The 54,389-nt window shown below is 43.1% G+C and overlaps 1 protein-coding gene across 1 annotated transcript; it reads right to left on the reverse strand.

Moving 5' to 3' along the window:
- Positions 1-32,438: 32,438 nt before the first annotated feature.
- On the reverse strand, positions 32,439-37,053 carry LOC109871069 (B- and T-lymphocyte attenuator). The gene is made up of 6 exons (XM_020461874.2): positions 36,837-37,053; positions 34,927-35,253; positions 34,783-34,824; positions 34,543-34,674; positions 34,135-34,172; positions 32,439-33,976 (listed from the first exon to the last, which is right to left on the reverse strand). The coding sequence occupies exons 1-6, from the start codon at positions 36,913-36,915 to the stop codon at positions 33,659-33,661; spliced, it is 936 nt and encodes a 311-aa protein (XP_020317463.1). The 5' UTR covers positions 36,916-37,053; the 3' UTR covers positions 32,439-33,658.
- Between the last annotated feature and the right edge of the window lie 17,336 nt (positions 37,054-54,389).

Raw genomic sequence — 54,389 nt, forward strand, 5'->3', positions numbered from 1 at the left:
TGTGATTAAGTGAAACACAAACCCAGGCTGGTGGTGTGTCTGCCTGAGGGAGCACTGACAGAGAGTTTACATTAGCACTGAAGAATGTATCTATTAAATAAAATAAAATTGTGTTTGTCACATGCGCCGAAAACAACAAGCCCTAAACCAACAATGCTGTTTTAAGAAAATACTAAAAAAGTTACAAATAACAGTAACAAATAATAATTATAAAGCAGCAGTAAAATAACAATAACGAGGCTATACACAGGGCGTACCAGTAAGGAGTCAATGTGTGGGGGCGCTGGTTAGTTGAGGTAATATGTACATGAAGGTAGAGTTATTAAAGTGACTATGCGTAGATAATAACAGAGAGTAGCAGCAGCTTAGAAGGGGGGGGGGGCAATGAAAATATTCTGGGAAGCCATTTGATTAGATGTTCAGGAGTCTTATGGCTTGGGGGTAGAAGCTGTTTAGAATCCTCTTGGACCTAGACTTGGCGCTCCAGTATTGCTTGCCACGCAGGTAGCAGAGAGAACAGTCTATGACTGGAGTCTTTGAGGGCGGCAAAGCCAATAGCAGAGAGTACAGTCTATGACTAGGGTGGCTGAAGTTTTTGACCATTTTTAGGGCCTTCCTCTGACACCCCTGGTATAGAGGTCCTGGATGGCAGGAAGCTTGGCCCCGGTGATGCACAGGGCCGTACGCACTACCCTCTGTAGTGCCTTGCAGTTGGAGGCTGAGCAGTTGCCATACCAGGCAGTGATGCAACAAGTCTGTATGGTCTCGATGGTGAGCTGTAGAACCTTTTGAGGATCTGAGGACCCGTGACAAATCTTTTCAGTCTCCTGAGGAAGAATAGGTTTTGTCATGTCCTCTTCACGACTGTCTTGGTGTGCTTGGACCATATTTGTTGGTGATGTGGATGCCAAGGAACTTGAAGCTCTCAACCTGCTCCACTACAGCCCCGTCGATGAGAATGGGGGCATGCTCAGTCTTCCTTTTCCTGTAGTCAACAATCATCTCCTTTGTCTTGATCAAGTTGAGGGAGAGGTTGTTTTCCTTGCACCACATGGTCACGTCTCTGACATCCTCCCTATAGGCTGTCTCGTCGTTGTCGGTGATCAGCCTATCACTGTTGTGTCATCGGCCAACATAATGATGGTCTTGGAATCGTGCCTGGTCGGGCAGCCATAAGTGAACAGGGAGTACAGGAGGGGACTGAGCACGCACCCCTGAGGGGCCCATGTGTTGAGGATAAGCGTGGCGGATGTGTTCTTACCTGCCCTTGGGGCACCACCTGGGGGCGGCCCTTCAGGAAGTCCAGGATCCAGTTGCAAAGGGAGGTGTTTAGTCCCAGGGTCCTTAGCTTAGTGATGAGCTTTGACGGCACTATGGTGTTGAACACTGAGCTAATGAATAGCATTCTCACATAGGTGTTCCTTTTGTCCAGGTGTGAAAGGGCAGTGTAGAGTGCAATAGAGATTGCATCATCTGTGGATCTGTTGGGGCGGTATGCTAATTGGAGTGTGTCTAGGGTTTCTGGGAGGATGCTGTTGATGTGAGCCATGACTAGCCTTTCAAAGCACTTCATGGCTACAGATGTGAGTGCTACGGGGCGGTAGTCATTTCGGCAGGTTACCTTAGTGTTATTGGGCACAGGGACTATGGTTGTCTGCTTGAAACATGCTGGTATTTCAGGGAAACCAGGGAAAGGTTGAAAATGTCAGTGAAGACACTTGCCAGTTGTTCAGCACATGCTCGGAGTACACGTTCTGATAATCTGTCTGGCCCTGTGGTCTTGTGAATGTTGACCTGTTGAAAGGACTTACTCACATCGGCTGCGGAGAGCGTGATCACATAGTCCTCCTGAATGTTTCAGTGTTACTTGCCTCGAAATGAGCATAGAAGATATTTAGCTTGTCTGGTAGGTTTGTGTCGATGGGCAGCTCTCGGCTGTGCTTCCCTTGGTAGTCTGTAATAGTTTGCAAGCCCTGCCACATCCAACGAGTGTCGGAGCCGGTGTAGTATGATTCGGTCTTAGTCCTATATTGTGGCTTCGTCTATTAGATGGTTTTATCGGAGGTCATAGCGAGATTTCTTATAAGCTTCTGGGTTAGAGTTCCGCTACCTTGAAAGCTGCAGCTCTATCCATGGTTTTTGATTAGGGTATGTACGTTCAGTCACTGTGGGGGGACGTCATTGATGCACTTATTGATGAAGCCAGTGACTCATGTGGTGTACTCCTCAATGCCATTGGAAGAATCCTGGAACATATTCCAGTCTGTGCTAGCAAAACAGTCCCGCAGTTTAGCATCTGCTTTATCTGACCACTTTTTATTGAATGATTCACTGGTGCTTCCTGATTTAATTTTTGCTTGTAAGCAGGAATCAGTAGGATAGAATTGTTGTCAGATTTGCCAAATGGAGGGAGAGGGAGAGCTTTATACACGTTTCTGTGTGTGGAGTAAATGTGGTCTAGAGTTGTTTCCCTCTGGTTGCACATTTAACATGCTGATAGAAATTAGGTAAAACTGATTTAAGTTTCCCTGCATTGAAGTCCTGGCCACTAGGAGCGCCGTCTCTGGATGAACATTTTCCTGTTTGCTTAAGGCGGTATACAGCTATTTGAGTGCGGTCTTAGTGTCAGCATCGGTCTGTGGTGGTATGTAGACAGCTACGAAAGATACAGATGAAAACTCTCTAGGTAGATTTTGTTGTCTACAGTTTATCATGAGATACTCTACCTCAGAGGAGCAAAAATCTCAAGACTTCCATAGATATTGTCCACCAGCTGTTTTTTTGCAAATATATATAGACTGCCACCCCTTGTCTTACCAGAGGCTGCTGTTCTATCCTGCCGATAGAGTGTATAACCCACCAGCTGTATGTTATTCATGTTGTCGTTCAGGTACGACTCGGTGAAACATAAGATATTACATTTTTTAATGTCCCGTTTGTAGGATATACATGCTTTTTTGTGCGTTGGCTAGTAGTACGGATGGCAAATGCAGATTATCCACTCGTTGCCTGATCCTCATGAGGTACCCGTTCTCCTTTCGTGAAATCTCTGTCTCTTTCTCCTGTGAATGATGGGAACGAGGGCCTGTTCGGGTGTCTGGAGAAAATCCCTCTCGTCCGACTCATTAAAGAAAAATTATATGTCCAATTAAAGGTGAGTAATCTTTGTTCTGATGTCCAGAAGCTGTTTTCGGTCATAAGAGACAGTAGCAGCAACATTATGTACAAACTACGTTACGAAAAACACAACAAAAACAAACAAAATAGCACGGTTGGTTAACTTCTTGGTGACAGGGGGGCAGTATTGAGTAGCTTGGATGAATAAGGTGCCCAGAGTAAACTGCCTGCTACTCTGTCCCAGATGCTAATGTATACATATTATTATTAGTATTGAATAGAAAACACTCGGATGTTTCTAAAACTGTTTGAATGATGTCTGTGAGTATAACAGAAAACCTGAGAAAAATCCAACCAGGAAGTGGGAAATCTGAGGTTTGTAGTTTTTCAAGTCTTTGCCATTAAAATATACAGTATAGATGGGGTCATATTGCACTTCCTACGGCTTCCACTAGATGTCAACAGTCTTTAGAACATTGTTTGAGGCTTCTACTGTGAGGTGGGGGCGAATGAGAGGATTGAGCCAGGTGTCTGGCAGAGTGCCACAGGCTCTGACGCGTGGTCACGAGCGAGTTAGCTCTCGTTCCATTGCTTTTCTATAGACATAGGAATTTTCCGGTTGGAACATTATTGAAAGATTTATTTTAAAAACATCCTAAAGATTGATTCTATACTTAGTTTGACAAGTTTCTACAGGCTGTAACGGAACTTTTTGAACTTTTCGTCCAACGTTCAGCTGGACCTGAACGTGCGTTTGAATTTGTTTACCAAGCGCCCTAACAAAAGAAGCTATTTGGACATAAATTATGAACTTTATCAAACAAATCAAACATTTATTGTGGAACTGGGATTCCTGGGAGTGCATTCTGATGAAGATCATCAAAGGTAAGTGAATATTTATAATGCTATTTCTGACTAATGTTACCCAATATGGCAGATATCTTTTTGGCTGCTTTGTTGTCTGAACGCTGTACTCAGATTATTGCATGGTTTGCAATACGTTTTTTTGAAATCTGACACAGCGGTTGCATTAAGGAGAAGCATATCTCTAATTCCATGTGTAACACTTGTATTTTCATCAACATTTATGATGAGTGTTTCTGTAAATTGTTGTGGCTCTGCAAAATCACTGGATGTTTTAGAACTACTGAACGTAACACGCCAATGTAAAATGAGATTTTTTGATATAAATATGCATTTTAGCAAACAAAACATACATGTATTGTGTAACATGAAGTCCTATGAGTGTCATCTGATGAAGATCATCAAAGGTTAGTGATTAATATCATCTCTATTTGTGCTTTTTGTGACTCCTCTCTTTGGCTGGAAAAATGGCTGGGTTTTTCTGTGACTTGGTGGTGACCTAACATATTCTTTTTTAGCGCTCTTGCTGTAAAGATTTTTTGAAATCAGACACTGTGGCTGGATTAACAATAATGTTACCTTTAGAATGGTGTAAAATACTTGTATGCTTGAGGAATTTTAATTATGAGATTTTTGTTGTTTTGAATTTGGCGCCCTGCACTTTCACTGGCTGTTGGCGAGGTGGGACGACACTGTCCCAGCCAATGAAAAGGCAGCCATCCTCTCCGGCGTCATCATACAGAGCGGGGGGTAAAGTGTGACACCCAAAGTCATGACTGTATTACTGTATTGCAGACAGTGCTCCCTACTGTCTCATCAACTCTCCCTCTCTCTCTCTTTCCCTTTTCTCTCATTCTCACTCTCCCTCGCTCTCTCCGTCTTTTCCCTATCAGCCTAGTCAAACAGCAAGGCTTTTGTCTCAAATGGAACTGCCAACGATTCCAGTAGAAAAGCGTGAGAGATCCCAGAGATACAAATGTTATTGCGCTTTCTTCACCACTGCCGTCTTACTCTCTCACTGTCAATCTCACACTCTCTCTACTTCTGTCGCTATCGCTGTCTCTAGTTCTATTGCTCTCTGTCTCTCTCTCTCTCTCTCACTCTCTCATTAATGTACTGTATGATATCAAAGTGCAATGTTCTGTTGTCTAAATTCCTCCTGGTCTGCCCTACTTCTACCACAAATCTTCTACAGATTGGTAGTTCATAAATGCCTGTGAAGACACACTGCTGCTGTCAGGGCCAAATATCTGTGGCCAATTCCACTGAATTGCAATCTGTCTCAATTCCAATGAATAACATTCTTTCCACAGCTCTGAGAACAGAACATTTTAAACAGAGGCGATAAGTTGGTTATGGAACTCAAGAACACAAGTATAGTGCATTTGGAAAGTATTTAGACCCCTTCACTTTTTCCAAATGTTGTTACCTTACAGCCTTATTCGAAAATGTATAACATTTTTTTTAAATCCCTCAAAAATTCCATTAGAAATAACCATGTTTCCATAAGTATTCAGAGCCTTTGCTATGAGACTTAAAATTGAGCTCAGGTGCATCCTGTTTGCATTGATCATCCTTGAGAGGTTTCTACAACTTGATTGGAGTCCACCTGTGGTAAATTCAATTGATTGGACATGACTTGGAAAGGCACACACCTGTGGCATAATGTCCCACAGTTAACAGAGCTTGTTAGAGCAAAAACCAAGCCGAAAGAATTGTCCGTAGACGTCCGAGACAGGATTGTGTTGAGGCACAGATCTGGGGAAGGGTACCAAAACATTTCTGCAGCATTGAAGGTCCCCAAGAACACAGTGGCCTCCATCATTCTTAAATGGAAGAAGTTGGGAACCACCAAGACTCTTCCTAGAGCTGGCTGCCCTGCCAAACTGAGCAATCAGGGGAGAAGGGCCTTGGTCAGGGAGGTGACGTAGAACCCGATGGTCACTCTGACAGAGCTTGAGAGTTCCTCTGTAGAGATGGGAGAACCTTCCAGTAGGAAAACCCTCTCTGCAGCACTCTACCAATCAGGCCTTTATGACAGAGTGGCCAGATGGAAACCACTCCTCAGCAAAAGGCACATGACAGCCCGCTTGCAGTTTGCCAAAAGGCACCTAAAAGACTCTCATACCATGAGAAACAAGATTCTCTGGTCTGATGAAACCAAGATTGAACTCTTTGACGTGAATGCCAAGCGTTACGTCTGGAGGAAACCTGGCACCATCCCTAAGGTAAAGCATGCTTTTGGCAGCATCAAGTTTTTTCAGCGGCAGGGACTGGTAGACTAGTCAGGATCGAGGGAAAGATGAACGGAGTAAAGTTCAGAGAGATCCTTGATGAAAACCTGCTCAGGACCTCAGACTGGGGCGAAGGTTCACCTTCCAACAGGACAACAACCCTAAGCACAAAGCCAAGACAAAGCAGGAGTGGCTTCGGGACAAGTCTCTGAATGTCATTGAGTGGCCCAGCAAGAGCCCGGACTTGAACCCGATCAAACATTTCTAGAGAGACCTGAAAAGAGATGTGCAGTGATGCTCCCCATCCAGCCTGACAGAGCTTGAGAGGGTCTGCAGAGGCCAATGGGAAAAACTCCCCAAATACATGTGTGCCAAGCTTGTAACATACCCAAGAAGACTTTAACCTGTAATCACTGCCAAAGGTGCTTTATGTAAATGTGATATTTCATTTTATTTGCAAAAATGTCTAAAAAACTGTTTTTACTTTGTCATTATGGGTATTGTGTGTAGATTGATGAGGTGAAAAAAACAATTGAATCCATATTAGAATAAGGCTGTAACGTAACAAAATCTAACATATCTGGGGAGACCTGAAAATAGCTGGCAGCGACGCTCCCCATCCACCCTGACAGAGCTTGAGAAGATCTGCAGAGAAGAATGGGAGAAACTCCCCAAATACATGTGTGCCAAGCTTGTAACATACCCAAGAAGACTCGAGGCTGTAAGCGCTGCCAAAGATGCTTCAACAAAGTTCTGAGTAAAGGGTTCGAATACTTAAATAAATGTGATATTTCAGTTTTTTATTTTGAAATCTGTTTTTGCTTTGTCATTATGGGGTATTGTGTGTAGATTGATAAGGGGGAAAAGAATGTAATCCATTTTAGAATGAGGCTGTACCGTAACAGAATGTGGAAAAAGTCAAGGGGTCTGAATCCGGAAAGTATTCAATGCACTGTATTCACAAGTTTAGTGTATTCACACATTGATGTTACCTGTGACATTGATTCTCTGTCCAAATACGTTTGCATATCTTGTACTCCTTCTGTTCATCTTTCTTAACTACACTGAGTTATTGACGTCAGAATCACAAAACTAGACACATCTCAGTGGTTAACTTGGTGTAACCCAACTAAAGCTTTTAGATTTTCTTCCAGGTAATCAAAAAGAGTCTCTATCCAGGACCTAGTCATAATAACAGTAGATCACCCACTTGAAAAACATTGATTCAGTAAACCCAATATTGATTTTTGGTTGCATCTGTGTCTTCCCCAGTACTGCCTAAACCCCAGGTGAGCTACAAGAACACGTCTCCAGTGGTCATCGACAGCCGTGTCCCGGCCCCCGGCGGAGATAGTGTGGAACAGGGAGAGGGACAACCGAACTATGGAACCCCTGTGACATCATAGTTACAGCAGGGGGATGGGACCACCCTGGTCATCAGCACCCTCACTGTCCAATCAGGGCTGCTGAAGGACATGTCCATCAAATACCTGGTCCACCATAAGGGTCTGAAGTCACCCATCGCTGTTTCTATGAACACCAAGAGTGAGTGAGACACACACACATTGAGAGGATGCAAATATCACATTTTTTCTTGGCTCAGAGCTTACACTTGTTTTTAAATTAGCTGCTTTTGGAAAAGCGGCCTGACCAAACCAATCCAAAGCTAAGAATATTGATCCCTGAGGGATGGATGAACGTTGTCGGCCAAACAATAAGGACTTATCGTAAACAGTGTGTAAGAGTTTAGATCTGTTTTTGTTGAAGTCATTGCCAAGCAGGTTTAGTTTACATGCCCAAACGGTCACCTTTGATTGTCTCCCTTGATAAAGATGAGCAAAAAAGACTATGAAATAAATTATACAAATACTGAGCTATATTGCTATTTCGTTTAACTTCTTGATGCACCCATCCTGTAAGCGGGATAATTTTCATCAACATCCGCTGAATTGCAGAGTGCCAAATAAAAATTAAATTACTAAAAATATAAAATTTTCATGAAATCACAAGTGCAATTTAGCAAAACACAGTTTAGCTTGTTGTTAATCCACCTGGCGTTTCAGATTTGAAAAAAGCTTTTCGGCGAAAGCATACCAAGCATTTATGTAAGGACATCTCTCTCAGCAGACAAAACATTACAAACAGCTAGCAGCCAAGTAGATTGGTCACGAAAGTCAGAAAAGCAATAAAATGAATCACTTACCTTTGATGATCTTCGGATGTTTGCACTCACGAGACTCCCAGTTACACGATAAATGTTCCTTTTGTTCCATAAAGATTATTTGAATAACGCGCCAACCAAATGGAGGTATTTTGGATGTGTTCAGAAATCCACAGGCTCGAGCGGTCACTGCCGGGCAGACGAAAATTCCAAATAGTATCCGCAAAGTTCATAGAAACATGTCAAACGTTTTTTTATAATCAATCCTCAGGTTGTTTTTACAATATATAATCAATAATATTTCAACCGGATTGTACCTTCTTCAATAGGAGAGAGAGAGAAAATGTCTACTCCAAACTGTTGCGCATGAAAAACGCTGCTGGCACCCAGCCATACAATGACGCAATGTGATCTTTATGCTCATTTTTCAAAATAAAAGCTTGAAACTATGTATAAAGACTGTTTGTTCACAACATGTGGAAGCCATAGGAAAATGATTCTGGTTGATATCCCTTTAAATGGAGCGAAGGCAGGCAATGGAACAGAGAACTATCAGGAAAAACAGCACTTCCGGGTTGGATTTTCCTTAGGTTTTCGCCTGCAATATCAGTTCTGTTATACTCACAGACAATATTTTGACAGTTTTGGAAATTTTTGAGTATTTTTTTATCTGCATATTCTAGATTCTGGGCCTGAGAAATAGGCAGTTTCATTTGGGTACGTTTTTCATCCAAACATCAAAATACTGCCCCCTACACTCAACAGGTTTTAACAAATAATGTTTTTTCTTTGAAAAAGATAAGGGTCAAAATGATTGGCACCCCTGTTTAAATAGTTTGTGCGACTTCCCTTGTGATTATAACTGCGCTGAGCCTTTTTATATGTTTAATGAGATTGGAGAACACATTGGGAGGGATCTTAGACCAAAAATCTTTCCAAACCCTTGAAATCCTTTGGTCTGCTCTTATGAACTGCCCTCCTCAATTCAAAACCCAGATTTTCAATGGGTTTGAAGTCTGGAAACTGAGATGGCTATTGTCAAAATGTTGATTTTGTAGCCAAATATATATATATATATATATATTTTCTTTTGACGTGTGCTTGGGGTTATTGTCTTGCTGGAAGATCCACTTGCAGCCACGTTCCAGCTTCCTGGCAGAGGCAACCAGCCCAATAAGAGAAAAAATCATCACCATATTTCACAGGAGATATGAGGTTATTTTCTGCGTAGGCATCCTTTTCGATGCCAAACCCACTGCTGGGTTACATGGCCCAAAAACTATATTTTTGACTAATCTGACCATAGCGCCCGGTTCCCATCCTAGTGCCAGTGCCGTTCAGCAAACTCAAGGCGTTTACATTCTTGGTTGCTCTCAATTAAGCCTTTTTTTCTGGCAACACTTCCAAAAAGCCTATTGGTATGGAGGTCGTGTCTAATTGTAGATTTGGAGACCCCCTCAATCTGTGGCCTTTGGATTTCCTTTGCCTCCTGAACCATCTTCCTTAGTGTGTGGGGACAAGATACTGTATATACACTACCGCTCAAACGTTTGGGCTCACATAAAAATGTCCTTGTATTTGTACCCACAAAACACCAGTCTCAACGTCAACAGTGAAGAGGTGACTCCGGGATGCTGGCCTTCTAGGCAGAGTTGCGAAGATAAAGCCATATCTCTGACTGGCCAACCACAAGTAAAGATTAAGATGGGCAAAAGAACACAGACACTGGACCTCTGCCTAGAAGGCCAGGATCCCGGAGTCGCCTCTTCACTGTTGACGTTGAGACTGGTGTTTTGAGGGTACTATTTAATGAAGCTGACAGTTGAGGACTTGTGAGGAATCTTTCTCAAACTAGACACTCCAATGTACTTTGTCCTCTTGCTTACTTGTGCACCGGGTCCTCCCACCCCTCTTTCAATTCTGGTTAAAGCCAGTTTGCGCTGTTCTGTAAAGGGAGTAGCACACAGCATTGTACATTGTTTCTTGGCAATTTCTTGCAAGGAATAGCCTTAATTTCTCAGAACAAGAATAGACTGACGAGTTTCAGAAGAAAGTCCTTTGTTTCGGGCCATTTTGAGCCTGCAATCAAACCCACAGATGCTGATGCTCCAGATACTCAACTAGTTTAAAGAAGGCAAGTTTTACTGCTTCTTTCAGCACAACAACAGTTTCCAGCTGTGCTAACATAATTGCAAAAGGGTTTTCTAATGATCAATGAACCTTTTAAAATTATAAAGTTGGATTAGCTAACACAACGTGCCATTCAAACAAAGGAGTGATGGTTGCTGATAATGGAGCGCTGTACGCCTATGTAGATATTGCATTAAAAATCTGCTATTTCCAGCTACAATAGTAATTTACAACATTAACAATGTCTACACTGTATTTTTGATCTTTCAAAAAACAAGGACATTTCTAAGTGACCCCAAACTTTTGAACAGTGGTGTGTGTCCTTTTCCAACACATTTACCACTGTTCCAGTGGTTTTAAACTTCTTAATTATTGCCCTAATAAGTGGTATATTTATTTCTAACAAAAAAAAAAATCCCTCTCCATCGACCGATCACAATGGAGGTGTCCACTTCCCCCATACGAGTCCTTATCCAAGAACAATAATTTTCAACTTTGGCCCAGAGGAAAGCAGGACAAATTTCCTCTTTGGACTCTGTATGAGAAATGTTCTGAACTCATTGACCTTGCTGGCTATTTTTGAGCTCTCAGGCTAATAGTTGTCACCACCATGATTCCATGCAGCTGGGATGGGTTTTTTCTCCAGGAATCATTCAGGGTGTGTTTCTGTGTGTGCCATGGGAATTGTGTAACTACAGTGTGTTTGTCCTGTGTGTTTCTCTTGTGTGAGTGCTACAGTATATTGTTCCGGTTCCTTCAGTTTCTTGGAATGTTCTGGCATGTGTTGAAGTTTTCCTGACTGCCTCACCACTTTGAAATGAATTTCAATGGAAGTTAATCGTGTGTGTGTGTGTGTGTGTGTGTGTGTGTGTGTGTGTGGAACCACCCTCATAGTACAATACTACTGTTTGGATGAGCGGTTTATGGTGCCACAGTGTGTGTGTTTGTGTGTGGATACACCCTCATAGTACAATAGTGGGTGGATCTGAGGTCATTATCACCCTCATTAATTGTGTGTGTTTGAGCATGTACAGTAGGCATGGAAACACCCTGGGATTTACTAGTGACACGATTTTGTGTGGGCGCCTTGGTCTCAGTGATGCCAGAAGGCAGAAGGAAGTGTGATACCAGGAGACAAATGGGTTATGGAATTATGCATCCTTTGAAATATTGAACCTGTGGTTGGCATTTGTATGATGTATGATGCTCGAAAGACAAAATAAGCATTGTTTCCTAAATATAACCAGAAACCCTCAGATACCTATTCCTGGCTCTTAAAATTCACAGCCAGGATTTATGTTCATTGAAGGAATTGAACTCTCTGTCCATGTCCCTCTGCTGACAGCTGTCTCCAGTCACTACAGAGGAATTACTAACATGAAACATTGCAGCTGGCCAGATAGAGCTGTTTTAACTCATCTGTTTTAGATGCTATAGTTCTTCTAAATGGTACAGAGAACCAATTCAAGAAGCTACCATCCCAACTCCACATGGGGGAATTGAGTCTGCTTGCCCATTGCCTGCACTCGCCCCTGAAAGCTACTGAGGATGGGAGTGGCCACTCCTACAGATGACTCTATGGCCACTCCTACAGTATCTGTCATACTGTATCTTTAATCTGAGTCTAGAGGAAGGTATTTCTCCTCAGGCCTGGAGGGAAGCCAAAGTCATTCCACTACCCAGAGGGGTAAAGCAGCCTTTACTGATTCTAACAGCAGACCTATCAGCTTGCTGCCTGCTCTTAGCAAACTGTTGATTGGAAAAAATGGTGTTTGACCAAATACAATGACATTTCTCTGTAAACAAATTGACAACAGACATTCGGCATGCTTATAGAGAACGGCACTCAATATGTACTGCCCTAACACAAACAAACTGATGATTGGTTGAAAGAAATGTATAATAAGAAGATTGTGGAAGCTGTACTGTTAGATTTCAGAGCAGGCTATTGATATTATTAACCATAGCCTGTTGAGAACATTTTATGGCTTTTCAACCGCTACCATGTCATGGATTCAGAGCTATCTATATAATAGAACTCAGAGGGTTTCCGTTCATGCAAGCCTCTCTGTCAAACATGTAGGGTGTGGTGTACCGCAGGGCAGCACTCAAGGCCCTCCACTCTTTTCACCAATGACCTGCCACTGGCATAGTATATAGTGGCATATAGTCAAGACGTTGACAAGATTATAAATAATGATTTTTAATTTAAACAAGTGTCCTTCAAACTTTGCTTTCGTCAAATAATCCATTTGCAACAATTACAGCTTTGCAGACATTTGTGCATTCTAGTTGTCAATTTGTTGAGGTAATCTGAAGAGATTTCACCCCATGCTTCCTGAAGCACCTCCCACAAATTGGATTGGCTTGATTGGCACCAATTAGCTTGATTGGCTCCAATTAAGCTCCATCCACAGGGTATGGCATGGTGTTACAAAATGGAGTGATAGCCTTCCTTCAAGATCCCTTTTACCCTGTACAAATCTCTCACTTTACCACCACCAAAGCACCCCTAGACCATCACATTGCCTCCACCATGCTTTACAGATGGCGTCAAGCACTCCTCCAGCATCTTTTAACTTTTTATGCATCTCACGAATGTTTTTCTTTGTGATCCGAACACCTCAAACTTAGATTTGTCTGTCCATAACACTTTTTTCCAATCTTCCTGTGTCCAGTGTCTGTTCTTTTGCCCATCTTTTATTTTTATTGACCAGTCTGAGATATAGCTTTTTTTTTGCAACTGTGAAGCATCCCGGAGTCGCCTCTTCACTGTTGACGTTGAGACTGGTGTTTTGCGGGTACTATTTAATGAAGCTGCCAGTTGAGGACTTGTGAGGCTTCTGTTTCTCAAACTAGACACTGTCCTTTTGCTCAGTTGTGAACTCCCCCCTAAATAAATTATTAAATACATTTGTGTGGTACGGAATGATCAGTAAAGCTGGGGTTTGTGGAAGAACAAGGAGTATTTGGGAGATGGTAACTCGTTAAAAAAACATTTTCATGGTGCCCCAAATCCTAATGAGTTAATTGTTACATGATTAATTTAATTGAGTAACAATTAAACCTAGTTATTTGATTCGGTACATAAGTCATCAGATTAATGTTTAGTCACAACACCTGTATTTGCAGAGTTTTTCCCATTCTTCTCTGCAGATCCTCTCAAGCTCTGTCAGGTTGGATGGGGAGCGTCGCTGCACTGCTATTTTCAGGTCTCTCCAGAGTTGTTCGATCGGGTTCAAATCCGGCCTCTGGCTGGGTCACTCAAGGACATTTAGAGACTTGTCCCAAAGCCACTCCTGCATCTTGGCTGTGTACTTAGGGTCGTTGTCCTGTTGGAAGGTGAACCTTCGCCCCAGTCTGAATTCCTGAGCGCTCTGGAGCAGGTTTTCATCAAGGATCTCTCTGTACTTTGCTCCATTCATCTTTCCCTCAATCCTGACTAGTCTCCCAGTCCCTGCCGCTGACAAACAACCCCACTGCATGATGCTGCCTCCCATACTTGGTGATGGTGCTCAGTTTGGCTGGGCGGCCAGCTCGAGGAAGAGTCTTGGTGGTTCCAAAATTCTTCCATTTTAGAATGATGTAGGCCACTTTGTTCTTGGGGACCTTCAGTTCTGCAGAAATGTTTTGGTACCTGTCTCCAGATCTGTGCCTCGACACAATCCTGTCTCGGAGCTCTATGCACAATTCCTTCGACCTCGTGGCTTGGTTTTGGCTCTGACATGTACTGTCAACTGTGGGACCTTTATATAGACAGGTATGTGACTTTCCAAATCATGTCCAATCAATTGAATTTACCACAGGTGCACTCTAATCAAGTTGTAGAAACATCTAACGGGTGATTAATGGAAACAGGATGCACCTGAGCTGAATTTCGAGTCTCATAGTAAGGGTCTGAAATGTTATGGAAATAAGGTATTTCTGTTTTTGATTTTTAATACATTAGCAAGCATTTCTAAAAACCTGTTTTTGCTTTGTCATTATGGTGTATTATGTGTAGAGTGATGATGGGCAAAAAATAATTCAATACATTTTAGAATAAGTCTGTAACGTAACAAAATGTGGAAAAAGTCAGGGGTCTGAATACTTTCCGAATGCACTGTATGTCCATAGTAAAAAATACGCTCTACTTTTTTGATACAACACTCCAAAAAGCAAGTACTGCAGGCTTGCCTTACCTTGATTTTTCTCCAGCCATGTGGTCAAGTGCTGCAAAGAAATACCTAGTTAAGCTGCAGTTGGCCCAGAACAGAGCAGCATGTCTTGCTCTTCATTGTAATCAGAGGGCTAATATAAATACTATGCATGCCAGTCTCTCTTGGCTAAGAGTTGAGGAGAGACTGAAGGCATCACATATTTTTATAAGAAACATTCATGTGTTGAAAATTCCAAACTTACACACAGCTCTGACACACACACTTACCCCTAGAGGTCTTTTCACAGTCCCCAAATCCAGAACAAATTCAAGAAAGTGTTCAGTTTTATATATAGGCATTATTGCATTGAACTCCTTTCCATCCCATCTCATGTAGGTCTGTCCTTGAGCTGTTCTTGTTAATCAATGTTCTGTATTATGTCATGTTTTTTGTGGACCCCAGGAGGAGCAGCTGCTGCTTTCGCAACAGCTAATGGGGATCCTAATAAAATACCTGTAGTGTACTTGCTGCCCTACCTTTGGCCTCTTTCTGTGGGGTAAACTAAATTAACCTGTTTCATCGCTGGTTTTAGCATTGCCACTTTATGGCTCTATGGAGAATGGAGGTATTATACACAAAGGATCGTATGGGGACAATAACAAATAACTGTGGGTACAAGTATAAGACAGACATTTGTGGTGGAGAACCATGGTCAGACTGCCAGCCAGGTTTAGGCGCAGTATAACACGTATAATAGAGCACAATATTCTGATCCTAAAATGAGACAGATTTAAAACTCCGAAATCTTCCTGGAGTCCTCACACAGTGACACGAAATTGGAGGGGAGAATTTGAGTTATGTGTTGATCTTCTGTGTGTTTCCTAGATGCTGGTTAACACACTTTCAGAGGCAGTTCTAGGCCTGAAGTGGAAATTTGATTATATGCCTGGTTGGTCTCACTGCATTCTGGAGCCTCGATCACACGCTAACCATCTGAACCCAATGACCCAGCATTGACTTCTATCTGACCTTGTTCCTTTCAGTTACAGTTATTATAAAAATTCTAAAGGAACTTGCACATCTGAGCAAAAGTTTTTGCAGGTGCATGGTAACAGTTGAATAAAATGAGAAAAAAGAAAAACCCGCTCTTGATATTAAAGAGCAGTGATACTAAACTTTACGTATCGGCCTCACGGCCTTCGTCAGAGCTTTTGTGAGTTTCTTAAATTAGCACCCTTATGTAGACAGCCCCACCCACATCCTTTCCACGCATCGCCTCGACTCCAACCCCCTTCGATGTGTGTAACGGATATGGGTGGGGCAATGTCTACAAACTCACAAAAGCTCTGACGAAGGCCGCAAGGCCGATATGTAAAGCTTATTAAAGAGCAGTTACAGTTCATATAGAATGTAATTTTGCTCTACTTGCTTTAGTGTATCCTCTCTCTTTCACCCTCTTTACTCTGCACAGATGGAGTCTAAAAGGAGGAGGTGAAACTCAGCCACTCAACGGCTGTTCCTGAACATTCTACTGCACTTTCAGAAGTGAAGCAAGGCCCACATCAAGAGGGTACAGAATACATTTCTGTCATGATCAACATCACAGGGTCACTGAGAAACGGATTCCATCAACACAACACCTCTTGTTTAATCACAATGGCTTTCAGAGTAGAGGTGCTGAAATGCATTCAGATGTCCCTTTTACATCATAATGAATAAGATAGTATTGACTGAGGAGACCTGATCCTAGATCTGCAAACCCACTTAGACTTTTTGTGAATACTGGCCAGTATGATCACAACACATCCTAACAGAACAGATCTGAACCTAACCGTGTCCTCTCGTAACCCCATTTGGCATCCATATCTATCATGAAGTGTGATGCTGAGTATTTTGTTCTTGTAACTGCTTTGGTTTCTTTGTGCCATTCTAAAGTATGTTACCAAGATGAATGTGGTTCTCACGACCTAATGGACCTAGGTTGTTGGAAAACTCTGAATGAAGTGAAAATACATTTTAGTATTCAGTGATCCTAGTGTATTGTGAATGCAGATGAGTAGTTATTGTTTGGGATTTCTTACTGAGATTACTGATCAATTGTTTTGCGGGGGGATTTAAAAAAAATCAGTACTGAAATTTTCAGATGAAGTTTGAGTCAACTTGTTATGGCTGCCATCCCGTTAACGGGATAAGTGTCATCAACAACTGCTGTTGACTACATTCAATAAATATTACTACAAATATTTATATTCATGAAATCACAAGTGCAATATAGGAAAACACAGTTTAGCCTTTTGTTAATCCACCTGTTGTGTCAGATTTCGAAATTATGCTTTACAGCAAAGGCAATCCAAGCGTTTGTGAAAGTTTATCGATCGCATGACAAAACATTAAGTACACCTAGCATCAGGAAGCTTGGTCACGAAAATCAGAAAAGCAATCAAATTAATCGTTTACCTTTGATGATCTTCAGATGTTTTCACTCAAGAGACTCCCAGTTACACAACAAATGTTCCTTTTGTTCCATAAAGATTATTTTTATATCCAAAATACTATGTCTGAAGACTGTTGACACCTTGAGGAAGCGATAGGAAAGGGAATCTGGTTCATATCCCTTTAAATCCAGCAAAGGGAGGCTATCAAACATGGAGTTTTCAAAATAGAAGCCACTTCCTGATTTGAATTTCCTCAGGGTTTCACCTGCAATATCAGTTCTGTTATACCCACAGACAATATTTTTGACAGTTTTGGAAACTTTAGAGTGTTTTCTATCCAATACTACTAATAATATGCATATATTAGCAACTGAGACTGAGGAGCTGGCCATTTACAATGGGCACCTTTTCATCCAAGCTACTCAATACTGCCCCTGCAGCCATAAAAAGTGTAAAATGTTCAGCGGGCATCAGTATTATTAGGTCTCTGCAGATTCAAGCTTCATGAAATGCAGACCTTATTTTATTAACTTGTATAAGCGTAGGACATGAAGCAGTCAAGGTTGATTTGCTTTTTAGGAGAAAACTGTCATGGTTTGCTATCATATTGCATCGTCTGGTATTTCTCTGAATCGTCATACACATCACTACTGATTGCTGTGATCTGGGGTTTAAGTATTGAATATGTGTGTGGAGTGCTGTCCCTATCAGATAACATGCTTTTCATAATGTCAGTCACTTCACATGCAGAAATGCAACTAACCACATTAAAGGTTAACACAGCTCCCCCCGTATGAAGGAAGATGCTGTTGCTTGGAAATGTATGATGTCATGAAATGTCAAATAAATTCATTAGAAATAGGCGTAGTGTGTTATTGCTTATTGAATACATTTGCAATTTACACGGAAAATGTCAAGTTGACACATTTTCTGGAGGGTTTCGAGTTTGTGGCTTAGGAATGGAATTCTGGGTGCAGTCGCTGTACACCAGGAATGAACTTTAGAAAAGGTGGAGGTATTCTCCTCTTGGCTGTTGTTTTGACAGATCTGGCTTCCATATGCACTTTGTTCTAAGTCTGTTTTATCCTGAGCCATGGGGTTTGAGAGGGGCACAGAGTTTTGGAGAACACAGTCACAGCTGCAAATCGTCCAGCACCAATCTGTAAGGCCAGGTCTACAGAGAAGGTGGGTTGTGGTGTTTATTAGTTCTGAGCCCTCTGTGTGTTCTCTGGGCTTGGGATGAGGTAGAACAGATTGTCAGAAAATGTATTATTAGAGATCAGATCCCAATTTTTTTTGCAGTTTCTAATAGAGCCTCTAGCGTTGCTGGGGATGTGATTGTGTGTCTTCAGACCTAAATCAAAATAAAAAGTAATAATCAACTGTTACATTTTTCACAGGCTCATTGTAGACACAATAAGATTGGATACTTGCTCCACCAGTATAAGATTTGGAATCTGCCAAGATTCTCATGTTTTCCTCCCATTATGCTACATTGGACTCCAGTGATGCAAACCGCTTCCCTTAAACTAAGAGATGTATTCTAATGTGCTGCTTGGGCCGATTTTGTACCAAACCCACAGTAATACGCTTCCCACACACCTTTTCTGCTCTGTCATAAAGAACGACTTCAGTCCGGTTCCAGTCTGCCTTGTCTCTCCATCCGCCCCCATCTACCACCCCTCCCTCCATCCCTCCCTCCAACAGTGCGTTCTCTCCATCCTTCTGGTGCCTGAACGAGGGCTTTGTCCACCAAATAAAACACACACAGCCACTACTGTGTCCAGACCTGCAGATAAGACCAACAAGCAGAAATGAGAGCATGGGCCAATTTTATGTATGTGTGTGTTACAAGGACAAAGGTCAGAGGGCAGTGACCTTTGTGATGGCATCAAAGAACATGGCTAACATTTTACATTCTCCCAACCAATTGTGCTATTTTCTTTGTTTTAAATGGAGTTTTGTGTAACTTGTTTTTTTACTTATTGTGTACATAATTTTGCTACTACTGTCTCTTATGACCAAAAATAACTTCTAGACATCAGAAAAGCGATTAGTCACCATGGACTGGAAGAAACTTCTTCCTTTAACTTCTTATGGCTGCCATCCCGTTAATGGGATAATTGTCATCAACAACCGCTGAATTGCATAGCGCCACATTCAAATAATATTACTAAAAATATTTATATTCATGAAATCACAAGTGCAATATAGGAAAACACAGCTTAGCCTTTTGTTAATCCACCTGTTCCGTCAGATTTTGAAAATATGCTCTACAGTGGAAGCAATCCAAGCGTTTGTGTAAGTTTATCGATCGCTCAACAAAACATTATGTACACCTAGCATCAAGTAGCTTGGTCACGAATATCAGAAAAGCAATCAAATTAATCATTTACTTTTGATGATCTTCGGTTGTTTTCACTCTAGAGACAACCAGTTACACAATACATATTCATTTTGTTCCATAAAGATTATTTTTCTATCCAAAATACCTCTGTTTGTTTGTTGCGTTATGTTCAGAAATCCACAGGAAAGAGCGGTCACGACAACGCAGAAAAATTCCAAATAGTATCAGTAATGTCCATAGAAACATGATCATAATCGATCCTCGGGTTGTTTTTAAAATATATAATCGATAATATATCGACCGCAACTGTCTTTTTCAGTCAGAGAGGGAAAGGCAATGGCTGCCCAAACTCTGTAAAGCATACAAAACGCTGCTGGCACCTGGCCATACAATGACGCGATGTTATCTTTCTCGTTCATTTTTCAAAATAAAAGCATGAAACTATGTCTAAATACTGTTGACACCTTGAGGAAATGATAGGAAAAGTAATCTGGTTGATATTTCTTTAAATGGAGCAAAGGCAAGCTATGGAACATGGAGTTTTCAAAATAGAAGCAATTTCTTGGTTTGATTTTCCTCAGGGTTCTGCCTGCAATATCAGTTCTGTTATACTCACAGACAATATTTTGACAGTTTTGGAAACTTTAGAGTGTTTTCTATCCAATACTAATAATAATATGTATTTATTAGCAACTGAGACTGAGGAGCAGGCCGTTTAGTTTGGGCAACTTATTCATCCAAGCTACTCAATACTGCCCCAATACTGCAAAAGGCAAAAATGCCTTTTGCGCAAAGAAAAAATGCCGGAAAAGATGCTGCAGATCGGGCACCCTTCTGAGAACTCGGAGGCGAGCAAGTAAACTCCTATTGCCTTCCATTCTTCTTGCTAACATGCAATCATTGGAAAATAAAATTGATGACCTACAATTATGATTATCCTACCAATGGGACATTAAAAACTGTAACATCTTATGTTTCAACGAGACGTGGCTGAACAAAGATGCGGACAATATAGAGCTAGCAAGATTTTCCATGCACCGGCAGAACAGAGACACTACCTCTGGTAAGACGAGGGGTGGGGGTGTGTGTCTTTTGGTCTATAACAGCTGGTGCGCGATGTCTAATATTAAAGACGTTTCGAGGTATTGCTTGCCTTAGGTAGAGCATCTTATGATAAGCTGCAGACCACACTATCTACCAAGAGATTTCTCATCTGTATTATTTGTAGCTGTCTATTTACCACCACAAAGCAAAGCTGGCACTAAGACCGCTCTCAAACAACTCTATAAGGCCATAAGCAAAGAAGAAAATGCTCACCCAGAAGCGGCACTCCTATTGGCCGGGGACTTTAATGCAGGCAAACTTTAATCAGTTTTACCAAATTTTTACCAGCATGTCACATGTGCAACCAGGGGGAAAAAAATCCTAGACCACCTTTACTCCACATACAAAGCTCTCCCCCGCCTTCCATTTGGCAAATCTGACCATAATTCTATCCTCCTGATTCCTGCTTACAAGAAAAAACTAAAGCAGGAAGTACCAGTGACTCCCTCAATACGTAAGTTGTCAGATGACGCGGCTGCTACACTACAGGACTGTTTTGCTAGCACAGACTGGAATATGTTCTGGGATTCATCCAATGGCATTGAGGAACACCACCAGTCATCGGCTTCATCAATAAGTGCATCGATGACGTCGTCCCCACAGTGACTGTACGTACATATCCCAACCAGAAGCCAAGGATAACAGGCAACATCCACATCGAGCTAAAGGCTAGAGCTGCCGCTTTCAATGAGCAGGAGACTAATCCGGACGTTTATAAGAAATCCCGCTATGCCCTCAGACAAACCATCAAACAAGTAGAGCGTCAATACAGGATTAAGATCCTGAATCCTACTACACCAGCTCTGACGCTAGTTGGACGTGGCATGGCTTGAAAACTATTACGGACTACAAAGGGAAACCCAGAAGCGAGCTGCCCAGTGACACGAGCCTACCAGACAAGATAAATGCCTTTTATCTTCGCTTCGAGGCAAGCAACACTGAAGCATACACAAGAGCACCAGCTTTTCTGGATGACTGTGTGATAACACTCTCGGTAGCTGATGTGAATAAACCCTTTAAACAGGTCAACATTCATAAAGCCGCTGGGCCAGACGGATTACCAGGACGTGTACTCAAAGCATGTGCGGACCAACTGTCACGTGTCTTCACTGACATTTTCAACCTCTCCCTGACCGAGTCTGTAATACCAACATGTTTCAAGCAGACCACCACAGTCCCTGTGCCCAAGGAAGTGAAAGTAACCTGACTAAATGATTACCACTTTGTGGCACTCACGTCGGTAGCCATGAAGTGCTTTGAAAGGCTGGTTATGGCTCACATCAACAGCATCTTCCCGGACACCCTAGACCCACTCCAATTAGCATACCGCCCACAGATCCCACAGATGACGCAATCTTAATCGCACTCCACACTGCCCTTTTTCACTTAGACAAAAGGAACACCTATGTGAGAATGCTGTTCCTTGACTACAACTCAGCATTCAACACCATAGTGCCCACGAAGCTCATCACTTAGCTAATGACTCTGGGACTAAACACCTCCCTCTGCAACTGAATCCTGGACTTCCTGACGGGCCGCCCCCAGGTGGTAAGAGTGGGCAACAAAATGTCTGCCACGCTGATCCTTAACACTGGGGCCCCTCGGGGGTGTGTACTTAGTCCCCTCCTGTATTCCCTGTTCACCCACGACTGCGTGGCCAAACACGACTCCAACACCATCATTAAGTTTGCTGATGACACAAGAGTGGTAGGTCTGATCACCGACAACGATGAGACGGCCTATAGGGAGGAGATCAGAGAACTGGCAGTGTGGTGCCAGGACAAAAACCTCTCCCTCAATCTGAGCAAGACTAAGGAGCTGATCGTGGACTACAGGAAAAGGCGGGCCGAAGGCCCCCATTAACATCGATGGGGCTGTAGTGGAGCGGGTCGAGAGTTTCAAGTTCCTTGGTGTCCACATCACCAACGAACTATCAAGGTCCAAACATACCAAGACAGTCGTGAAGAGGGAGCTTCTTTCTTGCTAAGTGGCCTTTCAGGTTATGTCGATTATAGGACTCGTTTTACTGTGGATATAGATACTTTTGTACCTGTTTCCTCCAGCATCTTCACAAGGTCCTTTGATGTTGTTCTGGGATTGATCATCTCTAGGAGACAGAACGCGTCTCATTCTTGAGCGGTATGACGGCTGCGTGTTCCCATGGTGTTTATACTTGTGTACTATTGTTTGTACAAGATGAACGTGGTACCTTCAGGCATTTGGAATTTGCTCCCAAGGATGAACCAGACTTGTGTCGTTCTACAGTTTTTTTTCTGAGGTCTTGGTTGATTTATTTGGATTTTCCCATGATGTCAAGCAAAGAGACACTGAGTTTGAAGGTAGGCCTTGAAATACCTTCACAGGTACACCTCCAATTGACTCAAATTATGTAAATTAGCCTATCAGAAGCTTCTAAAGCCATGACATCATTTCTGGAATTTTCCAAGCTGTTTAAAGGCACAGTCAACTTAGTGTGTGTAAACTTCTGACCCACTGGAATTGGGATACAGTGAATTATAAATGAAATATTCTGTATGTAAACAATTGTTGGAAAAATTACTTGTGCCATGCACAAAGTAGATGTCCTAACCGACTTGCCAAAGCTATAGTTTGTTAACAAGAAAATTGTGGAGTTGTTGAATAACAAGTTTTAATGACCAAAACCTAAGTGTATGTAAACTTCCGACTTAAACGTTAATGTTATTCTGTGTTGCTTTTTATTCTTACTTTTTACTTTAGTCTACTTGGTGAATATTTTATTCTTCTTGAATTGCACTGTTGGTTATTAAGGGCTTGTAAGGAAGCATTTCATGGTAAAGTCTACACTTATTGTATTCGACGCATGTGACATATAAAATTTGATTTGATTTGACGTATGCCCATAGTAGGAGGATAAATTCCAAACAGCCCAATCTAAAGGGAGATTCATTAGCCCTTTGATCATGGCCTTTTCTTACACTATAAAAGAAACCCCCTTAATGTATAATGTATGTCCTCATGTCTCAGCATGTTCTAATGTCCTTGTTTTTATCTAACTAAATGATGGTTGTGGAGCCTTATGTATTAATAACCAATTCATCCACATGGGTGCAGGCAATGGCTTACAATAAAACCAAATGGGTGCAGGCAATGGCTTACAATAAAACCAAATGGGTGCAGGCAATGGCTTACAGTAAAACCACATGGGTGCAGGCAATGGCTTACAGTAAAACCACATGGGTGCAGGCAATGGCTTACAGTAAAGCCACATGGGTGCAGGCAATGGCTTACAGTAAAACCACATGGGTGCAGGCAATGGCTTACAGTAAAACCACATGGGTGCAGGCAATGGCTTACAATAAAACCACATGGGTGCAGGCAATGGCTTACAGTAAAACCACATGGGTGCAGGCAATGGCTTACAGTAAAACCACATGGGTGCAGGCAATGGCATACAATAAAACCACATGGGTGCAGGCAATGGCTTACAATAAAACCACATGGGTGCAGGCAATGGCTTACAGTAAAACCACATGGGTGCAGGCAATGGCTTACAGTAAATCCACATGGGTGCAGGCAATGGCTTACAATAAAACCACATGGGTGCAGGCAATGGCTTACAGTAAAACCACATGGGTGCAGGCAATGGCTTACAGTAAAACCACATGGGTGCAGGCAATGGCTTACAGTAAGACCACATGGGTGCAGGCAATGGCATACAATAAAACCACATGGGTGCAGGCAATGGCTTACAGTAAAACCACATGGGTGCAGGCAATGGCTTACAGTAAAACCAAATGGGTGCAGGCAATGGCTTACAGTAAAACCACATGGGTGCAGGCAATGGCTTACAGTAAAACCACATGGGTGATGGCAATGGCTTACAGTAAAACCACATGGGTGCAGGCAATGGCTTACAGTAAAACCACATGGGTGCAGGCAATGGCTTACAATAAAACCACATGGGTGCAGGCAATGGCTTACAGTAAAACCACATGGGTGCAGGCAATGGCTTACAGTAAAACCACATGGGTGCAGGCAATGGCTTACAGTAAAACCACATGGGTGCAGGCAATGGCTTACAGTAAAACCACATGGGTGCAGGCAATGGCTTACAGTAAAACCACATGGCTGCAGGTAATGGCTTACAATAAAACCACATGGGTGCAGGCAATGGCTAACAGTAAAACCACATGGGTGCAGGCAATGGCTTACAGTAAGACCACATGGGTGCAGGCAATGGCATACAATAAAACCACATGGGTGCAGGCAATGGCTTACAATAAAACCACATGGGTGCAGGCAATGGCATACAATAAAACCACATGGGTGCAGGCAATGGCTTACAATAAAACCACATGGGTGCAGGCAATGGCTTACAGTAAAACCACATGGGTGCAGGCAATGGCTTACAGTAAAACCACATGGGTGCAGGCAATGGCTTACAATAAAACCACATGGGTGCAGGCAATGGCTTACAGTAAAACCACATGGGTGCAGGCAATGGCTTACAGTAAAACCACATGGGTGCAGGCAATGGCTTACAGTAAAACCACATGGGTGCAGGCAATGGCTTACAGTAAAACCACATGGGTGCAGGCAATGGCTTACAGTAAAACCACATGGGTGCAGGCAATGGCTTACAGTAAAACCACATGGGTGCAGGCAATGGCTTACAATAAAACCAAATGGGTGCAGGCAATGGCTTACAGTAAAACCACATGGGTGCAGGCAATGGCTTACAGTAAAACCACATGGGTGCAGGCAATGGCTTACAGTAAAGCCACATGGGTGCAGGCAATGGCTTACAGTAAAACCACATGGGTGCAGGCAATGGCTTACAGTAAAACCACATGGGTGCAGGCAATGGCTTACAATAAAACCACATGGGTGCAGGCAATGGCTTACAGTAAAACCACATGGGTGCAGGCAATGGCTTACAGTAAAACCACATGGGTGCAGGCAATGGCATACAATAAAACCACATGGGTGCAGGCAATGGCTTACAATAAAACCACATGGGTGCAGGCAATGGCTTACAGTAAAACCACATGGGTGCAGGCAATGGCTTACAGTAAATCCACATGGGTGCAGGCAATGGCTTACAATAAAACCACATGGGTGCAGGCAATGGCTTACAGTAAAACCACATGGGTGCAGGCAATGGCTTACAGTAAAACCACATGGGTGCAGGCAATGGCTTACAGTAAGACCACATGGGTGCAGGCAATGGCATACAATAAAACCACATGGGTGCAGGCAATGGCTTACAGTAAAACCACATGGGTGCAGGCAATGGCTTACAGTAAAACCAAATGGGTGCAGGCAATGGCTTACAGTAAAACCACATGGGTGCAGGCAATGGCTTACAGTAAAACCACATGGGTGATGGCAATGGCTTACAGTAAAACCACATGGGTGCAGGCAATGGCTTACAGTAAAACCACATGGGTGCAGGCAATGGCTTACAATAAAACCACATGGGTGCAGGCAATGGCTTACAGTAAAACCACATGGGTGCAGGCAATGGCTTACAGTAAAACCACATGGGTGCAGGCAATGGCTTACAGTAAAACCACATGGGTGCAGGCAATGGCTTACAGTAAAACCACATGGGTGCAGGCAATGGCTTACAGTAAAACCACATGGCTGCAGGTAATGGCTTACAATAAAACCACATGGGTGCAGGCAATGGCTAACAGTAAAACCACATGGGTGCAGGCAATGGCTTACAGTAAGACCACATGGGTGCAGGCAATGGCATACAATAAAACCACATGGGTGCAGGCAATGGCTTACAATAAAACCACATGGGTGCAGGCAATGGCATACAATAAAACCACATGGGTGCAGGCAATGGCTTACAATAAAACCACATGGGTGCAGGCAATGGCTTACAGTAAAACCACATGGGTGCAGGCAATGGCTTACAGTAAAACCACATGGGTGCAGGCAATGGCTTACAATAAAACCACATGGGTGCAGGCAATGGCTTACAGTAAAACCACATGGGTGCAGGCAATGGCTTACAGTAAAACCACATGGGTGCAGGCAATGGCTTACAGTAAAACCACATGGGTGCAGGCAATGGCTTACAGTAAAACCACATGGGTGCAGGCAATGGCTTACAGTAAAACCACATGGGTGCAGGCAATGGCTTACAGTAAAACCACATGGGTGCAGGCAATGGCTTACAGTAAAACCACATGGGTGCAGGCAATGGCTTACAGTAAAACCACATGGGTGCAGGCAATGGCTTACAGTAAAACCACATGGGTGCAGGCAATGGCTTACAGTAAGACCACATGGGTGCAGGCAATGGCATACAATAAAACCACATGGGTGCAGGCAATGGCTTACAGTAAAACCACATGGGTGCAGGCAATGGCTTACAGTAAAACCACATGGGTGCAGGCAATGGCTTACAGTAAAACCACATGGGTGCAGGAAATGGCTTACAGTAAAACCACATGGGTGCAGGCAATGGCTTACAGTAAAACCACATGGGTGCAGGCAATGGCTTACAGTAAAACCACATGGGTGCAGGCAATGGCTTACAATAAAACCACATGGGTGCAGGCAATGGCTTACAGTAAAACCACATGGGTGCAGGCAATGGCTTACAGTAAAACCACATGGGTGCAGGCAATGGCTTACAGTAAAACCACATGGGTGCAGGCAATGGCTTGCAGTAAAACCACATGGGTGCAGGCAATGGCTTACAGTAAAACCACATGGGTGCAGGCAATGGCTTACAGTAAAACCACGTGGGTGCAGGCAATGGCTTACAATAAAACCACATGGGTGCAGGCAATGGCTTACAGTAAAACCACATGGGTGCAGGCAATGGCTTACAGTAAAACCACATGGGTGCAGGCAATGGCTTACAGTAAAACCACATGGGTGCAGGCAATGGCTTACAGTAAGACCACATGGGTGCAGGCAATGGCATACAATAAAACCACATGGGTGCAGGCAATGGCTTACAGTAAAACCACATGGGTGCAGGCAATGGCTTACAGTAAAACCACATGGGTGCAGGCAATGGCTTACAGTAAAACCACATGGGTGCAGGCAATGGCTTACAATAAAACCACATGGGTGCAGGCAATGGCTTACAGTAAAACCACATGGGTGCAGGCAATGGCTTACAGTAAATCCACATGGGTGCAGGCAATGGCTTACAGTAAAACCACATGGGTGCAGGCAATGGCTTACAGTAAAACCACATGGGTGCAGGCAATGGCTTACAGTAAAACCACATGGGTGCAGGCAATGGCTTACAGTAAGACCACATGGGTGCAGGCAATGGCATACAATAAAACCACATGGGTGCAGGCAATGGCTTACAGTAAAACCACATGGGTGCAGGCAATGGCTTACAGTAAAACCACATGGGTTCAGGCAATGGCTTACAGTAAAACCACATGGGTGCAGGCAATGGCTTACAGTAAAACCACATGGGTGCAGGCAATGGCTTACAGTAAGACCACATGGGTGCAGGCAATGGCATACAATAAAACCACATGGGTGCAGGCAATGGCTTACAATAAAACCACATGGGTGCAGGCAATGGCTTACAGTAAAACCACATGGGTGCAGGCAATGGCTTACAGTAAAACCACATGGGTGCAGGCAATGGCTTACAATAAAACCACATGGGTGCAGGCAATGGCTTACAGTAAAACCACATGGGTGCAGGCAATGGCTTACAGTAAAACCACATGGGTGCAGGCAATGGCTTACAGTAAAACCACATGGGTGCAGGCAATGGCTTACAGTAAAACCACATGGGTGCAGGCAATGGCTTACAGTAAAACCACATGGGTGCAGGCAATGGCTTACAGTAAAACCACATGGGTGCAGGCAATGGCTTACAGTAAAACCACATGGGTGCAGGCAATGGCTTACAATAAAACCACATGGGTGCAGGCAATGGCTTACAGTAAAACCACATGGGTGCAGGCAATGGCTTACAGTAAGACCAAATGGGTGCAGGCAATGACATACAACAAAACCACATGGGTGCAGGCAATGGCTTACAGTAAAACCACATGGGTGCAGGCAATGGCTTACAGTAAAACCACATGGGTGCAGGCAATGGCTTACAGTAAAACCACATGGGTGCAGGCAATGGCTTACAGTAAGACCAAATGGGTGCAGGCAATGACATACAACAAAACCACATGGGTGCAGGCAATGGCTTACAGTAAAACCACATGGGTGCAGGCAATGGCTTACAGTAAAACCACATGGGTGCAGGCAATGGCTTACAGTAAAACCACATGGGTGCAGGCAATGGCATACAGTAAAACCACATGGGTGCAGGCAATGGCTTACAGTAAGACCACATGGGTGCAGGCAATGGCATACAATAAAACCACATGGGTGCAGGCAATGGCTTACAATAAAACCACATGGGTGCAGGCAATTGCTTACAGTAAAACCACATGGGTGCAGGCAATGGCTTACAGTAAAACCACATGGGTGCAGGCAATGGCTTACAGTAAAACCACATGGGTGCAGGCAATGGCTTACAGTAAAACCACATGGGTGCAGGCAATGGCTTACAGTAAAACCACATGGGGGCAGGCAATGGCTTACAATAAAACCACATGGGTGCAGGCAATGGCTTACAGTAAAACCACATGGGTGCAGGCAATGGCTTACAGTAAAACCACATGGGTGCAGGCAATGGCTTACAGTAAAACCACATGGGTGCAGGCAATGGCTTACAGTAAAACCACATGGGTGCAGGCAATGGCTTACAGTAAAACCACATGGGTGCAGGCAATGGCTTACAATAAAACCACATGGGTGCAGGCAATGGCTTACAGTAAAACCACATGGGTGCAGGCAATGGCTTACAGTAAAACCACATGGGTGCAGGCAATGGCTTACAGTAAAACCACATGGGTGCAGGCAATGGCTTGCAGTAAAACCACATGGGTGCAGGCAATGGCTTACAGTAAAACCACATGGGTGCAGGCAATGGCTTACAGTAAAACCACATGGGTGCAGGCAATGGCTTACAGTAAAACCACATGGGTGCAGGCAATGGCTTACAGTAAAACCACATGGGTGCAGGCAATGGCTTACAGTAAAACCACATGGGTGCAGGCAATGGCTTACAATAAAACCACATGGGTGCAGGCAATGGCTTACAGTAAAACCACATGGGTGCAGGCAATGGCTTACAGTAAAACCACATGGGTGCAGGCAATGGCTTACAGTAAAACCACATGGGTGCAGGCAATGGCTTGCAGTAAAACCACATGGGTGCAGGCAATGGCTTACAGTAAAACCACATGGGTGCAGGCAATGGCTTACAGTAAAACCACATGGGTGCAGGCAATGGCTTACAGTAAAACCACATGGGTGCAGGCAATGGCTTACAGTAAAACCACATGGGTGCAGGCAATGGCTTACAGTAAAACCACATGGGTGCAGGCAATGGCTTACAGTAAAACCACATGGGTGCAGGCAATGGCTTACAGTAAAACCACATGGGTGCAGGCAATGGCTTGCAGTAAAACCACATGGGTGCAGGCAATGGCTTATAGTAAAACCACATGGGTGCAGGCAATGGCTTACAGTAAAACCACATGGGTGCAGGCAATGGCTTACAGTAAAACCACATGGGTGCAGGCAATGGCTTACAGTAAAACCACATGGGTGCAGGCAATGGCTTACAGTAAAACCACATGGGTGCAGGCAATGGCTTACAATAAAACCACATGGGTGCAGGCAATGGCTTACAGTAAAACCACATGGGTGCAGGCAATGGCTTACAGTAAAACCACATGGGTGCAGGCAATGGCTTACAGTAAAACCACATGGGTGCAGGCAATGGCTTGCAGTAAACCACATGGGTGCAGGCAATGGCTTACAGTAAAACCACATGGGTGCAGGCAATGGCTTACAGTAAAACCACATGGGTGCAGGCAATGGCTTACAGTAAAACCACATGGGTGCAGGCAATGGCTTACAATAAAACCACATGGGTGCAGGCAATGGCTTACAGTAAAACCACATGGGTGCAGGCAATGGCTTACAGTAAAACCACATGGGTGCAGGCAATGGCTTACAGTAAAACCACATGGGTGCAGGCAATGGCTTGCAGTAAAACCACATGGGTGCAGGCAATGGCTTACAGTAAAACCACATGGGTGCAGGCAATGGCTTACAGTAAAACCACATGGGTGCAGGCAATGGCTTACAGTAAAACCACATGGGTGCAGGCAATGGCTTACAGTAAGACCACATGGGTGCAGGCAATGGCATACAATAAAACCACATGGGTGCAGGCAATGGCTTACAATAAAACCACATGGGTGCAGGCAATGGCTTACAGTAAAACCACATGGGTGCAGGCAATGGCTTACAGTAAAACCACATGGGTGCAGGCAATGGCTTACAATAAAACCACATGGGTGCAGGCAATGGCTTACAGTAAAACCACATGGGTGCAGGCAATGGCTTACAGTAAAACCACATGGGTGCAGGCAATGGCTTACAGTAAAACCACATGGGTGCAGGCAATGGCTTACAGTAAAACCACATGGGTGCAGGCAATGGCTTACAGTAAAACCACATGGGTGCAGGCAATGGCTTACAGTAAAACCACATGGGTGCAGGCAATGGCTTACAGTAAAACCACATGGGTGCAGGCAATGGCTTACAATAAAACCACATGGGTGCAGGCAATGGCTTACAGTAAAACCACATGGGTGCAGGCAATGGCTTACAGTAAGACCAAATGGGTGCAGGCAATGACATACAACAAAACCACATGGGTGCAGGCAATGGCTTACAGTAAAACCACATGGGTGCAGGCAATGGCTTACAGTAAAACCACATGGGTGCAGGCAATGGCTTACAGTAAAACCACATGGGTGCAGGCAATGGCTTACAGTAAGACCAAATGGGTGCAGGCAATGACATACAACAAAACCACATGGGTGCAGGCAATGGCTTACAGTAAAACCACATGGGTGCAGGCAATGGCTTACAGTAAAACCACATGGGTGCAGGCAATGGCTTACAGTAAAACCACATGGGTGCAGGCAATGGCATACAGTAAAACCACATGGGTGCAGGCAATGGCTTACAGTAAGACCACATGGGTGCAGGCAATGGCATACAATAAAACCACATGGGTGCAGGCAATGGCTTACAATAAAACCACATGGGTGCAGGCAATGGCTTACAGTAAAACCACATGGGTGCAGGCAATGGCTTACAGTAAAACCACATGGGTGCAGGCAATGGCTTACAGTAAAACCACATGGGTGCAGGCAATGGCTTACAGTAAAACCACATGGGTGCAGGCAATGGCTTACAGTAAAACCACATGGGGGCAGGCAATGGCTTACAATAAAACCACATGGGTGCAGGCAATGGCTTACAGTAAAACCACATGGGTGCAGGCAATGGCTTACAGTAAAACCACATGGGTGCAGGCAATGGCTTACAGTAAAACCACATGGGTGCAGGCAATGGCTTACAGTAAAACCACATGGGTGCAGGCAATGGCTTACAGTAAAACCACATGGGTGCAGGCAATGGCTTACAGTAAAACCAGTCAGTGGTCTACTCTCAAAAAATGATTACATTATGGATGAATAAACTGTTTAGCTGTTTCACTGATAAGTATTGTATTGGACCTATTCTGAGATTAGGCTAATAGATGTGGCAGCTCCATGAAAGTAAGCTACACCCTTTCTCTGAGTAGTGAGTTCATTTGAGTACACATTAACATCTTGGTGTGGTGGTGGTCTGTTCCCAGCACTTCCTGTGCGCTATGTTTTTAAACTAGAAACAACCAGTCCTGTGCAGGTTAGGGTCTGTATCTGGGGCAGAAAAAACACCCCAGTACTTTACAGTAACCTCTCGCTCAGGCTTTTACCAGAACACAACAGGCAGAAGCAGTGTTGGACCAAAGACATTAGACCCAAGCTTTATTTTGTATTCTCAAAAACTCGCCACTCTTGCTTCAAGTGGTAACAATGGTCTTTGTCTCGCAATTTCTTTATAAAATGAAGGACATTTCTCTGGCACTATTCTCTGGTGAAGGATACTGTATTGTAATTGAGTAGTTGCATAGTAAACATGTAGCCTTCAAACGAACATGTTTCAAATGAATTGACAATAACTGAGATTGGAATTTGTTACTGTATGTGTTACTATTACAATCTTGCCACGCCCACATCATTTTACAGTTATGCAAACTATTACCTCTGTCTTCCTATGACCATAGAGAAAGTCATATGCACTTTCATATTACATTCATATTGCATTTGAATGGAATTTCCATACTCTCTCAAGAGGGAGAACATCTATTTACAGCAACTCACTGTTTCGGCTATGTGGTGGGCTCAACATTTTACATAAACCATGGAAAGCCCCCAACCTGTAGCCAGCACATGCGTACAAACACGCGCATCTGTGCAAAAATATACACCAACACTCACTTGCTCGCTCACTCACTCACTCACTCACTCACTCACTCACTCATACTGAGTAAGTCATATACAGACATATAGACACAGGCACACACACTTAGTCACACACAGGGATATAAAATGTTCGGTATGAGTTATTTTTCCGTTATATCCCCAAATCATCACTAATAATCACCAAAGTGGCTCAGTGGTTTCTTCATTAAAATATATATTTTGATAGTCAATAACAAATGATGGTTTATCATCATTATGTGTGAGATAACCTTTGTGATACACACTGCTAACGGGTGTTATTTTTGCTCCTCTAACTCTGAGGTGTGACGTGAAGGAGGGTTCACACTCAGAAGCACATATTCTCTAGTTCTAACCCTTGCCCACCTGTCTCACCCCGATCCTCCTACCCCCCCATCTTTAAATCACATTTTATTCTCTGAAATACTGCTGCACTGTGGTTTACACACTGCTCAACATTTCCATGACACCAGGAAGAGTGTGTGTTAGTTTTATATATGTATAAAAAAAACATGAATCTCCCCAAGGAGTGACATTTTCATCCACAAAATATGTTCAGCTTTCCTCTTTTTCACTGAGAAGATCAAACAAAGAAGACAACTTAAACAGTAAAACAGTAAGCAGCACTCTGCCGTTATGGTCTGGATGAGGTCTCTTTCAGAGCCTATGGGCTCAGTGGACTCGGATGGCTGCATACTCTGAGCATTCATCATGGGGGGTTGGAATATGGGGGGGTTTCGGGGACCCTCTAGGGGTCTGGTGGTTCAGGCTAGCGTACACAAGGTGGTTTGACCCTTGACCTCCAGCTGTGATGTCAGAGGAAGGCAGAGTTCCGTTTGTCATCAGGAGGTTGTGTGCCGATGCCCTGTTGATGTGTTTGGCATAGGGACCATTGTTGTAGAGATTGTCAGAGTGGGCAGGGTTTGGTGTGAATGGTGATGATGCAAAGGTTCCCTTAGAGCAGGAGGAGAGGTCTGGACATGGTGCTGCCTGTGTGGACATTTCCATAAAACACAGAGAAAAACAATTAGACAAAGTCAGGACAGCAAGGCCTCCATTTTGTACAAATTTAGTGTATTGAGGACCAGTTTTGTCATGATAGTAAATGACCCAGTGGTTAATAGTAAGATGCTATAAGATTTCCTTACCTGCTCCTTTATGCCGTTATTTGTTGACCTTGTTGGTCCTGAATAATGAGTATATTTTAGAAAGTTAAAGTGACATGTTTGCTGTATTTCAACCTTGTACACAATAAAAGTTTTCAGTATTAAATGGGTCTAATAAATAACATGAGCTGGCGCACACCAAGAGAATATGATTTAGTGTAGAGGTGCTGACTAACGGTGAATAAAGTTATAAAACAAAGAGAGTCACACACTCCACATGTATAACCTTCCAGTAATGTATTGGTTAAAAACCACCAATGTTTCACTGTACCTTCTTCACCACTTCTTCATCACTGTGCCTTCTTCACCCTGATTACTGGGAGGTTATACATATGGAGTCTGCGACTCTCTTTGTTTTTATAGTATCAAATGGGTAACAGCATTACTCACCTTTACATCCATAAAGATAGAGGAAGGAGATTGCTGTCACCACGACCACCAGCAGTACTATTCCCACACAGATGTAAGCATACGGCAGCCAGCTCAGATATTTCTCATCATGCTTTGCATTTGGTGAGTTGTCTGTTAGAGTAGAAACAGAGGTCTTAACACCAGACACAGTTGTCACATAGGCCTACTAGCTGATGTGATGTGATTGAATGTCTGTAATTTCATAAAACATTGTCCTACTTGTGTTGTGGTCTGCTGTGCTAGTCATTTTCAGGTTGATATCTGTAGAAATAAGTGTATCAAACAACAAGGACTCAACTGAGTATGTATTTTATTCATTTTAAAACAATTTATTGAGGAAAAAACTAAGCTTTTGTTGGTTACCTGAGACAGAGACATTGATAGCATGGCTAACAATTGATGATTTATTCCCAGCCATTCCACATCTGTACGAACCATCATCATTCATAGATATCTTCTTAAAATCCAAAAATGCAATACGATTTTCTGACCCTCTATCAAATGGTTTCCATCCAATTTTGACTTTCTCTGTCTCATTGATTTGTTTGCAGTTGGCGTCCTCAAATTTACACCAGGTGACACGTAAGGTTTCCCCACAATGTTTCACAGGGCAGTTGATTGTCAGCCGTTTCTGAGGGACAGCATTCCAAACAGTGTTCCTTTTGATTGGCACCTCAATTTCACATGGGCCTTGGTGTAAGAAAAGATGATGGAAACAATTGACATAATTACTACTGATAGGGATCATACTGGTCACTGGTAAAACACAAATGAACATGAAGACCTGTCATATTCAAATTGCGGTTGAGAAGTTACGCTTTGACAGTGTCCAACACCCATCTCTGACTGACTTTGGTTGATCAATAAGTACATTCAGAAAGTATTCAGACCCCTTTACTTTTTCCACATTCTGTTACGTTACAGCCTTATTCAAAAATGGATTAAATTGTTATTTTCCCTCATCAATCTACACACAATACCCCATAATTACAAATCAAAAAATGTTTTTTAGAAATGTTTGCAAATTTATCAAATATAAAAAACTGAAATATCACATTTACATACGTTTTCAGACCCATTACTCAGTACTTTGTTGAATCACCTTTGGCAGCCTGAGTTCCTGAGTGCTTTGGAGCAGGTTTAAATCAAATATCTCTCTGTACTTTGCTACGTTCATCTTTCCCTCAATCCTGACTAGTCTCCCAGTCCCTGCCACTAAAAAACATTCCCACAGCATGATATTGCCACCAAACTTAACCGTAGGGATGGTGCCAGGTTCCTCCAGATGTGACGCTTGGCATTAAGGCCAAAGAGTTCAATCTTGGTTTCATCAGACCAGAGAATCTTGTTTCTTATGGTCTGAGAGTCCTTTAGGTGCCTTTTGGCAAACCCATATTGGGTTCTTGGTCACCTCCTTGACCATGGACCTTCTCCCCCAATTGCTCAGTTTGGTCGGGCAGCCAGCTCTAGGAAGAGTCTTGTTCGTTCCAAACTTCTTCCATTTAAGAATGATGGAGGTGACTGTGTTCTTGGGGACCTTCATTGTTGCAGACATGTTTTGGTACCCTTCCCCAGATCTATGCCTCGACACAATCTTGTCTTGGACCTCTACGGACAATTCCTTCGACCTCATGGCTTGGTTTTTGTTCTGACATGCACTGTCAACTGTGGGACATTATATAGACTGGTGTGTGCCTTTCCAAATCATGTCCAATCAATTTGATGTACCACAGATGGACTTCAATCAAGTTGTAGAAATATCTCAAGGACGATCAATGGGATGTACCTGAGCTGAATTTTTGAGTCTGATAGCAAAAGGTCTGAATACTTATGTAAATAAGATATTTCTATTTAGTTTTTTTGACATTTGCAAACATTTCTAAAAACCTATTTTAGTTTTTTTATTATGGGGTATTGTGTACAGATTGATGAGGATCATTTTTTATTCAATGTTGCAGACATGTTTTGGTACCCTTCCCCCAGATCTGTGCCTCTGTGCCTTGACACATTATTATGTAAATAAGTTTTTAATTTTTTTATTTGTATGTTTTTGTGTGTAAATTGATGAGGAAATTGAAAAAAAAAATCAATTTTATAATAATGCTGCAATGTAATAAAATGTGGAAAAAGTCAAATGGGCTGAATACTTCCGAATGCACTGTACGTAGCATACTGTTGAAGGAAATTTTAAGTAAATTGCCAAAATTAGCAAATATCAATCCCTTTCAAATGTAACACAAAAAGTAGAAGTGACAAGATGTGAAACATCTTACCTTGAGCATTGCCATGGATGCAGACCAGGAAGAGGAGACAGAGGACCAGCAGGATGTGGTCAGACCACGGTGGGTCCATCAGGGCAAAGATGCAATGTCTTATGAGATCTCAAGACAGGTCATGCCCGTGTCACTCAGTTAGAGCAAACTGCCTGTGATTACAAACGTGAGTTGAGTGGTGACACTGACGATATGTCTCTCTCTCTCTCTCTCTCTCTCTCTCTCTCTCTCTCTCTCTCTCTCTCTCTCCTTGGCATCTACAGGGTTTTCCACTTCCTGTCCTCCTACATATGAGCCTACCTACCATAGCTCTCTTGTCTATTGCTTCTACTTTAGAGGTCTGTTTCCTCTCCCTCACACATCGTATTCCAACACGTATATGTCTTTTTAGTGGGTTACAGTATATTATTGTAGGTCATTTAATGGGCAATGATCTTTGAATCTTTGAAAATGTAGCTTTTCACACTTTTAGTAGACACTCTTATCCCGTGCATATATTTTCAAACTTGTCTCCCCGTGGAAATTAGACCCACAACCCTGACGTTGTAAGCGACATGCTCTACCAACTGAGCTACACTTAACAATTGTATGGTAATCCACTCCTCTTTGGTTCTCTATTGCTCCTCTATTGTGCGTCAAGCAAGAGGGAACCTGACCATCAGAACAGCTCCTTGAATCCCTACTTCTTGAAGTTTGCAGATGTGTCTAAAAAATACTTTTTTACCCTTTGGTGTGTGTACTTTACTATATTTATACTTGGAATGTTGCTTTTCAACAGCAAAATATTTTTTTACAATTAAAAAAATAAAAAACTTTGTAGGATGTCTTTAAAAAAACTAAGTACAGTAAACTTGCTATAGCACCTACACCACCTGTGGTAAGAAACATTTACCTGATGACTAATGCTTTCCATTCAGTCACTATCAGAGTTCATTAACAGTTGCAACTTATGTCTTCAGCTACTTACAGAGCGTTACAGTATCGCCATCTTCTGGTGAATAAATTACTGAGGCAGTTCTCTGTCCTTGACTGTATTTATTAACACAAGTAATCAAGTTGTATTCAACTGCTACAGTTGAAATGCATTTCACATTAAACTTTTTGCCTCAATCGATATTATTCAAGGGCAGACAAAGAGATGTTACACAGCTGATATGATTTTGTCAATTTGATCACATCATCAGGTCATAGAGTCACAAATACTGCTTTGTTGATCTACATCAGCTTCCTGTATTCTCAGCTCACTCAGTTCCACTTCTGTATCCTGGGATGTTTCTGCAAACAGAGGCAGTCATAACTATAACCATCCTGCAGATGACACAACACATCACAGCCGTGGGAAGTAGGTGTGCGGAGGGTGATGCAGCACCCCCTGAAAAATCATAATATCAAAAAATGATAAATAATAACACATTTTTAATTTGTATTTTTTTTAACAAAAGTAGTGCACTGGGCCTTTACTAGTCCTTTATTAGCAGACCGATATACCCATCTGTAGAAAAAAAAGGTCTGCGCTGGGCCTCTCGAGTGGTTCAGCAATCCCCCACAATTGGGTTAGTGGGGGATTGCCCTTGCCCAGCGGGTCTTTACTTGGCTCATTGCACTCTAGTGACTCCTTGTGGTGGGCTGGGCACCTACAGGCTGAATTCGGTCATCAGTTGGACAGTGTTTCCTCTGACACATTGGTGCAGCAGGCTTCCGGGTTATCATGTTTCGGGGGACGCATGACTCGACCCTTGCCTCGCCTCTCCTGATCCCGTTGGGGAGATGAGACAAGATCTTAATTGGACGTCACGAAATTCAGGGGAAAAAGGGGGTAGAATTACAGTTATTATAATTGTTTATTAAACAAAGTGCGTGTGTGTGTGTGTGTGTGTGTGTGTGTGTGTGTGTGTGTGTGTGTGTGTGTGTGTGTGTGTGTGTGTGTGTGTGTGTGTGTGTGTGTGTGTGTGTGTGTGTGCATGCGTGCTATTACTGTAACTCACCTTGTATTTGTATTTGTTAAGGATCGCCATTAGCTGCTACCTTTCTTCGTGGGGTCAATAAAAACACTTTTCACAACACATTAAGTGTGTGCCCTCAGGACACTACTCTACTACCATATCAACTATTCTAAATATATGTGTACGTGTGTGTAGAGTGCATGTGTATGTGTGTGTCTGTGCCTGTGTGTGTCTCTTTACAGTCCCAACTGTTCCATAAAGTTGATTATTATCTGTTTCTTAATTCTGATTCTACTGCTTGTATCAGTTACCTGATTTTGAATAGAGTTCCATGTAGCCATGACTCTATGTAGTGCTATGCACCTCCCATTGTCTGTTCTGGACTTGGGGATTGTGAAGAGACCTCTGGTGGCATGTCTTTGTGGGTATGCATGGCTGTCTGAGCTGTGTGCTAGTAGTTTAAACAGACAGCTTGGTGCATTCAGCATGTCAATACTTCTAACAAGTAGTGTAGTGATGAAGTCAACCTCTCCGCTATTTTGAGCCATGAGAGATTGACATGCATATTATTAATGTTAGCTCTCTGTGTACATTTAGGGGCCAGCTGTGCTGACTGTTCTGAGCCAATTTTAATTTTCCTAAGTCCCTCTTTGTGGCACCTGACCAAATCAAATCAAATCAAAATCAAATCAAATGTATTTATATAGCCCTTCGTACATCAGCTGATATCTCAAAGTGCTGTACAGAAACCCAGCCTAAAACCCCAAACAGCAAGCAATGCAGGTGTAGAAGCACGGTGGCTAGGAAAAACTCCCTAGAAAGGCCAAAACCTAGGAAGAAACCTAGAGAGGAACCAGGCTATGTGGGGTGGCCAGTCCTCTTCTGGCTGTGCCGGGTGGAGATTATAACAGAACATGGCCAAAATGTTCAAATGTTCATAAATGACCAGCATGGTCGTATAATAATAAGGCAGAACAGTTGAAACTGGAGCAGCAGCACGGCCAGGTGGACTGGGGACAGCAAGGAGTCATCATGTCAGGTAATCCTGGGGCATGGTCCTAGGGCTCAGGTCCTCCGAGAGAGAGAAGGAGAGAATTAGAGAACGCACACTTAGATTCACATAGGACACCGAATAGGACAGGAGAAGTACTCCAGATATAACAAACTGACCCTAGCCCCCCGACACATAAACTACTGCAGCATAAATACTGGAGGCTGAGACAGGAGGGGTCAGGAGACACTGTGGACCCATCCGAGGACACCCCCGGACAGGGCCAAACAGGAAGGATATAACCCCACCCACTTTGCCAAAGCACAGCCCCCACACCACTAGAGGGATATCTTCAACCACCAACTTACCATCCTGAGACAGGGCCGAGTATAGCCCACAAAGATCTCCGCCATGGCACAACCCAAGGGGGGGCGCCAACCCAGACAGGATGACCACATCAGTGAATCAACCCACTCAGGTGACGCACCCCTTCCAGGGACGGCATGAGAGGGCCCCAGTAAGCCAGTGACTCAGCCCCTGTAATAGGGTTAGAGGCAGAGAATCCCAGTGGAAAGAGGGGAACCGGCCAGGCAGAGACAGCAAGGGCGGTTCGTTGCTCCAGAGCCTTTCCGTTCACCGTCCCACTCCTGGGCCAGACTACACTCAATCATATGACCCACTGAAGAGATGAGTCTTCAGTAAAGACTTAAAGGTTGAGACCGAGTTTGCGTCTCTGACATGGGTAGGCAGACCGTTCCATAAAAATGGAGCTCTATAGGAGAAAGCCCTGCCTCAAGCTGTTTGCTTAGAAATTATAGGGACAATTAGGAGGCCTGCGTCTTGTGACCGTAGCGTACGTGTAGGTATGTACGGCAGGACCAAATCAGAGAGATAGGTAGGAGCAAGCCCATGTAATGCTTTATAGGTTAGCAGTAAAACCTTGAAATCAGCCCTTGCTTTGACAGGAAGCCAGTGTAGAGAGGCTAGCACTGGAGTAATATGATCACATTTTTTGGTTCTAGTCAGGATTCTAGCAGCCGTATTTTGCACCAACTGAAGTTTATTTAGTGCTTTATTCGGGTAGCCGGAAAGTAGAGCATTGCAGTAGTCTAACCTAGAAGTGACAAAAGCATGGATTAATTTTTCTGCATCATTTTTGGACAGAAAGTTTCTGATTTTTGCAATGTTACGTAGATGGAAAAAAGCTGTCCTTGAAATGGTCTTGATATGTTCTTCAAAAGAGAGATCAGGGTCCAGAGTAATGCCGAGGTCCTTCACAGTTTTATTTGAGACGACTGTACAACCATTAAGATTAATTGTCAGATTCAACAGAAGATCTCTTTGTTTCTTGGGACCTAGAACAAGCATCTCTGTTTTGTCCGAGTTTAAAAGTAGAAAGTTTGCAGCCATCCACTTCCTTATGTCTGAAACACATGCTTCTAGCAAGGGCAATTTTGGGGCTTCACCATGTTTCATTGAAATGTACAGCTGTGTGTCATCCGCATAGCAGTGAAAGTTAACATTATGTTTTCGAATAACATCCCCAAGAGGTAAAATATATAGTGAAAACAATAGTGGTCCTAAAACGGAACCTTGAGGAACACCGAAATTTACAGTTGATTTGTCAGAGGACAAACCATTCACAGAGACAAACTGATATATTTCCGACAGATAAGATCTAAACCAGGCCAGAACTTGTCCGTGTAGACCAATTTGGGTTTCCAATCTCTCCAAAAGAATGTGGTGATTGATGGTATCAAAAGCAGCACTAAGGTCTAGGAGCACGAGGACAGATGCAGAGCCTCGGTCCGATGCCATTAAAATGTAATTTACCACCTTCACAAGTGCCGTCTCAGTGCTATGATGGGGTCTAAAACCAGACTGAAGCATTTCGTATACATTGTTTGTCTTCAGGAAGGCAGTAAGTTGCTGCGCAACAGCCTTTTCAAAAATTTTTGAGAGGAATGGAAGATTCGATATAGGCCGATAGTTTTTTATATTTTCTGGATCAAGGTTTGGCTTTTTCAAGAGAGGCTTTATTACTGCCACTTTTAGTGAGTTTGGTACACATCCGGTGGATAGAGAGCCGTTTATTATGTTCAACATAGGAGGGCCAAGCACAGGAAGCAGCTCTTTCAGTAGTTTAGTTGGAATAGGGTCCAGTATGCAGCTTGAAGGTTTAGAGGCCATGATTATTTTCATCATTGTGTCAAGAGATATATTACTAAAACACTTGAGCGTCTCTCTTGATCCTAGGTCCTGGGAGAGTTGTGCAGACTCAGGACAACTGAGCTTTGAAGGAATACGCAAATTTAAAGAGGAGTCCGTAATTTGCTTTCTAATAATCATAATCTTTTCCTCAAAGAAGTTCATGAATTTATCACTGCTAAAGTGAAAGTCATCCTCTCTTGGGGAATGCTGCTTTTTAGTTAGCTGTGCGACAGTATCAAAAAGGAATTTCGGATTGTTCTTATTTTCCTCAATTAAGTTTGAAAAATAGGATGGCTAGTTGGAAGACTTCCAGTTTGGAAGTCTTCCAACTAGTTGGAAGACTTCCAGTTTGGTGTGGCGCCATTTCCGTTCCAATTTTCTGGAAGCTTGCTTCAGAGCTCGGGTATTTTCTGTGTACCAGGGAGCCAGTTTCTTATGAGAAATGTTTTTAGTTTTTAGGGGTGCAACTGCATCTAGGGTATTGCGCAAATTTAAATTGAGTTCCTCAGTTAGGTGGTTAACTGATTTTTGTCCTCTGGCGTCCTTGGGTAGACAGAGGGAATCTGTAAGGACATCAAGGAATCTTTGTGTAGTCTGTGAATTTATAGCACGACTTTTGATGTTCCTTGGTTGGGGTCTGAGCAGATTATTTGTTGCAATTGCAAACGTAATAAAATGGTGGTCCGATAGTCCAGGATTATGAGGAAAAACAGTAAGATCCACAACATTTATTCCATGGGACAAAACTAGGTCCAGCGTATGACTGTGACAGTGAGTGGGTCCAGAGACATGTTGGACAAAACCCACTGAGTCGATGATGGCTCCGAAAGCCTTTTGGAGTGGGTCTGTGGACTTTTCCATGTGAATATTAAAGTCACCAAAGATTAGAATATTATCTGCTATGACTACAAGGTCCGATAGGAATTCAGGGAACTCAGTGAGGAACGCTGTATATGGCCCAGGAGGCCTGTAAACAGTAGATATAAAAAGTGATTGAGTAGGCTGCATAGATTTCATGACTAGAAGCTCAAAAGACGAAAACGTCATTTGTTTTTTGTAAATTGAAATTTGCTATCGTAAATGTTAGCAACACCTCCGCCTTTGCGGGATGCACGGGGGATATGGTCACTAGTGTAGCCAGGAGGTGAGGCCTCATTTAACACAGTAAATTCATCAGGCTTAAGCCATGTTTCAGTCAGGCCAATCACATCAAGATTATGATCATTTTGACCACACAATTGGACTGTAGTCCAGGTGTGACAAAACTAGGGCCTCTAGGACCTGCTTTGTTGATAGTGTTGTTAAGAAGGCATAGCAGCACTTTATTATGGGCAGACTTCTTCCCATCTTAGTTACTGTTGCATTAACATGTTTTGACCATGACAGTATACAATCCAGGGTTACACCAAGCAGGTTAGTCATCTCAACGTGCTCAATTTCTACATTATTCATCAATCAATCAATCAAATGTATTTATAAAGCCCTTCTTACATCAGCTCATGTCTCAAAGAGCTGTACAGAAACCCAGCCTAAAACCCCAAACAGCAATGCAGGTGTAGAAGCACGGTTGCTAGGAAAAACTCCCTAGAAACGCCAGACCGGGTGGAGACCAAAGATGACTGACCTTATAGTAAGTACAGCATCATATGATACAAGGCATTTATGTATGTGTTATAAATGACCAAAGGGTTCTGACTTTAAATTAAGTACAGCGTCATGCGGTATAGAGTCTATGGATGTGTTATGAATGACCGAAGGTGTCTCACTTCAATTAAAGTATTACAGGACACTACATAATGTGTCAATAAATAGGTTATTAACGTCCTGCTTATTTATGACGGTTGTCTCATGATCCACAGGTTACTGTAGTGTGTGAGAGGTATTTAAATTGCTTGATGGACCTGCAAAGCTTGCATTAGTGTGTGTGTGTGTGTCAGAACCAAGATGATTTGGAGTAGTCTGTTCCCATGCTGGAGACCAGGGCTTAATTACATGCAACCTGTTACAATGGTGCTAATATTTTGTGGCTGATCTTTCAGTGGTTGAGTGGGTGAATGTGTCAAAGACCTCACTGGTCCCAGCACCGCGAGGTATGGCTTGTTTTTGTTATGTACGTAGTTGTGTACTGAGGAGCATGTAACTTGGTTCCAGAAGAAAGACACTTTTAATTTCTTTAGGCTCGGGGCTTTTAGCAAGGTAAGTGCTTCTTGGTGTAACATCGTCCCCAGACTATTGCACTCATAGCACATATAAGCCTTGGATATCAATCATTCAAACTTGGCCTTAGTGGGAGTGACCATAGAATTCTATAGGAGTGAACTTACTGAGTAAAGTATTTGTCATCTTCACTACTTAGCACAGTCAAAAAGTCATAATTATTGCTAACCCTGCCCATTTCCACAATGTATCTTCTTAAAATGTGATTTTAAACCTAACCCTAACTAATGAAGGCCAAGTTTTATGCGCATTTGGGCGGAACTGTCTGGGAACAAGATTATGTGTTACGTGACTAAGATGACATCAGCACGTCACCCTTTGTAGGTTGGAACAAGACGCATTTCGCTACACCCACAATAACATCTGCGAAACATTTGTTTGTGACACATACAATTGGATTGTATTTGATTTATAAAGCACATGTTTATATCATATTCAGCATTGTGGGTTATGTCACTTTTGACATTGGTGATTATGTCACACAGTTATGCCACATTTATGATCCCTTTATGACATGTGATTATAAAGGGCTAAGTAACACATGCTTTGTAACACATTTCTGTAGTGCTTATGAAGGCCTTATGAAGGCTTTTTTAGGCCTTTATAAGCTAAACGTCATATAAAGCAGGACCCAGAGGGTCATGGCTGTGATCGGAGAAAACTGAGGATGGATCAACAACATTGTAGTTACTCCACAATACTAACCTACATGACAGAGTGAAAAGAAGGGTACCTGTACATAAACATATTCCAAAAGATGCATCCTGTTTGTAATAATGCACTAATGTAAAACTGTTGCAAATACATGAACTTTGTAACCCACCGCCTTGATTCGGTCTTATGTTTTTTTTTAGACTGGATAAAAATAGAGACTCAGGAACAAAATAGTATATCATACACTGCAGTTGAGAAGCAATGGGAAAGTAATTCTGCTTGGAAAGTTGATAAAGTTGTAATCCCATTTTTGAGAAAATGGCCCTCGGATGTTTTGGTACTCATACCGGAGAGCTGTTTTTTGTCTACACCTACTCAGCGTCTTTCACCCCCTCTTAAGCCTTAGCCCCACACATCTCTTTAAGGACTCACATGTGAGGCCATGTGCTAAACAGAGTGAGCAAGGTAGTGTAGTAAACAACCAAAGATTTAAAGACAGAGTGAGCAAGGTAGTGTAGTAAACAACCAAAGATTTAAAGACTAAAAGTAGTGAAAGTAGTAGCCTACATTAAGAAAAACTATAGGGAAAAATACACTTTATTTAGTCCTTGGCCTATGTCCTAATCTGACTTTCCGGATAAAAATTGTATTTAAATATTTTCTAATGATTAGATGATGCTTTTAATTTTTAATTTTACCTTTATTTAACCAGGCAAGTCAGTTAAGAACATATTCTTATTTTCAATGACGGCCTGGGAACAATGGGTTAACTGCCTGTTCAGGGGCAGAACGACAGATTTGTACCTTGTCAGCTCGGGGGTTTGAACTTGCAACCTTCTGGTTACTAGTCCAATGCTCTAACCACTAGGCTACGTTGCCGCCCCGCCTACACTTTCACATGAAGGGTCATGTGAAATAAAGGCTATAACCAGCCCCCAGCCACATCTAGCTAAGTGGATGGATCACCATTGTTTAGATATGCACACATGGCCATGAAATACAATAGATAGCCGTAATCACCCCCAGACACACCTGGCTTAGTTGATGGGTCATGTAATCATTTTATTGCGAAGTTGAGTCTTTTGTTTTAGGTATGTTGCTAGCTAGCTAACATTAGTCTATAACTAGCAAATAGCTTAAGATACTAATATTACTACACAGATCAAATATGTAACGTTAGCTAGAGACCCAGCAAGCTACCGTTCGCTAGCTAGCTAACAGTATCATTTAACTTGAAAACGATTTGACCAAATTAGAAACATATAATATTTATCTTACCCGTATACATGGATGAACTCTTTGCGACAGTGTGTCTTTCTGTTTGTAGCTAGCTACAGCTTGTTTGTCCCTGTTGTAACTTTAATTTGTTACAGGGTTAATGATAACAGTTCATTCATTGAGATGTATCTAAAGATATTTACATATGTAAGAGTAATTGTGTTAGAATTCATGTGATGGATATTGACAGAACTATGTACATATTTCTGTTGTATTGGACTACGCTATTATCATGTTTGAAGGTGTCACGTCTGCTCCCGCTCTTCCCTCCCCCTGGCGCTTGAGGGCACCAGATTGCCTTGCATCACGCACTCCTGCCATCCATCATGCACACCTGCCTTCCCTCGTCATGCGCATCAGCGTTATTGGACTCACCTGGACTCACTTATCACCTGTTTATTTCCTCCCCTATATTTGTCAGTTCCCCAGCTCGGTTCCCTGCAGCTTCATTGATTGTTTTTTGTCTTTGTTTTCTGTCGCTGTTCCTGTCTCGTTCTATGTCTGTACTTATTAAATGTAACTCCCTGTACCTGCTTCGGTTCTCCAGTGTCAACCCATGTGACAGAATGCAGCAGCCATCATACGAAGCATCGGGGATTACTGCCGTTCTGGTTGGTATGGTGGTAGCGGCTCTGGGTTGCCACCGATGGAACAGGGGCTGCCGAGCCAGCTCGTCGGGCTTCCATGCCCTAGCTGGCTCGAGAGGTTTCCTTTCCCCCGGTTGGCTCGGATGCCGGCCATCCCACGTCGGGCATCAGCCGGATTGTCAGTTCTTATTCACCCAGCCAATCCAATAGTTTTTTTTTGTTTTGTTGGTGACGTTGGGGAGGATTCCACCACTGATGGAACCGGGGGTGCCTAAACAGCTCGTCTGGCTTCCACGCCCTGGCTGGCTCGAGAGGTTTCCTTGCCTCGGTTGGCTCGGCGGCTTCCCATCCCACGTCACACTCCTCCCTATCATCGGGCTTCTTCAGCGGGATCGACAGGCATCTTGCCTCAGCCGGATCGTCAGGCTTCCATGCCCAAGCCAGCTCGCCAGGCTCTCATGCTCCTGCCGGTTGGTTGGGCTCACACGCACCAACCGGCTTGCCCAGAGCCCATGTTTCGGCCAATTCCCCCAGGTGGGACGACGGGTGGCGCTCCTAGAGGGGGTGGTACTGTCATGTCTGCTCCCACTCTTCCCTCCCCCTGACACTTGAGGGCACCAGATTGTCTTGCATCACACACACCTGCCTTCCCTCGTCATGCGCAGCAGCGTTATTGGACTCACCTGGACTCACTTAAAACCTGTTTATTTCCTCCCCTATATTTGTCAGTTCCCCAGCTCTCTTCCCCGCTGCTGCATTGATTGTTTTTTGTCTTTGTTTTCTTTTTGCTGACGCTGTTCCTGTCTTGTTTTATGTCCGTTATTTATTAAATGTTACTCCCTGTACTGTACCTGCTTCGTCTCTCCAGCATCAATTCATGTGACACCAGGTGCAGACAGTGTCAAAGTAACACAAGTTTATTAAATCGAACATGGGCAGGCAAAGGTACAGGACGGCAGGAAGGCTCAGTTTCAGGTTCAGGTCAGGCAGAGGTCAGTAATCCAGAGTAGTGGGGCAAAGGTACAGGACGGCAGGAAGGCTCAGTTTCAGGTTCAGGTCAGGCAGAGGTCAGTAATGCAGAGTAGTGGGGCAAAGGTACAGGACGGCAGGAAGGCTCAGTTTCAGGTTCAGGTCAGGCAGAGGTCAGTAATCCAGAGTAGTGGGGCAAAGGTACAGGATGGCAGGAAGGCTCAGTTTCAGGTTCAGGTCAGGCAGAGGTCAGTAATCTAGAGTAGTGGGGCAAAGGTACAGGACGGCAGGAAGGCTCAGTTTCAGGTTCAGGTCAGGCAGAGGTCAGTAATCCAGAGTAGTGGGGCAAAGGTACAGGACGGCAGGAAGGCTCAGTTTCAGGTTCAGGTCAGGCAGAGGTCAGTAATCCAGAGTAGTGGGGCAAAGGTACAGGATGGCAGGAAGGCTCAGTTTCAGGTTCAGGTCAGGCAGAGGTCAGTAATCCAGAGTAGTGGGGCAAAGGTACAGGACGGCAGGAAGGCTCAGTTTCAGGTTCAGGTCAGGCAGAGGTCAGTAATCCAGAGTAGTGGGGCAAAGGTACAGGGCGGCAGACAGGCAGAAGTCGGTAATCTAGAGTAGTGGGGCAAAGGTACAGGATGGCAGGCAGACAGAAAGGTCAAAACCAGGAAAACTAGAAAAAAAAGAACTATAGACAGGAACAAGGGGAAAACTGCTGGTTGGTTTGATAAACAAAACAAACTGGCTCAGACAGACAGAAAACACAGGTATGAGTACCCAGGGGATAATGGGGAAGTTGGGTGACACCTGGAGTGGGGTGGAGACAAGCACAAGGACAGGTGAAACAGATCAGGGAGTGACAGCTATTGACTGCAAGTGCCAGATTGCCTTGCGACAGGAAGTAAAAACGAGATCTTGCCAGTTAAGTACAAGTGACAAGTGATTATCCTGGCTTTCACTAGCAACTTTCTTTTATTGTTTTGTCAAATCTAAAGCGGTAAAATGTAACACGAACAAGTATTATTACTAAAAAGAAGTTTAATCTTACAACCAATGTCCCGAGTCATTACTTTGAAGATAGTTATTCTATATTTTTGGTGCTGAAACTCTGAGTATGAGCTGCAACGAAGATCAGTGGGATGACTGACTGAAAAGTAGGCATTAAGCAGAAAGAATGATATGAAAGCGGAGTACCATCCGAATTGCCACAATACAGATTTTGAATCAGATTGAGCTGGAAATAACCTAGTCATATCCGGATACCGATCACTTGAGTACATTGTTGTAATTGCTGTCAGCTAAGGAGGACAGTTTGTTTGAACTTGATCGTGGAATTGAACAGTTAGGACAGATTGGAGGTGGAGATTGCATGCACAGAGGATTACAAAGAACGCGTTATCATGCTGAAGAGCCGTGCACAACGGGTGATAAAACAGGTGAAAAAACAGGACCTCAATCCACTACCAGCACGGGTGAATAATGCTAGCTCAAAAAGATCACAGAGACAATCAGTAAGGCTATCAAAGTTGATTCATGAGAAATTCGATGGAGATGTTAGTATGTGGCAGGTGTTTTGGAGCCAGTATGAGACTACTATTCACAAGAATGATTTACTGTGCAATAAAGAGAAGTTTACCTACCTGAAAACGTATCTCACTGGAACAGCTGCAAAGGCAGGACTGATGTTGACAGTTACTATGATGATGATGCAATCAGTCTGCTCAATAGCAGATTTGGAAGGAAACATCTTGTGATTAGTGGTCACATGACAAAGCTGCTGAATCTCACTTCTGTGAAGAAATCCTCTGCCCTTTTGTGACTAGGGGGCAGTATTTTCATTTTTGGAAAAATAAACAGGATATTTTGTCAGGACAAGATGCTAGAATGTGCATATAATTGACAGCTTGGGATAGAAAACGCTCTAAAGTTTCCAAAACTGTAAAAATATTGTCTGTGAGTATAACAGAACTGATATTGCAGGCGAAAGCCTGAGAAAGATCCAATCCGGAAGTGACTCATCTTTTGAAAGCTCTGCGTTCCAATGCGTCCCTATTGAGCAGTGAATGGGCTATCAACCAGATTACTTTTTCTCCGTATTCCCCAAGGTGTCTACAGCATTGTGACTAGTTTTAAGCATTTCTGTTGAAGAATACCCGTAAGCGGCTACATTGCGCAAGTGGTCACCTGATGGCTCTCAGAGTGATTCTCGCAGAGGTAGCCATTATTCCAATCGGTCCTACTGAAAAACCAATTGTCCCGGTGGATATATTATCGAATAGATATTTGAAAAACACCTTGAGGATTGATTATAAACAATGTTTGCCATGTTTCTGTCGATATTATGGAGCTAATTTAGAATATTTTTCGGTGTTTTCGTGACTGCAATTTCAGGGCGATTTCTCAGCCAAATGTGAAGAACAAACGGAGCTATTTCGCCTACAAAAATAATATTTTTAGAAAAAAGGAACATTGGCTATCTAACTGGGAGTCTCGTGAGTGAAAACATCCGAAGCTCATCAAAGGTAAACGATTTAATTTGATTGCTTTTCTGATTTCCGTGACCAAGTTACCTGCTGCTAGCGGGACAAAATGCTATGCTAGGTTATCGATAAACTTACACAAATGCTTGTCTAACTTTGGCTGTAAAGCATATTTTGAACATCTGAGATGACAGGGTGATTAACAAAAGGCTAAGCTGTGTCTCAATATATTTCACTTGTGATTTTCATGAATAGGAATATTTTCTAGGAATATTTATGTCCATTGCGTTATGCTAATTAGTGTCAATCGATGATTACGCTCCCGGACCCGGGATGGCGAGTCACTATAGGTTAATAAATGTATTAAGGCAGCTATATGAAATTCAGATTTGAAGCTTGGACTCACTGGGTGTAGTGTCAGAAACCTACGGAAGCCTACTATGCCTAATCTTACTGCAGATGATTCCAGAGGACATAGCTCTGGACTAGCTCTGACTATAGTCGTCAGAGGGGAGTAGAAGAGTTTGTTTCCTATAGAAGGAGGTTCAGAACAGGGAGATAGCACTACAAATGACAAGATCATGCAACCAACAGAAAGAGAGCAAACCATGGAATAAGTCATGCTCCTCCAATGAAATTAAAACAAGAAACCATCTGACATGCCATCTGTTGCGGCCATGCACACTGTCAGCCAGAAGGAACATAACGGTCTATTCTGTGACCAAATCAGAAAACTGCCCTGACCACAATATTACTACAAGCAAAGACAAACGAAAGAAAATGGGAAGATGCTTTGTATGTTTAGGACAGAAACACATAGAAAAATTCTGTAAAGTCAAAGACGTGTCGTGCAGCATGTGTAAGCAGACGTCACATTGCTGTGTGTACCTGTAAGAGGAGTGAGGTGCAACCTCCTACTGTTTCTGCAGATGCTGTTGTTTCCTCAGTTATTCCCCATTCAGTGAATATGACACCAGATGGACAGAACACTGTGTTGCTACAAACGGCAAAGGCATGGGTAGAAGGCCCATCGGGCAGGAAGATAGTTTGTTGCTTACTAGATGGAGGCAGTCAGAGAAGCTTCATACATGAAGGGCCTGAAGCTACCAGTAATCAGACAAGAGGCACTCACTCTTCACACGTTTCGCTCCTCTGCTCCAGCAACATCCCAACCCAACACAATGAAGTCATCTTGGAGAATGTCTGGGACAAACAGCAGATTATTTAAATAGAGGCAATTGAAACCCCACAAGTGTGCACAGCTGTGATGATGGTTCCTAGTGAGCAGATTCAATAGAAAGGGACTGCAGCTTGCAGACTTTCCAGGAGATGACAATTATCTAGAACTCTCTGTCCTGATAGGGGCAGATTAATACTGGCAGATGGTATCAGGCCGAGCGGAGCGACTGACAGAGACGTTGGTTGCTTTGGAGAGCAACTTTTGGATGGTCGGTGCAGGGACCAGTGTCCATATCAAGTGTCGCCGAGACAACATGCATGTTCATCCCACTTGAAAAAGACACACAAGTCTCCAAACAACTTTATACATTCTGGGAGCTGGGTATCACAGGCCAGAAAGCACTGAACCCAGAAGAAAACAAGGCTCTACAGTCGTTCAAGAGAACAACCACCTTCAAAGATGGATTATACCACATGGAGTTGCCATGGAATCAAGAAATGCCAGAACTGCAAGACAACTATAGAAATGCCAAGAAACAGTTTGAAGGTCTGTAGAAAAGACCGAAGAAGGATGTGATCGTTGTACAGCAGATACAATTAAGTAGTAGACGACTACTTGCAACAGGATATGGCAGAGGACATGTCCAAGGATAATGCATCAAGCACAGACAACATGAAATACTCAGAGGACAAGATGACGACAAAACTGAGAGTGGTGTTTGATGCCTTGTCACATGAAGATGGCTGTCCATCCCTCTATGACTGTCTACTCACAGTAGACAGTCATTGAGGAAGTCTGCTCCCTGCTATCATCTCGGGCAGAGGGTATGGCTATCCATTCTGGATCTGCTCCTTCGGGTGAGTCCGGTAAACTTTCCCCCATTTTATCGGCCCTTCCCCATCTCTAAGATTCTCCCACTCTGTATGCCGAATTCTTTCTCTTTGCTCTTGTTTTCCTTAATAGGATGTCGGTAGGCGGACCTGAGAGGGTCGTCAATGAAATGGGACACACCTGGGCTTGGCTGTGTCCCGGGGATAAATATACCTTTCCCCCATTCATTGAGGAGACTCTCTCTACCCAGACACACTGTATTTTGGTTGTGGCATTTTGTGGCTTGTTTGTTTTGGGACCTCTCAACACCCCTCATTATCATTATTTACAGTCAGGTCCATAAATATTTGGACATTGACCAAGTTATTATTATTTTAGCTGTCTACCACAGCATATTGGAGTAAAGCTTTAATTTGCATCCAAATTCGGGTGAACAGGGTAGGAATGACAGCACTTTTTATATGTGGATCCCCCTTTTTAAGGGACCAAAAGTAATTGGACAATTGGCAGCTCAGCTGTTCCAGGTGTGTTTCCCTCATTAGTTAATTTACAAGTTAGCAGATAAATGGTCTGAAGTTGGCATTTGCATTTGGAATCTGTTGCTGTTAACCCTCAATATGAAGTCCAAAGACTTGTCACTGGCAGTGAAGTAAGCCATCACTAGGCTGAACAATCTAAACAAATCCATCAGAGAGATAGCAAAAACAATTGTGTTGGCCAAATCAACTATTTGGTACATTCTTAAAAAGAAAGAATGCACTGGTGAGCTCAGGAACACCAAAATTCCTGGAAGACCATGGAAAACAACTGTGGGTGATGACAGAATAATTATTTCCCTGGTGAACAAAAACCCTTCCACAACTATTCGCCAGATCAAGAACATCCTCGAGGGGGTAGAAGTATCTGTATCAAAGTCAACATTCAAGAGAAGACTTCACCAGAGTAAATACAGATGGTTTACCACAACATGTAATCCATTGGTAAGCCTCAAACAGGAAGACCAGATTAGAGTTTGCCAAACAACATCTAAAAAAGCCTGTACAGTTCTGGAACAACATCCTATGGACTGATGAGACAAAGACCAACTTGTACCAGAATGATGTATGGAGAAGGAAATAAACTGCTCATGATCCGATGCATACCACCTCATCTGTGAAGCATGGTGGAGGTAGTGTTATGGCGTGGGCATGTATGGCTGCCAATGGAACTGGTTGCCTTGTATTTATTGATGATGTGACTACAAGCAGCATCATGAATTCTGAAGTGTTTAGGACTATATTATCTGCTTAGATTCAGCCAAATACTTAAAAACTCATTGGATGGTGCTTCACAGTGCAGATGGACAGTGACCCGAAGCATGTTGCGGAAGCAACCCAATACTTTTTTAAGGCAAAGAAGTGGAATGTTCTGTAATGGCCAAGTCAATCACCTGACCTGAATCCAATTGAGCATGCAATTCACTTGCTGAAGGCAAAACGCCCCAATAACAAGCAGGAACTGAAGACAGCTGCAGTAAAGGCCTGTTATCACCAGGGAAGAAACCGAGCATCTGATGATGTCTTTGGGTTCCAGACATCAAGCAGTCATTGACTGCAAAGGATTTTCAACCAAGTATTAAAACTCACAATTTAATTTAGGATTATGTTAGTTTGTCCAATTACTTTGGAGCCCCTAAAATTGGGGGGGGGCACATGTAAAAAAAAAAAAGTCCTGTAATTCCTACACCGTTCAACTGATTTGGATGAAAATACCCTTAAATTAAAGCTGAAAGTCTGTTTCCTTTCAAATCCAATGTGGTGGCATACAGAGCCAAAATGATAATACTTGGTCAATGTCCAAATATTTATGGACCTGACTGTATGCACGCAACCACTCACTTACACTACTGATTACACTAAACACACCATTGTTAATTGTATATAGTTTACTTTAGTTAATACATTTTTTTTTGTTATTCCTTGATCTCTGCATTGTCTCCATTTTTGTTACGGGCTACGAGCCGGTTTGTGACACTCTATACATCCCACTTTTCATGTGTCTAGGATCAAACCTCTGTCTCACAGCCCTTTGTCTCCTTTTTCCAGGCCCACGCATCTTCCCCATCTCATCGACGGCAATCTGGCGTACACGGTGAGGTGCCTCCTGAGTGTTCAACCTCAGGAATTCCAGTACCTGGTTGACTGGTAAGGTTATGGCCCAGAGGAGAGGTGCTGGG

Source organism: Oncorhynchus kisutch, linkage group LG26 (assembly GCF_002021735.2).
Source record: "Oncorhynchus kisutch isolate 150728-3 linkage group LG26, Okis_V2, whole genome shotgun sequence".
In the NCBI taxonomy this organism is placed as follows: domain Eukaryota; kingdom Metazoa; phylum Chordata; class Actinopteri; order Salmoniformes; family Salmonidae; genus Oncorhynchus; species Oncorhynchus kisutch.

Excerpts from the sequence above, each read along its gene's own strand:
- LOC109871069 (XM_020461874.2), bottom strand. The coding sequence starts at position 36,915 with ATGGACCCACCGTGGTCTGACCACATCCTGCTGGTCCTCTGTCTCCTC. Across the intron at positions 34,675-34,782 it reads CACAGCAGACCACAACACAA|ACAACTCACCAAATGCAAAG; the intron begins GTAGGACAATGT and ends CTACTCTAACAG. Across the intron at positions 34,173-34,542 it reads CTATCTTTATGGATGTAAAG|GACCAACAAGGTCAACAAAT; the intron begins GTGAGTAATGCT and ends CTCATTATTCAG.